This window comes from Sinohyriopsis cumingii, chromosome 14, assembly GCF_028554795.1.
Source record: "Sinohyriopsis cumingii isolate HCF-2022 chromosome 14, ASM2855479v2, whole genome shotgun sequence".
NCBI classification, from domain to species: Eukaryota; Metazoa; Mollusca; class Bivalvia; order Unionida; family Unionidae; genus Sinohyriopsis; species Sinohyriopsis cumingii.
This window is the reverse complement of record NC_142974.1, coordinates 18,433,271-18,505,359: the sequence shown is the minus strand read 5'-3', so window position 1 is coordinate 18,505,359 and position 72,089 is coordinate 18,433,271. Positions and strand designations below refer to the sequence as shown.

At 37.7% G+C, this 72,089-nt stretch overlaps 1 protein-coding gene across 1 annotated transcript; it reads right to left on the bottom strand.

Annotated features, from left to right (window-relative positions):
* Positions 1 to 23,528: 23,528 nt before the first annotated feature.
* LOC149783354 (uncharacterized) lies at positions 23,529 to 57,822 on the bottom strand. Its single transcript, XM_089933381.1, has 9 exons — positions 57,715 to 57,822; positions 51,251 to 51,445; positions 43,679 to 43,744; positions 42,863 to 42,943; positions 42,291 to 42,368; positions 40,552 to 40,620; positions 39,313 to 39,517; positions 24,264 to 24,315; positions 23,529 to 23,961 (listed from the first exon to the last, which is right to left on the bottom strand). Exons 1-9 carry the CDS (start codon positions 57,820 to 57,822, stop codon positions 23,529 to 23,531), a joined length of 1,287 nt encoding a protein of 428 aa, XP_089789507.1.
* Positions 57,823 to 72,089: the final 14,267 nt, after the last annotated feature.

Below are 72,089 nucleotides of genomic sequence, written 5' to 3'. Positions count from 1 at the left end.
CGAAACAGACCCACGAAGGAGATTTACGCAACAAGTGTGACTTTGAAAGACGCTTCTTGCAATCGTTAGCCTCAGTTAGCTATTAGGTTGAGATTGGTAGAGGATATAAATTAACAATTAGCTTGACATTGGTAGAGGATATTAATTAGCAATTAGTTTGATATTGGTAGAGGATATAAATGAACAATTAGCTTGACATTGATAGATGATGTTAATTAGGAATTAGTTTGACATTGGAAAAGTATGTAAATTAACAATTAGCTAATCATTGGTAGATGATGTTAATTTAAAATTATGTTGTTATTGGTAGGAAATATTAATTAGCAATTAGCTTGACATTGGTAGAGGATATAAATTAGGAAATTAGCCTGACAATTGTAGAAGATAGTAATTAGCAATTTGTTTGACATTGGCAGAGTATATAAATTAACAATTAACTTGACATTCGTGGAGGAAAGTAATTAGCTATTACCTTAATATTGGTAAAAGATGTGAATCAAAAATTAGCTTGACTTTGGTAGAGGATAGTAATTAGCAATTCTTTTGAGATTGGTAGAGGATATTAATTTCTATTAGCTTGACATTGGTAGACGATAACAATTAGCAATTAGCTTATTATTGGTATAGGATAGTAAGTATCAATTACCTTGATATTGGTAGAGGATATTAATTAGCAATTAGCTTGATATTGGTAAATGATATTAATTAGCAATTCTCTTGGCATTGGTAAAGGATATTAATTAGGAATTAGCTTGACATTGGTAGTGGATACAAAATAATAATAAGCTTGACATTGATGGAGGATATAAATTATCAGTTTGATTGACAGTGGTAGACGATAGTAATTACCAGTTAGTTTTACATTGGTAGAGGATGCAAAATAATAATTAGCTTGACATTGGTAGAGGATATAAATTAGTAATTATCTTTACATTGGTGGAGGATAATAATTCACAATTAGCTTGAAATTGTTAGGGAATAGAAATTAGCAATTAAATTGACGTTGGTAGTGGATATAAATTAGCGATTAGCTTAACATTGGTAGAGGATATTGATTCGCAATTAGCTTGATATATGTAGGGGATGGTGATTAACAATTACTTTGACATTGGTAGTGGATCAAAATTAACAATTAGCTTGATATTGGTAGAGAATTTAAATTAGGAATTAACTTGACATTGGTAGAGGATTGTAATTAGCAATTAATTTGACATTGGTAGATGATATAAATTAACAATTAATTTGACATTGGTAGTGGATATTAACTATCACTTAGTTTGACATTGGAAGAGGATATTAATCATTCAATTAGCTTCACATTGACAAAGGATATTAATTAGCAATTATTTTGACAATGTTAGATTATATAAATTAACAATTAGCTAAACATTCTTAGAGGATGTTAATTTGCAATTAGTTTGAGATTGGTCGAGGATATAAATTATCAGTTTGCTTGATAATATAGAGGATATAAATTAGCAGTTATGTTGACATTTGTAGAGAATAATAATTTGCAATTAGCTTAGCATTGCTACAGGATTGTAATTAGTCGTTAGCTTGATATTGGTAGAGGAAATTAATTAGCAATTAGCTTGACATTTAAAGAGAATATAAATTAGCAATTAGTTTGATATTGGCATAGGAAAATAATTTGCAATTAGTTTGACATTGGTAGAGGTAATAATGTAGCAGTTAGTTTGATATCTGTTGAAGATATAAGTTGACAATTAGCTTGACATTAGTAGAGGTAATAATGTAGCAGTTAGTTTGATATCTGTTGAAGATATAAGTTGACAATTAGCTTGACATTAGTAGAGGTAATAATGTAGCAGTTAGTTTGATATCTGTTGAAGATATAAGTTGACAATTAGCTTGACATTAGTAGAGGTAATAATGTAGCAGTTAGTTTGATATCTGTTGAAGATATAAGTTGACAATTAGCTTGACATTAGTAGAGGTAATAATGTAGCAGTTAGTTTGATATCTGTTGAAGATATAAGTTGACAATTAGCTTGACATTGGTTGAATATAACAATTGTTAATTAGTTTGACATCGGAAGATGATATAAATTAACAATTTTGTTTGACATTGGTAGAGGGCATAAATTAACAATTAGATTCAAATTGGTAAAGGATATACATTAACAATTAGTTTGACATTGGTAGAGGATGTTAATTAGAAATTAGTTTGACATTTGTAGAGGATAGGATGTTAATCAGCAATTAGCTTTACATTGGTGGAGGATATTATTTAGTAATTAGTTTGACATTGGTAGAGGATATTAATTTGCAATTGTTTTGATATCAGTAGAGGATATAAATTAACAATTGGTCTGACATTGGCAGAGGATATAAATTAACAATCATTTTAACATTGGTAGAGGTTATTAATTAGCAATTAGTTTTACATTGTAGAGGATATAAATTAACAATTCGTTTGACATCGGTAGAGGATATAATCCAGCAATTAGCTTGACATTGGTAGAGGATAGTAAGTATCTACTAGCTTGACATTGGTAGAGGATATTATTTAGCAATTTTAGCTTGACATTGTAAGAACATTTTCACGATTATTAGTTCCATGTGTTTTTGCAAATATGGATGGATTGATCAAGAGTCTGCAAAGAACAACAAGACCAAAGATCAAGCAATATACAGCCACCCCTAGTTGCAGCGGGGACATTTTGATTTTCTCCAATCTATCTGTCCATTCGTTTTTCCGTCCTATATTAAATCTTTATCGGCTCGAATGTAGTTGGTGTGTGCTTGTTGCACACGTGATGTCGAAACATAAATCAACTTCCTGATAATCTTATAGACGGTCTTCCATTGTCATGTTCTGTCCTATAAGAACTCAAGAAACTTGTAAGAGGTGGGGTGAACATATTGTGCAAGGCGTCAAGTTTAGAAATAATTGTATTTAATCTTTATTATTTTGCGCTTATATATATTTGCTATTTGGACAAATTCGGGAGTTCTAATATATTAGTGCAAATGTAATGACTATACAATCTGAATACTGACAGTGACTGATCAAACTGAACATGTAAAATACTAATCGGGAATATAAAAACTAACATATGTATAAAACCAGGTGGCCAGTAAAACCCCGGAACAATCCCTGAAAGAATCACCAAAACACGGAAAGCTATTGACAAGCTTTTCGACATAAGTGCATTGACGCAAATGAACGATTGCCATGCTGAAAAGCAAATTATATCTCAAGGAAACCATCAACATATCTTAGTATTCGTGCATTTGATGATAGACGCTAGAAACGTCTATGATCTTCGTCCAGTTCAAAATTAATGTTTAAAAATACTCTCTGTACCTCTTTTATTGCCAATTGTGCCGGTGCACTCTTTGCCCATACTTTTCTATACCAAACCCTGTAATGGTGGATACTGGTTTATATATATTTTAAGCAGAATAAGGCAAGACGACGTACAATAGCCGATACCTGTTTTAGTGAATTCGAATTGGATGGACCGTTAGTTACGCCAAAAATAAAACATTTTAAATATGTTAAAATATTAAACATGTGTGTGTGTGTGTGTGTGTGTGTGTGTGTGATTTGGATTTTTAACGTAGTGGTCTAAGGCTAATCCTATTTCACCTCACTTATTGTGGATTCGTTTAACGGCACGGTAAATGTGGTTTCGGAGAAAGCTTTCCAGTGCATTCCAGCCGGTCTTTTTCCCCAAGTTATCCCTCCACCAAACTATGCTGGCCATTATGTATAGTCACTTATGTGCTGTAAAAATGGCGTTAATCACACAAAATGAATAACCACCCAACTTTGGTATATCCGCGTCTTTCCGAGGTCAGTGTACGACATAACTAAAGGCATATATGTTGTAAGATTGGGCAAAACGAAGTTGACCCTCTTTTAGCACATTGAAAAGTCTTTTCTTTAAAATAATGGAGCGAAATGAATAGAACATAATTAATTATTTATCATACACTTGAGGTAATGGAATCTTGGGTTTTGTCTGTCATGCCTGTATTCATGTTTGAGTTTATTCATATCATTTTTTCCCCCATTTCTCCCGTAACATGGCTGGACGATTGGTCACCAGTAATGACTTTGCGACAATCTCTCTTCATTTTTCACCAGTTCTCCAATATTCCTTGGAATTTTATAATGTCCATGATAGTCCACTCTTTGAAGGTATCTTCCCATCTCTTATGTATGCATTGTTTTCTCTTTCCTCTCACTGTGCCCTGGAGGACTGTTTTTGACCGGTCAGATGGGCGTTAGACGTGACCATACCCTTTTAGTTTGCGTTTCTTTACGGTGGTGACCTTAGTGTTAGAACCTTCATCATAGGCTATTGCACCTAGATACTTGAAGATTGTCACTGTGCAAAGCTTCTGTTCTTTTCAAACTTAGTTTCTTTTCGATGCCACACTCGTTTTTTTTTGTCGCGCTCTTGGTCTTTTCAGCGTCACATACTTGGATTCAGTGCGTTTATATAGTCTAATATGATTTTAATAAATTTACTTGGATTTAGTTTATTTAAAGTCTGATATGATTTGATGGAATTTATTTGGATTTGTTGTGTTTTAGTGCGGTTATGAATTGATGGACTTCTTTGCATTTAGTGTGTGTACAGTCTGATATGATGGGATAGACATACTGGAATTTAGTGTGTTTTTAGTGCGGCTATGAATTGATGGACTTCTTTGGATTTAGTGTATGTACAGTCTGATATGATGGGATAGACTTACTGGACTTTAGTGTGTTTTTAGTGCGGCTATGAATTGATGGACTTCTTTGGATTTAGTGTATGTACAGTCTGATATGATGGGATAGACTTAGATTTACGGTTATCACATCATAACAAAAATGTAGATACACAGCGTTTAGCGTGTTTACAGTCTGACACGATTTGATGGACTTGGATTTAGTATGTATCTAGTCTGATAAGATTTGATTCACTTACTTGAATTTAGTGTGAATACATTCTGATATGATGTGATGGACTTACTTGGATTTAGTATAGTTGCTGTCTGAAATGATTTGATTAACTTTCCTGGATATAGTGTATTCTAATCTTATATGATTTGATAGACTTGGATTTAGTGTGTTTGCAGTCTGGTATGATTTGTTGTACTTGGATTTAGTGTGTTTATAGTCTGATATGATGATGTGATTGACTTTGATTTGGGTTGTTGATAGTCTGATATGATGTGATGGACTTGGATTTAGTATGTATTTAGTCTGATATGATTTGATGGATTTGGGTTTATTGTGCTTGCAGTCTGATATGATGTGTTGGACTTATATAGATTTATTGTGTTTGAAGTCAGATATGATTTGATGGACTTGGTCGGATTCAAATTGTGCATAGCGTGGCTATAATTTGATGGACTTAATTGGATTTGGTATGTTTAAAGTAACATAAATAACACTTCCTTTCCGTTGGAAATTTGCTCGCAAGTGAAGAAATGGGCTTCAACTTCAACATTTAATACATGTCAACACTGTCACAAAAGTCTTAAAAAAGTCCTATATTATGTATTAAAAATGTTACTTTGCATTTATTTTGTGTAGGAATAAACGGATTTCAACATCGGTAAGATACGCCTACAAAATGTGTTAGGTGTATTGGAGTAATGGTAAGTGGTAAGAAAAGCATTTAAAGGAGATAACTATACACACATCAGTGTTTGTCAAATAAGCCCTCTTACTTTAAAACCAATTCAGTACTTGTCTGAAACAACTCAAACACTTTCTTGTCAATATTGAACATTTTATCCACTCGCAGAACATTATTCAACTTATCCAAGTTAGAAGAGATTGTCTTTATCTCTAAAATCAAAATTCTAAATCAAAACTGGAAGGGAATTGTTATTATGGGGCTCAATTCAGTATATGCTCATTAGTAGTAAAATCTGAAAATGAAGGATTAAACATTATTAAAAAAAAAGATGTCACTTACACAATATAATATCTTCTCTCAAGTACTTAGAAAGGTATAAAAGGAATTAATATTTGTAAGCAGTGTAGTCAAGAGATACAAATATACACAGGTATACACATTTCAGCGTGTCAGAATTCAGATAGATATATAGACAGATATATAGATACCTACATCGAATAACACATGGACATATTATTTTCGGACACAATGATAAAATTCTATAATGTGAAGTTTACAATTGTCATTCAAACTAGTCAAGAAATAATTTAGTTATTAAGGTTTTAAACGAAGCAAGGGATATTCAATTACATGTCCTCAAGGGCAAGAAACGACAAAAGGTTGGTCCTGCTATAATGAATGTGTTTTCGAAAAGGTTAGTTGTCGACCAAGGATCCGGAGTTCATTGATAGTTCTTGATCAGAAATTATGCTCAGTATGATATAATATTAGTTTTTTAGGTACGAGGTCTGGAGAATCCTGGATAGATTATAATTGGATGTGTTTGTCAATATGGTACAGCCGTAGTATATCAGTGGTAGTATATGACTCGAAAAATAAAGTTCAAGCGACTGGAGAGGAAGAAATTTCAGCAGTAATGTTAAGAGATTTTTTTTTATTTTTATTACTACAATTGCATATATGTGATCGATACATGTATTTCAGCTGAGCTATTGATCAATTTAGATGCCAAGAAGTTTGTAACTTGTTAACACTAAACAAGTCTAAGCCAATCTGACTTAGAAGTAAATCTATGTTCGTATATAGATGCTGCCCTTTTCCCAATTATCACAGATTTTATTTTATCAGAAACGTTACATCCAGTCAATGCTTAACTTTGTATTGGATTCCATGAATTCATTTCTCCAGCAATACAATTAGAGATGTTGGCACCAAAGGTTAATAAATATAGACTATAGAACTGAAAGGACGAATGCCCAAATCATTATTAATCTGTCTTGGAATGCAGCTGTATCTTAATGTTTCTCTAGAAGGCAATGACACATTTTAGATGACATTTATGGTTTAGGCTAGAATTAGCCTGCTAACGACAGTTCGATGACATTTGTGTATGTTTATTTACATGCACATATGTTCTAATGACAATAACGATTTAATCCAGCTTTGTGCCAGATCGGCAAAAATTAAATGGGGAAATTTAAATAATTTACCGAGTTGCATAGTAAACATATAGTTACTGAGAATTTCATAAAACCACTAAATAATAATAACGCATGCATAAAATCAAGCCGTATGGTGTAATCACCTCCTTTTAGTTAACTGTACACTGCTTGGACTTTCATCATTTCAATTTACGATTTTTTTTCAGTAGCACTTTTGAACGATGATGAGGATGCAGATTTCTAGAATTATTAAAGAGGCTGGACATTTGCAGGCACACTTTACATAAAAGGAACGATTTATTCCTAGGACACTGGCTATTCGAATATACATGATTTATACAACATATATGGAATAAAAGGAAATATTTATTACCATGGTAGTACCTTGGTATTTCAATAGCCTATTTATGATTTAAATATAGCACACTTGAGATAAATTATGATTCATTGCTATAACACTATTACCATATTACAGCCCTTTTTTGTCGATCAGTTTATACCTAGCCTCTGACAGTGTATTTTAGCCTCCAGATCTTGAGACATTATACCAGTAAGTGTTGTTACCGATATTAGGGCGGAAAGTCTGACCCACTTTCGGTAAAGATACATATGTCTCCTGTCTATTGATAAGATGAGGTATTTGAAGCATTTAAAGAAGACACGTAAATCGTTTGTTAAAATCTACAAACAGACATTGATCTACAATATTCTGTTTGAAACAACTAAATGTACCTCGCTGAAAACAGCCCTACCATCGCAAAGCTGACCTTCAAAGGACTTAATAAATTATGCTTTATACACGCAAAGCAAACCTCACCGAGTGCTCAATAAAGCATACGTTATGCACGCAAAGCAGACCTCACCGACGGCTCAATAACGTCAGCTTTATACGAACAAATTAGGCCCTACTAAGGGGTCAATAAAGCTTGCTTTATACACGCAAAGCTGACCTTACTGAGAGTTCGGCAAAGCATGCCTTGTACAAGCAAAACAGACCTTACCGATGGTCCAATAATGTATGTTTTATACACTCAAAGTAGACCTTACTGAGGACTCAAAAGAGCATACATTATACAGGACCTATGCGGTTCTTTCTACTTCTGGTGATAGGTTTAGATCGCCGATGTAAGAAATGCTGCAATATAAATTTTACTTAAAATGTGTATTCTCTTGTAGATACGATTTTCACGTAAAATTAAACTATCAATGGGAAAAAGCTTCCACCATGCCATTAACATTTTATGATTTATACAGTGCTTCATACAAGAGTATACTACGTGGATAAATGTATGACTCTATAATTACCTTCATAGCATTACACATAAGGTGAATATGAAAGTGCTAATGAACGTTTTTATGTCAGGCTTATTATGGTTCTCCGTCGGTCGCGCTAGCCCAATTCTGTTTATATAGGCCCTCGGTCAATCGTATTGGTCGACGTCTGACTATATAGGACCTCTGTCAGTCATAGTGACCCGCCTCTGATCATATAGGACCTATGTTAGTCATATTGGCCCACGTCTGACTGACTGTATAGGACATCTGTCAGTCTTATTGACCCACATCTGACCGTATGAGGCCTCTGTCAGTCTTATTGTCCCACATCTGACTGTATGAGGCCTCTGTCAGTCTTATTGTCCCACATCTGACCGTATGAGGCCTCTGTCAGTCTTATTGTCCCACATTTGGCCGTATTTGGTCTCTCAGTCTTATTAACCCACATCTGATCGTATAAGACCTCTGTCTGTCGTCTTGGACCACGTCTGATTATATAGAACCTCTGTCAGTCCTATTGATACACATTTGGCCCTACAAGGTCTATATCAGTGGTATTGTCCTGCGTTTGTCTATACTATGAGCCGTATTGGCCCATGGACTTGAATGGGTGGGGGGGGGGTGTCATAAAGGTGGGGGGGGGCCTGTCGCCTTCTTCATATCCTCGTACATGTCTATTGCTTCCCCATTATCGACATTTATCTGTATACGGGTGCAGAGGTTCAACCAGTTGGTGTTGGTGCAGTGGCAGGTGGTCTGCTGGGTGTTGTTCTTGGCAGTCCTGAGGGCTTGTAGTGAACTAGGGCTACGCGCATCCTTGTAAGCTAGTATGGCTTTCCTCTTCGCCTCAATCACGGACTCCATCTCCTCCCGTAGGCAGTAATGACTGCATTTTATACCGCATCTAGGAGGTGGGACCACTTGGAGCCGATGGTGTCATCAGGTGTCTCTTTGGTGAGAACTACCTGCAGCTTGCTCATGAACTGATGTGGTTTCTCTGGGTTGCTTGCACATCAGGTGTTGATGTGTAGGCGACCCGTCTTCTTGGCAGGGTGCAGATTCTTGGGTATTATTCGCACATTCGTGGTCTGTGTCGCAGTTGACACTGTGGTAGCTGCGGGTGAGGGGGATACTGGCTAGTGCCACACGCCTGGTGATGACGAGGTCTAACTGGTGCCAGTGGTGGGAACGTGGGTGTCTCCGTGACACCTGGTGGATCTCATTACATTTAAATAAGGTGTTTGTTACACATATGCTGTGGGAGCAGGACATCTTCTGCGTTTGCTGACCGTTCTCGTGGATCTTGCCGCTTCCGTTAGAGCCAAGACAGGTTTTCCAGGCCTCATATAGTCAATACCCACTCTAGCATTGAAGTCTCCTAGCAGGTACCCTCGGTGCTGGGGATACTGGTGGATGTTGCTTCATCCATAGCCTCGTAGAACTGGTCTTTCTCCTCTGGAGTTGAGCAGAGTATTTGGGCGTACACGCTGAAGATGTTGCCTGAGCCTGAGGATGTTGACAGCCGGAGGGCAATGATCCTCTCAGTGTCTGATGACGAATGCTCTGTGAAGGTGATAAGAGTGTTCTTTACAGCTAAACTGACACTGTACTGCCTCGGTTCGTTTGAGGGTTTCCCTTGCCACAAAATGTGCAGTTGGCTTCCCTGATTGTCCAGCTGTCGGCCAGGTGGGTCTCCTGAAGGCAGTCAATGTAGATGTTCAATCGGGAGAGTTCCCTGTCAATGACGGCAGTTTTCCGTGAGTTGTCGATGTTTCGCAGGTCAGCTGTGACTTCAGGACACACGGCCATAACGTTTCAGCTTGAGAAACGAAGAGCTGGAGTCTTCTTATTTATTCTTTGTGTCTCGCCTGGTGAGGCGTATGTGTCCCGCTTGTCGAGATGGTTCTCTAAGCTCCACGCACCAAGTGAAGCAGGCTGGCCGTGGCGGTACAGCACTTTACGGTCTCTTCCACCGTCGGAAACAACCCTTTGCGCCAAGCTCTACGTCATTCTGGCTATGGCTTAGAACCGTTAGACAGCTGCTTATTTAGTGGTGCCGTCAACTTACGACGACACTGGAGTGTCTTCTATTGGAGCTACGAAACCTGGACATGGTAGTATGGAGAATCAGCTATTACCCATTCAGCAGATTTCCCTCTCCACTCAGCTGGTTGACCCACGAGAGCGAGGAATGCCGATAGTACTTGGCACCAACGCGTCGCAGGAGTTGCCGGAATGACGTCTCCGGATTTATGTCAGAGTTTACTCCCTTAGCCTTCGGTTTAGAATCGGAGTGTTCTGTCTCCTAGATGAGGTACTATCCAAGATTTACGAGCCCCATCTACCAGAAACAACTTGTTTTAAGGCTTTAGTGGCCCTCCTTCACCCAATCTGTTGTTAGTGGAAACATGGCCCTCCGCACTTAGAAGCTAAGGCCATGGGAAAGGTTAGGAGCTGTATTTTAGTTGACAGAAGCGATTAGATACGCAAGCCGTATGTGGCATTTCTAACGGAGTGCTTCTCCCACTCCCACCCTGGCAATGCTAACCAAGTCCAAGTCTGGCGAAGTCATTACAGACCAAGGGAAAGAGCTGCAGCGATGGGTTGAACACTATCTCGAGCTGGATGCAACCCAAAAGGGCGTCAATGACACCGCCATGGACGCCAACCCAGAGCTACGAGTCATGGAGGAACTAGACACACCGCCAACCCTTTTAGAGCTCTGAATAGCCATCGAAATCCTCAATAACGTGAACCCATCACTGATCCAGCCCCAGCACAAACTCGTCTGCCTCTGTTGGGGACAGGCACACATCCCCCAGGATATGCAAGACGCCAACATTGTCACTTTGTACAAGAACAAAGGAGACCGTAGAGACTGCAACAACTATCGGGGCATCACCCTCCACAGCATCGTCAAAAAGGCTTTCTCCCGTGTCGCACTATCATGCTTGCAGACCCTAGCCTTCCGCATTTACCCAAAGACCCAATGTGGCTTCCGAGCCGGCTGGTCAACTGTAGACCTGATCTTCTCACAAGGCCAGCTGCAGGAGAAGTGTCTTGAGCAACATATGTCTCTACACATCGCTTTCATAGACCTGACGAAGGCGTTTGACCTGTTCAGCTGGAACGGACTCTTCAGGTTCCTTCAGAAAACAGGCTGCCCTCACGACTGCTCGCTGTTGTCACGTCGCTCTATTAGAACGTGCACAGGAGAGTGTGCTTCAACCGCGCAACATCAGTGGCCTTCCCAGGCAGCAGTGAAGTGAAGCAAGGTTACGTCCTTGCGCGACGCTTCTTGCGATCTTCTTCTCCATTTCACTTTCAAGGACTGCAGCGAGGGAGTGTACATTCATCCCAAGGCTGACGGCAGACTGTTCAACAGCGCCCCTCTCCGTGCTAAGACTAACATCACAGACGTTCTCATCCGTGAATTGTTCTTCGCCGACAATGAAGCCTTCACACACGGAAGATGGACTTAAGCAGCTGTTATATCACTTCTCTCAGGACTTGACACATAATTGAGTTAAAAGGTTGAATTCAAGTAGAAACAGCCATGTTAAAGGTCGCAAACATAACCGTTTTCTGTTTTATTTGTTGGTCTTATCTATGTTTTGTATTTGCCTTTGCAAAAGACTCATTAAATAGTCGAAGGTGCTCAGGGTAGCTAGATACTAGTTTCGTACTGTTCATTGTTAGTTTATTGCATATATATATATATATATATATATATATATATATATATATATATAGAGAGAGAGAGAGAGAGAGAGAGAGAGAGAGAGAGAGAGAGATATGATAACCAAGAACTATACGGGTAATTCGAAACAACTCATTGGAAGCGAAATGTATTCTGTTTGTCTCTATAATATCCTTCAATCGACAGTACAATTGCAACAAATATGTCTTGGTTTCAGTTCCTTTTTATTTATATGTATCAATGTTGTAAAGAACTTTAGAATGGCGTGAATATAGAGGCGATTGAACGTCATATTAAATCAGTCACACGATTGGTGAGACTTGGTCTCATGACGGGTACATTCAGTTGTGTTTCTGTCAAAAGTACTCCAAACACAGCGTGTCTGAGCATTAAAGATACAATTATGAAAGAATGTCAATTGCTAGATCAGGAATGTACACACATTTTTGGTGTATTAGATTATACGTTTAACCTCGACTTCATTACAATCAGATGGCTAATTGTTGACCAAATTACGGTTCTAATGAATCCTAAACAAAACTCACAAAGACTATTCATATTCGAATCAGGATTTGGAAAGAATTTAATTCAGTTTTTCGCCGCAGCTGTGCATCTTCTTAATTTATACCAGATTTAATTGCCCAGAGGAGCAACGATACTTTATAGAAGTCATTTGACACCAAGAGAGCGAAAACAACGTTTATTATCTGCATACATCGGAGTTGTATAGGGATACCGAGAGTTCTATTATAAAATCAATACATCAACTATGTTCTTTTTATTTTCATTTAGGTTCTAAGTATTAGAAGATTAGCATGGGACGTAAACCTATGAAAATTCGTCCAGGGGAAGAATGACCGGATCAGAAAGGAATGCAAAGACTGATTTATTATTATTATTATTATTATTATTATTGTTATGACACAGCCAACTATCTTAAAATAATTTAATAAGTGATGACGCAGGTAATGAACAGTTAGATCTTTTAATACGCAAACTTGAATCAAGGACAAGAAAAGAAACAAAGACATTGTAACGCATGCAATTGTTGGGTCTAATCAGGAAATTTTTACAGTATGTTGCACAACACCCACTGGCGGCTGTTGTTCTTAAATTTAACACAACAGCTTACGGCACTAGCGGCTATTGATATCAAATTAATAAAAGCATCCTTCGACACAAGCGGCTATTGATCTCAAATTAACAGCAGTATCTTACAACACTAGCGGCTATTGATCTCAGAGTAAACACAGCGTCTTATGGCACTAGCGGCTATTGATCTCAAATAAAAGACAGCATCCTACGGTACTAGGGGATGTTGATCTCAAATTAAACACATCATCTTACAGCACTAGCGGATATTTATCTCAAATTAAACGCAGCATCTTACAACATTAGCAGCTGTTGGTCTCAGATAAATTCAGCATCGTACGACACTAGCTATTATTAATCTAAAATAATACACAGCTCTTACAGCACTAGCTGCTATTAATCTCAAATTAACCACAGTATCTTAAGGTACTAGCGGTTATTGATCTCAAATTAAACAGAACATCATATAGCACTAACGGTTATTGATCTCAAATTCAACACAGAGTCTTGTGGCAAATACTTTATCAGTCATCCTGCCATCATTGGATCGAACTCTATAAATGTGTAGTATGAATAAACTCATGTAGGGACGTGCATATGACATATTGCTTGGTCTTCCTATTTGTCTTCATAGCCATTTGTCTTCTTCAAATTGTTTGTACTCATCCACTATTTGTTTGCATTGAAGCTGCATATATATATATATATATATATATATATATATATATATATATATATATATACGTATATTTATATATGGAAATTACTAGTAAGTTCAGTCTCGTACGAACTGTACATAAATTAGTAATACAAAACAGTTTAAGACCTACGCAGTAATTAAATTTTTGATGGAAATTTAATCCTTTTAAATAATAATGTCGATGTGAAATCAAGGTAACTGGAACTCAACAGATCATCGTAATCGTCGGAATTACCTAGATTTCACCTCGACAATCTAGACATATATCGTTTTATGTTGTAAATGTAAATAATAACGACCAAATATATTAGCTTATTAACAGGTTGAAAATAAGGCTTCATACGAAGCAAAGAAAAATACAAGCACAATAACGTCCAACCGAAGCCTCTAACTGACTGAGATTTTCTCTAACTGGGTTAGCTCATTTTGTTACTTTATCTTTGTCGTTCGTGTTTTAAAGTTCGTATGTGTGTTTGTTTATGTTTTAGACACTCATTTTTGGTGGCACCCTCCCTGCTGCTGTAGCATATGATTAATTAAACTATCATTATATTCATAATGGAAACTCGCACAGCTAGATTAGCTAGAGAGTGACTAGAGGCAATTAAAAAATATATTCCTGTTCGTGATGCTGTCATGCAGCTCGTCAGGAGTCTAGGGAGGAATTTGCATAAAGTACAGAACAGGTATTTAAACCAATTGTCGAAACAACAACAAAATCGTTACAGCAGCTGAGGCTTCTAAAAAAAAGCTCTTGAAACATTACCTATTGATATTGTTGGCCGTCGTCAAGCAGCTCAACCACCACCACCCCAGCATCCTCCTCAACCACAACTTGAAGTTCAACCTCTGTCAAGAGTCAAAACTAATATTATATATAAATTCACGCTAAAAGGTATTGCCACTATCAAAGACCGAGACCAAGTTACTAACATTGCCGTGTATGGATATCGTGCTAGAAATAAGTATATGAAGCCCAAAATATGTTAATACTCTAAAAGCTGACGATCAGGTATATATATATCGCATCTCTATTATTACTCCCCAAATCAGTTCTGAGGAAAATATTTATAATTTTGGCCTCTTTAACCAGAAAGTATATGAGTACGTTAAACAAGTAAAGCAAAGAAGGAGACAAAGATAAGAAGATGTAAAAATAGTACGTCACAAAAACAGGTTTTATTTCTCCAATATTTGAGTACGTCACAAGAACACTTTCATTCTATAATATTTTAAGCTGTCATTAAGTTGTGAAATTTACAAGTGAAGAACTAATAAACTAAACACAGAAACACCTTCATTAATAACGATCCAAATATTTAATCTATACAGATATATTAGATATGTGTTATGTTCTTTACAAAGTAAATGATACCAGTCAGGTGCGCCCTTAACTCGATTGCTAACCAAGGTCAGTCATATGATATAGATATGCATCCTACTTACCCTTGGATAGAAGACACCAAACGATGATATGTTTGAGCTTGCCCAGCATTATGACTTTAATGAGTGCAATGTGTTTTTTAACGAAGCAAGAGATAAAGAATACATTGGTTCCTTATTTGGGGATAAGGTTGCTTGTCTTTGATACGGACATACCTCTCTCGTTCGGACAGGAAATTAAGGGAATCACATTTGTTTGGGGTAGATTTTTTAAGAAAAGAAACTAGATAAAAGTAGAGTTAAGAATGCTTCAGCCTGAGGTGGACTTGATGAAATTGCGAATGCAGAGAGTGAAGGAAGACAGAGAACAGCAAAGTACAAAAATGACAAATATGAAAACAATGCAAACGCATGGAGACAATGAACTGGCTATAACGCACTTCCCCTATATACACAAATCCGGATGTTGCTGTTACAAAACATATTAGCTTGGTACCTGCTTTTAAAAAAGGAGGCAGATAAATGTTTACGTCATTGTGAGTAGATTGCTGGAAACATGAAGTGCCCAAAAGAGCATTGGACTTTGTTATTAAAGAGTGTACATAATGGCAAAGCTCGTGACGTTTATTCTTCACTCTCATCAGAACAATGTGGTAGTCAGGTTATGGTCAATGATTCAATTCTGAAGGGTTTATGCATTGATACCTAAAGCATATCGTCAAAGGTTTGGAAATTATAGAAAAGAAATTAGTCTGACTCATGTCGAGTTTGCATGGGAAAAGAACAATGGAGGGATAATTGGTACACAGTCAAGAAGGTTAGCAAATATCACGATAACCTCAGACAACTCATAATGGTGGAACAGTCCAGGAATTGCGTCCATACATATGTAAAAATCGTCCTTGATGAGAAAAAATGAAACTTTGCAAAATGCAGCTTCTTATGTTAGACTTTGAAATGAAGGCAGCAGAATGAAGAAAGAGCTATTCCAAATGATCTTGTTTCTAAGAGATCAAAATCGCGGTTATGTATTGAAAGAAATACATTTGTTGAGCTTATCAAAACCCATTCTGACTCTATTATGGAAAATTGTGAACCATTCATGTCGAACATTTCTGTGTCATTTCTTAGTGGTTACGTCTTGTCTATCCTTAATAAAACATTAGAAGTGTTGTAATGTTCTTAGAGTCTTTTCCTGTCACGTACTTTGTCTTTTATTCTAAAGTCATCTTTTAGTGAAAGTGTTTTATTCAAGGAATAGAGTGCGGATTTGTTAATGTTTGTTTCCATTATACTGATTTAATTTCCAGTCAGTTTCTAAAAGCTTGTATAACTAGATGACCTATTCTGAATTGCATAACATCCCTTATTTTGGTAAGCTTGTAATACTAGATGACATATTCTGAATTGCATAACATCACTTATTTTGGTAAGCTTGTATAACTAGATGACATATTCTGAATTGTATAACATCCTTTATTTTGGTAAGCTTGTATAACTAGATGACATATTCTGAATTGCATAACATCCCTTATTTCGGTCATGGGCCTTCAGAACTCTCAGGCCCCATTTTAATCTTAACAACTCCCTACCACTTACTGGAAGGTTTTCAGGTGATATATTTTAAAGTAATATTCCATTTCTCTGTGTCACTATTCCAAACTGAATGTGATGTAGAAGGTACCATTCAGTAAAATGCTAAATACGCGACGGGAGATCGGGTTTCCCTGTGTCCTTCCAGTGATGTGGGTAGGTTGACATAAAACTAGGATGGTTCTTCAAACGCTCATAGCACGCATTGATCTTTGCATATTTAGAGAGATCGATGCGAAGCCAATCCAGCTGCGCCACGTAAGGGTACAAATAGATGTCCGCAATGGAAAAGGACTCGGCATCCGCTACGAATCCGGTCTTGTTCTGGAATAGAGAGGTATGGAAACAGAAGGTTTGGGCACCCACAATATGTTCAAAAACCCACTGGCCATATATAATGATGCGGTCAACCTAAATAAAACAATATATGTTTATTCATTCTTTTATCCGTTAACAATTTCTTACAATCAGCAAAGGTGAAGCCAGAATCTTGATGCATTTTCACCATTAGTACTGAATATAATATGTTTAGGCAGCTATCTCTTTCATGCCTTATGGATTACCTACAATATACCTACATACCACTTAACCTTTGTTACAAATGAATTGTAGAAATGATGATGAACATTGCTTCATTTCACCAATTTTATAGCCGTTAACACATTTCCAGAATCCAACGTGTACGATAAACTTTAAGGCAAGTACTCGTAAAGTGGACTTGGCGTGGGCTTCACTAACTTAATTTCAATCTGGCCTTAACAGAGTTCAGTATTCTGCAGCCCAGCATCAGGAAATATTAGTGAAAATGAATTGGGCCTGGGGTTCAATACGACTTTGAAATAAATAACAGATATTTACACAAAACTCACTGATTAGAAATAAACGTTTCGCTCGAACTATGATACTGTGCGATTTATTTACGTGATCCATATCTGTAACTACTTTAATTCTAAGAGTAAGAAAAGCAGCGATAAAAATCAGTACTGTCCATAACTATGAAGCCTTTAATCTGATTATACTGATTCATACGTGACTAGGAAATGAGAACATATATTAATATATTAAGGTCTTCGTACACACACACACACACACACACATTCTTTTACTCTGGCTTGGTTCGCCATTGGTAGTACACGACGCCCGATCAAATATTCTCCTGTATATTACTAGACTGTGATAATAGTAATAATAATAATAACAATAACGGAGGTCTTACAATATGAATTAATATTTATGGTTTGTCAAAATGGTTATACAACCGATATTTGCAAAATATCTTTAAACTATACCAAAATGTGAGCAAAACGATTTGACATTTTAAAGTCAAATATCATATATGGCACTGAGAAACAAATGTGTTCTAATAGAAAGATACTCAAACCCGGTCCTTGTTGTCATAAACAACCCACGCCTACGTCCATAGACTGTATCAACAATATGCTTTCTAATATATTCGGGTAGCTACATATGTCTTCTAAATGGCACGAAGGAACATGAATGCCACTGTTCGAACCCAGATCATGTGCATCAGATTAGTGTTCTACAACCCGGCGTATGTGTCGCAGAATAGAAACCGAGTGGGTTTTTGGACTAAATGAATAAGACAAACACAATGTGTGAAAGATGGAGATTTATGAAATAAATTGATAAAGAAAAATATATGGTGTAAATATACAATTATTCTCTCACGCTCGAAACATACGATTGACCCACTCACTACACACAAACATTCACACATTGAAAGTAAACCAAGAATATGAACTCAACATGACAAACAGATCCAAGTACCTCATGGAATGCAGATACGATTTCAAACAGTATTATACACTACGAGAGAGATTCACATAATCTCAAGTATGGACTCCTATTAAGATTCAAAATAATAGTATGATATTCAAATGTGTTTCAAAATAATGTCATAAACTATAAGAGAGATTCACATAATCTCTTGGAACAAAATTAAGATTCAAAATTATCTTATGAACACAACTAAGATTCAAAATAATATTATAAACATAATTATGATTCAAAATAATCTTATGAATACAAATAAGATTCAAAATAAGCATTTAAACATAAAAATGTGCCCAATTGAAACAACAATTGAACCAAACGTATGCTTCTAGACCCCTTGTACAGTCGCACGATTCATTGGGTTGGCCCACACTCTTATCGGCCGCTCGCACCCTTTATGAATCCACCACATGTACAGTCATACGTATACACACGTACAGACAGCATACAGCACCCTTTTTAATTTGCTACGTCTACGTCCGTGGCACAGACATACGTACATACATACATACGTATCGAAAGCACGCAACCTTAAAAACTTTGGAAACTCCAGACAGCTCTAAACAACGTTAGACAGCTTCAGACAGCTTCAGACAGCTCTAGTCATATTCACAGTCACAATCACAATCAGCTACAATAAAACCAAATTGGTCATAATAATAGTTTCTGTAAAATCTCTAGATATATGCTAATACATTAACTCTAATAGTGACTTGTAATTCAAAGTTCAAATATGCGTTGTAATAAATGCAATATTACGCGATAAGACATTACAAACCGAATAAGCTTCGCATATCAAATGAAATGTAAATTTAACACTTACCCCTATGGCTGGAGAACAATGGAGAGCGTACACTCCTTGACGTGATCCAAAACGACCAGTGTCTGTTTAGAAATAGATCTTACTTAAATCCATAGGAGAGTGAGCAAAAGTCAGGGTAAAATACCCGTGCATATCATGTTATCAATGTCCCTTCGTCGCAAGTAATTTCCGGCGAGGTATATGTTAATACAGTCGCTTACCTGGAAAAACACTTATTCACCCTAGACAACGTTGTGCGCATGTACAACGAGAAATAGTCAATTAGTTCTAAGGCAAAACCAAGTTATTTTTGCCTAATTCTGTGACAATACCTCCCCCCAAGAGAAAAAAAATGTACACATTTATTTTATTAAAAAAAAAAAAACTCACAGAATAAAAGAAAAATTACTAATGATATGCTACAATATTTACACCGGTTATACTGCAATCTGGATTTTCTATACTGGGCAAATATTTTTCCAAATTTCCAATCGTGTCCTACTCAAGTAGTCTGCCGCTATATTTTTCAACTCCTCTTATTGTCTCTACACGGAAGCGATAGGGTTGTAGTGTCAGCGCCCAACGCATCAATCGAGCGTTAGCGACCTTGGCCTTGTTTAAATACAATAGGGGTTGGTGATCAGTCTCGAGAACGAAATCTCCCCCCACCCCCCACCCCACACACACACAAAAGATACGCATGATACTTCCCAATTCCCCACACTACGGCCAAACAGTCTTTCTCAATAACAGAATAGTTTTTCTCCCTGGGTAGCAATTTCCTACTCGAGTAAGCTACGGGTAACATATTGGTATCTTGCTCTTGCAGTAAAACCGCACCCAACCCAGTTTCAGAGGCATCTGTCCTTAAAATAAAGGGTTTGATAACATCTGACAATTTTAATATAGGTGCACTGATTAGTTTCTCTTTCAGCGTACAAAAAGCTATATCCTGTGGTGGTCCCCACTCTACTTTGTTGGGTTGCCCCTTCTTTGTCAGATGAGACAGTGGGCTAGCAATGGCTGCAAAGTTTGGTATAAACTTTCTATAAAACCCTACTAGACCTAGAAACGAACGAACTTGCGTTTTGTTATCCGGCTTAGGTGCGTTCCTAATCGCTTCCACTTGCTTGGGGTGAGGTTTCAACTGATCCGAATCACTGACCCTATGACCCAAACAATATAAATCTGTATAGCCAATACTGCATTTAGTGGGTCTCACTGTGAGGTTCGCTCTGCGGAGTCTATCGAAGAGTTTCCCCAAGACGGACACGTGCTCACTCCAGGTATTCGTGTACATGAATATGTCGTCTACAAAGCTATCAACGCTTGCTAAACCTTTTAGCAACTTGTGCATCAAACGACAACAGGAGACACTGGTACCTACTAACCCGAATGTCATTACCTTGAACTGATATAATCCTTTCTGGGTCGCAAATGCTGTGAATGTACGGGACTCTTGAACAATGGGAACCTGCCAATATCCCTTGGACAGATCTAATTTGGAAATCCATGGGTTGCCCGACAACTTCGCAAATAGACCCTCCATATCTAGCACTGGTTCTGCATCGAACACCGTGATTTTATTTAACTGTCGGAAGTCGATACAGAATCGGTTCGTCCCATCTTTCTTTCTGACTAGCACTACTGAAGAAGGGTTCAATCACCCCCAGATCTAACATTTTACTCACATCTTCGTCCACAGCTTCTCGTACGTTGTATGGTACCGGATAACCTTTGATTCTAATGGGGTCAGATGTATTCAGTTTAATTTTGAGGTCTACCAAGGTTGTACAACCTGGTCAGTCGGTGAATACATCCGAGTATTTAACCAAAAGCGCACTCACATCGACTTTATCTACCCCTTCCCTCGCAACACGAAAGGGACACTCAAGGGAAACCTCGTGTTCTGATTCTCCCACGTCGTCGTCGATGACTGCCGTACAAACGACATTTAAGACCTCTTTTTCTACATTGTCGCTCTGTCTCTTGATTTCTCTTACAACTTAAGCATGTTAGCATGGAATGTCTTTAAATTACCGTCTATGTCAATTGTATAGTTAATGTCACCCTTGATGTCTTTGACTTCGTAGGTACCTTTCCACTGGACTAGAAACTTATTTGTGCTAGTAGGAAGAAGCAATAGAACCTGATTTCCTGCAAGAAATTTCCTATTTCTTGCTCTGCGGTTATAATACTTATCTGCGTCCCGGTTTCATTAATTCATCACGTGCTATCTGGCATGTACTTTCCAGTTTCTCTCGCAGATCTAAGACGTATTGGTAGGTAGTTTTTATTTACTCGCTCGCGACATCACCTGTCCATAGTTCGCGTAGTATCCGCATCGGGCCTCGAACTGTTCTTTCGTACAGCAATTCGAAGGGTGAAAACTCTAAGCTTTTTTGCGGCACTTCACGGTGCGCGACCAGAACCGCGTTCAAAAAGAGGTCCCAGTCTTGAGGACGTTCTGCGCACATTTTTCGAAGTATATGTTTTAGCGTACCATTAAATTTCTCTACCAGTCCATTGCACATCGGATGGTATGGGGTAGTGTTTAGCTGTTTGATGGATAACAGCCTACTTATTTCACCCATGAGGTCGGAGGTGAATTGGGCACCACAGTCCGTAAGGATTTCTTCAGGCACACCTACCCTACTGAAGATGTCAACCAATGTTTCAGCCACCCGTTCCGTTTCAATAGTCGGTAACGCGACGGCTTCGGGATATCTGGTTGTGCTATCCACAAGAGTAAGAATATACCATTTCTTACTTTCGGTAACTGGTTGTATTGGTCCTACAATATCCACCGCCACTCTTTTAAACGGTGTATCTATTAATGGCATCTTTCCTAAAGGCATCTTTGTGACCATTCCCTTACATACGGTTTTCTGGCATACGTCACAAGACCTACAGACCCGTGTGACATCGCCATTAACACCAGGCCAGTAGAATTCAGCGACTACTCTGCTGGTGGTCTTCGCCTTACCTAGGTGTCCTGCCATGCTAGGCTCGTGTGCCACCCTAAGTACTTGAGATCTGTATCTCTGGGGTACTACCACTTGCCAATACCTCTTACCCTCCGGAGTGATAAACTCTCAATGAATTAGCTAGTTACTCCGAAAGAATCTCGAGCTGCCCCCACCCTTGCAGTGTCTAATTGCGCCGGACGCGATATTCTCAATAACAGTTTTGATGGATTCGTCACGTTCTTGTTCTCGTTTAAATTCGTCACGCGAAATTCAGGAGATCGATTCAGGGACTATTAATTTCTGAAACGCGTTTTTCTCTCGTCGCGTTTGCGTTCGCGTTTCGACTGTCTGGGCCAAAGGTATCCTGAAATCTGCCATGGTTGGAAGACGGGAACCTTCAACATTACCGAACGACAGATCGTAAATAGGGTTTTCCATACAAAGGGAATCAACAGTTCCGGTTAGGAAAGGTGTTTCTACCGTGATCCTTGCTACGGGAATGCGACCGATCGTCTGATCGAGTAGCATACATGGGGACTCCCACCCGAGCATTTGGTTATCCTGCACGAGACTAAGTTTGATCACTACACCCGTGCAACCAGTGTCACGTAATGCTACGACTTCTCGACCGTTCAGGAAACCTCTCGCGGTTGGTACTAGCGCTTCGGGGAAATGACACGTGTCATGTGTATGATACCTGGTTCTACATGCACCAGATTATCAGATATACTTTTACTCTGTATAGCCACGGCTACCTTATGTATAAGTCCCTTTCTTTTAGGATATTTTGCTTGAACATGACCCCATTACTTACACAAGAAACAGTGTATACCCTGACGACCTGTATCCCTAACTGACCTACTTCCATCAGCTGATTTCGCAAGCGCCCTAGGCATCGGTCTCGTAGACTGATTTCCAGACTTAAAATCTTTTGAAACCACGTTCTGGGTTCCCCCATGAGCCTCGGCAAAGAAATCGGCTTGCTTAGCCATATCCTGTATGTTTGAGAAGATTTTCTCTTTCAGAAACTGACTTAGTTCCCCCCAACTGTGTTCAACAATTGATCTCTTTGCAAGAAATCAGTCAACCCTTCAAACGTTTTCACCGCTTTTCCGCATTCAATCCACCGTTGAAAATAGTTCGCTATTCTAACGATGAACTGATCAAAGGTTTCATCCCTTCTCGGGCTTGCTATATCTGAACTTTTTACGGAATCCCTGTTCAGTCAGCTCGTACCTTTCTAGAAGTGCTTCCCTCAGGACGTCGTATTTGAACACACCGTCTCTATGAAGTCGCGAGTACAAATCCAGCGCTTTACCTTTTAAGAAAGCACTGAGATGCAGTGCCCAGTCATTTCGACTCCACTTCTGGTTCTGGGCATATCGCTCAAACCGATGAAGATAACTATCCATGTTATCTTTTTCATCGTCAAAGGGGGTTAATTTGGAACCCTTTAATTTACTAGAGGCAGAATCGTGTTCTCGTTTTCTAGCTTTTGCTAACTCTAACTTACATTCATGATCTCGTTGCCTTAGTCTTTCTTCTACCTCCAAAGTTTCTAACCTTGCATGTTTTTCTAACTCTATCTTCTCCCTCTCAGCTCCCCTTTCCCATTATATCCTTTCCTTTTCGGCCTGTTTTTCTAGTTCAATCTTTTCCTTCTCTAATTCTACCCGCCTTTCCTCCGTTTCCCTTTTTCCCTTTCGAGTTGTTTGGTCATTTCCATCTCCTTAACCTTTTCATTCATCTCCCGGGCTTGTTCTACCCTTTCTAATTCCCTCGCCTTTACCCTTTCATTGTTGTTGTAGCATTACTGCTCCAGTTGGTGTCGTCAACGGAAGGAAAATAGTTCAGTACGGACACTAATACAAAAGATCACAGAAGGCTTAAATCTGTATGTTGCATACCTCAAGATCCTGTCAAACTGCATTGGATTCGTTAACGACAATGTCCCCATCTCTGAAAGTAGGAATCTTAAAAACGTTCAACATATGTGATGTGCACTGCAGAATACACTTTCAAAATCTTTACTTTGCTTTCGTATTCTGTTAGATTCCAAATATCCAAAAAGTTTGCAATTAAGCATGTGTTCAATATAAAAGGTTAAAAAACGGTCTAACTTTGAAGGACGTAGGACTAACCTTAAAAATAGAGTTGTCTTAGTGTAATATGGTAACGTGACAAATCAAAAAGGTAATCACACGAGCAAATGGCATGAGAGGATGTTACTGCTTTCGCATTAGTTTACGTGATTATAAATTAGTGTCAACATATGTTTCTCATTTGATGAAAGAGTTTTAATTGGTAGTAATATTGCCTCCTTGACTTTTTGTACGCGGTTTTAGAACAGTGTGTGTGGATAGGACAAGTTATTTCCTGTGTAATGGGACCAAGAGGGTGATCTCAAAATGCTGGAAATATGTCGCGTACGTTAGCACATCTCTCTCTCTCTCTCTCTCTCTCTCTCTCTCTTACAAAAACAATAAACGGATGAGACTCTATATGTTTATATATATGGCATACACAAACTAAACAAACGTTTCATGTTAATAAGTGAAGCTGTGTAGGAGTTTCATCTGGGATCGAGATGACAGTTGGACCCACACACATAAATGGACAAAGTAAATCCCCTATGCCGCTTGCTTATTTACATTCAAGTAAAAAGAACATATTTTGAAGATGGTTCGAAGACCTTTCTTCCTATTGCATTAAATTCAGGAATGGCCCATTAAAAGTTTAGAAGGGCGATGGGGGTGAAATATTTTCCCACCAAATTACAAATATCCAGCCGCCAAATAGCGGAATTTAAGTAACAATAATACCATGAAAGACATTATATCCATATATCGTGCCCTTTTCCCTACAGTTATATGCCTATATCGTGCCCTTTACCCTACCAGTTATACGCCTATATTGTGCCCTTTTCCCTACCAGTTATATCCATATATCGTGCCCTTTTCCCTACCAGTTATATGCCTATATCGTGCCCTTTTCCCTACCAGTTATATGCCTATATTGTGCCCTTTTCCCTACCAGTTATATCCATATATCATGCCCTTTTCTCTACAAGTTATATCCATATATCGTGCCCTTTTCCCTACCAGTTACACTGGACAACAAATTTTTACAAAAGTCATGTTACTGAAATAAAATTAGTCAATTCTTATCAATTTTTATGTGCTGAACACGAATATGACAGTCAAATTGCAAAATTGGCTCTAGTTTTTTTGTAATCTGCAAGAAATTAATGTTTACATAACGAAATGCATTCGAATAGTAAAAGGTCAACTGTAATAGCCTACCTATAAAAAATCAAGTCATTGACTACATCTTAGATTTCTTCGCCTGTCTCTTGTACAGCTGTTCGGGAGCATCTCTGAGGAGTGTCCAGCAGTAGTCAGCCAGCATTGTAGTGGACCATTTTCCCTGGTATCTTTGTTCCATTGTTGCGATATCTTGATGAAAACGTTCGCCGTGTTCATCACTAACAATACCACAGTTGCTAGGAAAGAAATCCAAATAGGAATGAAGGAAGTGAATCTTTAGAGACATATTGCAGCCAAGTTTCTTATACTTCATCAACATGTCTTCTACTAGTTCCTTATAGTTTTCTGCCCTAACATTTCCGAGGAAGTTTGTAGAAACTAGGCGAAAAGCATTCCATGCTTGTTTCGCGTCACCTTCCAGCAAGTTGTTGAACCGGTCATCTTTGAAAAGCTCTCGAATCTGAGGACCCACAAAAACTCCCTCTTTAATCTTTGCTTCGCTGAGTCGAGGGAATTTTTCATGCAGGTATCGGAATGCTGGCAAAGTCCGGTCAATGGCTTTCACGAAGTTCTTCATCAAACCTAGTTTGATGTGAAGGGGTGGTAGCAAGATTTTCTGAGCCTCAACCAGAGCTGGGTGTTGGATATTCTTCTCTCCAATGGCTACATTCTGCCTGTGAGTCCATTCCTTCCTCATGTAGTGCATTTCCCTTGCTCGGCTATCCCACTCGCATAAGAAACACATGTATTTTGTATATCCTTGCTGCAGTCCCATTAAAAGGGCAACTACCTTCAAATCACCACAGAGGTGTCAGCTGTACTTGTTATACTCAATAAAATTCAGTAGCTGCCTTAAGTTATCGTATGTCTCTTTCATGTGGACAGCATACGCTACTGGAATAGATGGAAGAATGTTTCCATTGTGCAAAAGCACAGCCTTGAGACTCAGTTTCGAAGAGTCCACAAATAGTCTCCATTCTTGTGGGTCATGAGTGATTTTTAAAGCATTCATGAGGCCCTCAATATCGGAACAGAATATCAGATTACTTTCCTTTCTGAAGAAAGGCTCCAATTGCTGGTGGCGCTTTCGATATGCAGTAATTGTGACATCTTCTTCTAGAAGATTCCATTGTTGGAGTCTTGATCCTAGCAATTCTGCCTTGTTCTTTGATAAGTCCAAATCACGAATCAGGTCATTTAGTTCTTCCTGTGTTATTCTGTGTGGGGTTGATGATGCACCACAGTGAAAATCTGGATCACTGCATGCTGATGGACCAGGAGAAGAACAGGTCGACTCACCTTTGTCTTCGTCAGATGAATCAAGAGAATATTCTGCTGGAGGTTCTGGAATAGGAAGTCCCTCACCATGTGGAACTGGTCTCAATGCAGACGGAATGTTTGGGTAGACTATTCTCGACTTCTTTCGCTTCGTTATTCCGCCGGAAAGAGGAGGAACCAAGCAGAAGTAACAGTCATTTAGGTGGTTGCTTGGCTCTCTCCACACCATTGGGACTGCAAACGGCATTGATGACCTTTTGCAATTCAACCACTGTGAAAGCTGTGTTGTACATGTAGCACAGCATATATGCGGAGCCCAAGGCTTGTCTTGGTCACCAACCTTGCATCCGAAGTAAAGATGATATGCCTTCTTCACTTGAGAATTGATACTTTTCTTCTGGTTGGCAAATGTCACTTCCCCACAAATATAGCAAAAATTGTCCGCGGTATTAACACACTTTCGAGGCATTACTGTTCTTTATTGTACGTAAATGGATAAAATAATAAGTTTTATGTAACAGTAGCTTGAACTGTCTCGCACAACGTCTAAAATATTTTAAATGCTGAACCTATCTGATTGGGCTTTATATAGTACACTGCTTACGTCAGCTTCAGCAGCCGCCTGGCATTAGTATAATAGGCCTACACATGTATAGTACACTGCTGACGTCAACTTACTTCAGCAGCCGCATGGCATTAGTATTGCATTGCATCAGAAAATGATGCAATCAACTGTGGATGATGTGAGCATGATGGTATTATGCAATGTTACATCATTATTCCGGATGTTGCTGCAGTCCTACTGGAGAAATTTACACAGTGAAACATAGAAAATGAGGTATATGAATATCTTCAAAACTAGAGCCAATACAAATTTTTCACGGTTATATTCGTGTTCGGCACACCAAAATACTACAGATTAGGGCCTTTTCAAGTCAGTAATGATTTCACTGTTGACCAGTGTTATATGCCTATATCGTGCCCTTTTCCCTACCAGTTATATGCCTATATGGTGCCCTTTTCCCTACCAGTTATATCCATATATCATGCCCTTTTCCCTACCAGTTATATCCATATATCGTGCCCTTTTCCCTACCAGTTATATGCTTATATCGTGCCCTTTTCCCTACCAGTTATATGCCTATATCGTGCCCTTTTCCCTACCAGTTATATCCATATATCGTGCCCTTTTTCCTACCAGTTATATCCATATATCGTGCCCTTTACCCCACCAGTTACCTTGTCTTTACAACGAAACGAAATTTCATCAAAAGATATTAAGTGGTAAAAAGTAGTTCAAATATTATCCTCCAGAAAAAGAAGAAAACCAGAAACTCACACTTTCCATTGCCTTGTTGTGAACCTAACTTTGGTTTAGGGGCTAAATGTGACATGTGACACGGTCATTATATATATTTATTTTATGCTATGCAGTGAATTACTTGATTTTCTGATTAAAATAATATTGATATTTCACTGTGGTGAAAAAATAATATTTTTTCACTACAGGAACTACTTTTTGGGGTCAGAACATACTTACCTCCCTTTGATTTTCTGTCAGTGAACTATATTTTCCTTATGTACATGGCATAGTCATCTCTGTGGCGTCTGCAACCAAAATTAAAATGTAAAAACTGAATACTAGTGAAATTGGAGTAGAACTATTACTGTCAGATGTGACAAGTGATTGCGCAGGTCACATAGCACAGCAGAACATGTACGGTAAACCGATGACATTACCGTAAGAAATCTGCTAATTCACTGTGTCAGAAACTTTAGGTAGCCAACGTATGTGAGCATAAAATAAAAAGAATATTTGCTTGAAACGAGTGAATAACGGATGAATTTATATACCAATATCGTGCCACTCGCCACTCGTGAAAATACTGAGTATTCATCTGCTCGTTGAAATATATCCGTTAGTCACTCGTTTCAAGCAAATATATATATATATATATATATATATATATATATATATATATATATATATATATATATATATATATATATATATATATATACATCATTTCATGACAACACTCCAGCTGTCACAAAGTTATGTCCTCGACAAATCTCCAGATGTCACAAAGTTATAAGCTTGACGAACACGTGTTGACAAAATAATAGACGGATATAGTTAAGATTGTGTAAAACGTTTCAATAGTCATAATAATTTAAGATGCCGCTTGACGTCTTCTTGCCTTGACCTTAAGAACTGACATAATACATGGTTTGCAACACACTCACTTTGTCACCATACACACATTCTCCCTAATACAAGTGTCGTAAACAGCTATGGTTATCGGGTGGGAATCTTGATAGTTTCCAATTTATGAGACAGGGCAAGCTCCCTACCCAGGGCGAATGAGACACGTTATGTATTGGATGTATAACATAAATTAATTTGTGTCCATTAAATGTATAAGGAGTTTAATAATGGGGATCTTAACAGTTTTCAAATTATGAGCAAGTCCCCATTCTATTGGGCATGACCCATGGTCTGTATTGGATATACCATTATGTCTGGTTCCATCTCGTGTCATTTAATCCTAGAAATGATTATTGGTTGTTGATTAAAACCATTTATAAATTGTGACTCCGGAAAAGCTTACCCACAGGGGGCATCAAGTTCCCAACCACAGGGGCACAACCCATGGTCTGTTTGTGGAAATATGTCTAATTTTGTCTTCTCATACCTTTCATATTGGGGCCCCGAGTGGCCGAGTGGACTAAAGCGCTCTCCGTTATGGATCATTGCCATCTCACCTCTGTCTGCGTGGGTTCGAGTCTAGGATTCGGCCAATGTGCGTATGTGAGAAAGCTTGCCAGTAGCTTCTCATGGGTCGGTGGTTTATCCCAGGGTTTTCCCGGGTTCTTCCTCCACCATTATTACTGGCCGCCATGCATAGCCTATCGTGTGCTGCAAAATGACAAAACCCCACAACAACAACAACAACCTTTCATATTTATAGAGATTTATAGGCTGGGAATCACAGCAGTTTCCAAGTGATGGCCCAAGAGCAAGTCTTCTTGTACAGAGTCTGCATTGGAGATGCGTAGGATGTTTTATGATATACTTCAAACGATGTATGGTTAAATGGTTATAACCAATGTATGACCCAAGGGCAAGTCCACAACCTACTGGGCATGACCCATGGTCTGTATTGGATATACCAATATGTCTGGTTCCATCGCGTATCATTTAATCCTAGAAATGGTTATTGGTTGGAGATTAAAACCATTTTCAAGTTGTGACTCAGGAAAAGCTTACTCACAGGGGTCATCTCCGGGGCAAGATCAGAGAGTGTAACCCAAAAGTCGAATGCAGATGTTATAGCTCTGGCCTTGAAGACGACACAAAGCAGCTATCCAATCTCTACGTACAAAAATTAAATCTATAAAAAAAAAACTTGGGGAAAAAAGAATCTACCCCCCAATAATTGGTCCCATCCCAAAATCCCAATTAGTATATATAAAGACTTTCCACAATAATATCACAAAGTTTCAATGATGTTTCTTTAATGGCATAGGAGATCCACTACATCACTAATGGAGGGACAGACAGACGGGAAAACATAATCCCCACCATTTCAAAAGAGGTAGGAGGAAACATTAATATTTTAAACATTATGATTGTCAGCAATTATTATGAAAAGATTGCAAATACTATCAATACTTATAGAAATATCTTTCGTTGAAAAGGTACATTCTATTTGATGATATGTGAAACACAAATCAAAATGAAATATCTCCGAACATAACTATATTTCTAATAACTACACAAATTGACTGCACTAAAAAGACATGCATAGTATATGCCTAGCTGAGAGTAAGTACTTGGATAGGTATTAAAGTAGACAGGTGCACAATTCATTCGTTTTGTGTAGAAACAGGCAGTTGAATAGCAAGGTCGACAAGTGTTGAAAGTTATGCTGGTTGGCAGTTAAATATATAAAAGTCATTATATAGGTAGCAATGGTGCCTACTTAAAAATGCAGTCTCGCTGATGGAATGATGGATGGATGGATGAATGGAATGATAGATAGATAGATAGATAGATAGATAGATAGATAGATAGATAGATAGATAGATAGATAGATAGATAGATAGATAGATAGATATGTAGGTTGGCAATGTGTGTGGATGTTTCTTGTTCAGTTTTAATTTTATTTTACGATTTAGCCATTCGATATGTATAGGAGATCGCAGCGTATTATCTACAAGAAAGAAAGAACTAGATATAGCCTGCCTAGAAAGGTGAACTTGTAATACAAGCGGACATATGCGGCAGAGCATCTTGTCATGTTAGAAACAAATGTTTATCGTTTGCACTTAAGAATTTGACTCCGTCGTATCCGAGCTAGGTCAATGTGCTAAATCATAAACCAAAGTTCAAGGACTGGTGTAGAGGTAAAGGCATCGTCTCAATATTTATCCAAGGTCCAGTTCGTTGGAAACATTAGTGAAGATAAATATTCGTTTGAGGTAGATGTAAAGAAAGGTGAAAGACCGACAGACAGAGGCGGTTCCATTATGACAAAACTTGAAATAATATTATGTCGATATGTATGGATCCAATAATTGTTGTAAGAGTCCATTATTTATGATTTGGGGATTTGCGTTTTCGTGTGTGAGAGTGCATTTATATGCATTTACTTTGCACGTGAGCAGGCAGGGGCGCACACACGTGTGTGTGTGTGTGTGTGTGTGTGTGTGTGTGTGTGTGTGTGTGTGTGTGTGAGAGAGAGAGAGAGAGAGAGAGAGAGAATGAGAGAGAGTTACCTGTCCTCTAGGCTTAAGTTTCATTATCTCTTCGGACTTGGGTTCCTGCTTGGAAAACTCATTAGTTCTTTGGGGGGAGCCACCAAACCCCTTTTCCTCCATTGGAATCATGACCCATTGCACGGAACGCTTCCAGACCCCAAGTACAAAACTTTTTTTTCTCCATTGCGACTGCCTTACACATCGGTGTTGCACTATACGGTGTACAAACAGCTGATAAATAGACATGATGGAGAGCACATCCTAACTTATGCCGGTATTAGCAGAAAACATGTCTCAATATTTAGGTTAGAACACTTACTAAATAGCGCGTGCCGGTTCTGAGTTTCCGCTGAGTTTGAATCAAATGGACTGCTAAAGATCCGTATATACTGCTAAGACTCAGGATCTTACAATTCTAAGTTAAATCAACAAATTAATTATTTCTCTACAAGAAAATTAATAGAATATACAAGTAAAATCCATTATAACGTGATTTGTTATAGCGCGATTCAGCTTATAACGCGATGGCAGCATGGCTTCTATTTTTTTTAATTTAAAGTGACCTCTCTTTCTAGCAACCTAATACACGCTCTCGGAAAAGCTGATTATTCGTATCATTAGCTGAGTTTCAATCCCAGCACTGCTTTTAATGTTGCCTTAACTTCATCGTGCACCGTTTCCGCTATGATGGCACGTATGCAATTCAAAAGTGAAGTATATCCAATATCTGATGAAACCCAACTAACAAAACAAACGATATACTGTATGATCAAGACGTTAGTTAAAACAAAAGACACTGAAATTTCAATGCAAATTTTCTATGGGATAAGTTTTGTTTAAACATGTGTTAATGCAGTCCCGCTTATATTGCGATGTTATAACACAATACGATACTATCCTGAACGTCTTTGAACGAGTTCACAATAATCTAAAGTAATGTCTTATAGTTCAAAAGCCAAAAGAGCACTTTAATAATTCCAATAAATATTTTGAATAAATAATTCCTGTCGAATTATATCTGATGTCAAAAACACAGTTGCAAACTCTGATCATTGTATTCCACAGACAGAATTATTACAATAGAACAGGAATGGGTTATTTGTTTATGTAATCCCTTATTTCACTTGGCCAAGATGTAAATCATATCAACGAAAAATTCCAATCTAATTGCAAATAAGACTCGGCCTAAAATGTTCTGAACTCAAATGCATATAAACATCATTGTTTAAAACTTACAATCATGTACAAAAGTTAGCTATGTAAATATTTTGATTGCAATGTATAATCAATGGCAAACGTTAAATGTGTTTGTGTGTTTTGCTTTGTTTTGGTTTTGGTTTTTTATTTTTTTATTTTGGGTTTAAGGGGTTGGGGTTGCTTTTTTTATAAAATATAGTTGTAACAATTTTTGCCATATCGCTTCGATATCTGCAGTGAATACTGAAGTCTAGCACTGGGACAGTATGGTGCAGACATGTAGCATCATGTCCCACCCATACCACATTATCCTGACATCAGAACAGCCAGTTCTAACACTAATCTCTAAATGATGAGCGCCTGGCAAGGTAGCTGCATACACCATTTTTAAAGTCTTCTTTATGACTCGGCATGGTTTCAAACGCTCGACCTCCCGTATCTGAGGCGGGCGCTCTAACTACTGAGGCCACCGAAGCGGTCAATAAAACAATTAAATATACATAACAAGAAATGCAAATAAGTACGATCATAATAGGTGACAAGGTATTGGCGCTTTGGACGGAACAATTTTTAAGTAATTATTAATAAATCCTGGAACATATGCCACAATTGTAGTGAAACTGATATGTTACCTCTCCATTTACAACAAAAAAATATCTAAGGTCATGCAATTAAAATTAGACGACCATAGTTGACGCTATTGTGCAGTGGATTACATTGTTCTTTCATTAACGTTAGATTACTTGCTTGCGCCATTGTGCCGATGAAGAATGCAAAATTTTTCCGGAAATTGCTTTGGGATTATGAGAACACAGTATTATAGTTTATGTTTGCTCACGTGTAAAGAATATCCGAAATAAAGTAATATTTTTTTCTTTATCAGATATGTACTTTGAAGTGTGTTAACATCTTAATTATTTATGGAAGGTACACATTATTTCATCGTTGCTTAGTTTTCAAAACACCTTTGGATCAATGATCAACACAACGACTGAGTATGGTCTTTATACAGCAGATGTGGTTTATGATGTTAAGCGACTAAATGAAGAAGGTACTCGGTTTGCATGTCGGGTTATAAACACATTCCCGACTTAGAGATAGGGGAAATAGTCCTTCTTTAAACTCGGGAAGGAATATTTCTATATCTAATGTAAAATAAATCTCCCGTGAGAGAACATGTATATTTATCCCCAACTTAAGTTATCAGTCTCAACAGGACAGAGGCTGACTACTATTTATAGGAGAAAATATAAAGACAGCACTACATTTTGTCGATGTAGAATACACCACAGTTGTATACCTTCGCCATCATGTGGAAGTTCCAGTAATTGTCAATTTATGACATTCTAACGCCATTCTAATGCATTCTCACCCCATCCGATTTGTTTGTAAACCCGCCCCACCCGTTCGATTTTAAGATCATTTTAAATTTTTCAGCTTCGGAAGGACTTAATGAAATTGGAAATGAAGAGAGAGAAGTAAGACAGAGTAATGCAAAATGTAAAAATGACAAATAAGGAAAAATGCTAAGGCATGGAGAGAATGAAGAGAGTAAGATGCAATTGTAATTAAGGAAATTAGACCTGGGAAATACAGAACACACTTCCCTTATATACACAATTCAGGCTGTTGATGTTACAAAACATATTAGCTTGGTACCTGCTTTTGAACAAAAGGAGGTTGACAAATATTTTCTTCATTGTGAGACGATTGCTGAAAATGTTGAAGTGCCCATTTGAGCATTGGACTTTGTTATTACAAAGTGTATTTATTGGCTAAGCTCCTTACGTCTATACTTCACTCTTATCAGAACAAAATGGTAATTATGACGTGGTCAATGAATATATCATGAAAGGTTATACTTTGATACCTGAAGCATATCGTCAAAGACTTAGAAATTGTAGAAACGAAATTAGTCTGACTCATGTCGAGTTCGCTTGGGAAAAGAACAACAGATTTTTAATTGGTACACAGTCAAGTAGGTTAGCAAATATCACGATAACCTCAGACAACTCATAATGGTGGAACAGTCCAGGAATTGCGTCCATAATTACGTTAAACGTCATCTTTGATGAGAATAAAGACTAAAGCTTCCATATCCCCATATTGCACGAAGCAATTTCTCATTGTTACAGGTTGAAATGAAATCAGCAGAATGAAGAAATATATATTGCTAATGATCTTGTTTCTAAGAGGTCCAAGTCTCAGTTATGTATTGAAAGCAATATATTTGTTGAGTGTATAAATCACCGTTTTGATTTTATCATGTAGAATTGTAAACCATTCATGTTGAACGTTTCTGTATAATTTCGTGGTGATTACGCCATGTCTATCCTTATTAAAATATTTAAAGATTCGCGAGCTTCTCGAAGTCTTTGCCTGTCAGGTACGTTTCTCTTACTCCAATGTCATCCTTTAGTAAAAGTGTTTGATTCATGGAGTAGAGTGCAGATTTCTTAAAGATCGTCTACATTATTTTTATTTGTTGTCATAGTCTGTCTCAGGACCCATGACATTAGGAGCGTTGTTCTCTTTGGCCCTTGATCGTGTTCATTTCTTATTTGGTAATCACCTAGCTGGAAATACTGTTGTGGTTAATCAACGTGTAACTGACAAGATCGCTTGAATGAAAATAGTGATCGTATTGAAATTAAAAATTGAAATTAAAATCAATGATTTTCCTAGATTGTCTAGTTGCAAGGGCTATAGCGATGAAAGTTTTTGAGAATTACGTTCATCTCGATATTATTCTTTTATCTGGCCCATTTATTGATCATTCTTTTAATGAGGTCACATTTATTGATCATTCTTTTAATGAGGTCACATTTGCTTCTAGTACGGATAAGTCAATAGGTAAAATTCACAGTGATAATCCTTTTACTACTCAATCTCTTGATATCTAATTAGGGTGATAATAAACAATAACTCATTGTCTAACAGGAGCAACATAATGAGATCTCATGTTTGTAATTAAAACACTATTAGCAAAGCTGAAGCCACACAATTACATGTTTTTGTGACAAATTGGATCATTATGAGAAAGTGCGGACAACCTGTGATACCCGATTGTGGTGAGTTGTCACTGAATTACTATATTGTTATTCCTAAGTCATATCAACAGACAATTCTAAGTCTAGCGCATGAAACCCAGCTGTCCGGTCATTCATGAGTCGGTAAGACTTATCACAATATCTTAAGTGATTTTTCCTTTCTGAAAATTAAGAGTTCTATTTCAGAACACTGCAGAGATACTAGTCAAATGGTAGCAAAACCCATTCAGAAGATATATAAGACTCATTCTGCACCCTATTCCTACATTTGACGAACCATGTAGTAAAATAATGGTAGATTGTGTCATTCTATTACAGGTAAATTAAGGCAACCAATACTTCTTGACGATTATATTTGCGTCCATATTATTTGGGAGGCAAATACTTCATGACTTGTTAAAACTAAATCCATAGTTATAGCTTTGAGGAAGGTCCTTTTGACACTTTTTGGCCTTCACAAATATGTCCAATCTGATCAAGGGTCAAATTGCATGTCTAGGAGTTTCCAGCGAGTTTTGTATTAAGTATGCATCAAAAACAATATAACCTTCTGCCTATCATCCTGAAAGTCAAGGGGCATTAAAAAGATTTCATTAAACATTGAGGAATCTAATTCGGTCCTAATTGGTTGATACAGGAAAAGATTGTTAATGTATACTGTTAGAAACAATAGTGTCACCAAAATATATACATTTCCAGTATCACGAATCAATGACAGAGTTGGAAATGCAAAATATGTCACAAAGGTTGACCTTTTAAAGTGAGTCTGACAATTCCAGTTACGAAACAAGCAAAAGAAATTTCAGAGTTCGTAATTCCAGATCGACATTACCAATATATAGTGATGGCTTTCAGAAGGAAATGTTCCCATTGTACTTCACATTGTACGTTTCATTAAAAAGATAACATCTATTTATGTAATTATCATGCTAACAGCGATGATGCTATGTTCTACAATGACACATTGAACGATCACTTGGAAACCATCCGCAGATTACTTGATTTTCCCACTGATAAACATTTGACAATTAACTTTCATAAAGGTGACTTATGCCGAGGTTGTGTTACATTTTGATGACATGTTGTGGGACATGGACAATGTAAACCTATAGGAGATCTGGTTAAGGCTATTTCTGAATTTCCAGTGCCTATCAGTAAAAAAAAACAACAGGTAATGTAATTGTTGTGTACGGCTGGATATTATTGGACATTTTACTCTGATTTTATCCATAACTGCTGATCCGCCGACCAATTTAAGTTAGAAATATGTTTCATTGGTCTGATAAATGCCAGGAGGCTTTGGATAAGTTAATGGCCATACTTGAGAGAACTCCAATTCTTTCAGCTCCAAATTTCAATCAATCTCTAAAATGTATGTTGAAGATTGTGATTTTGGGGTTAGTGGTGTAATGATGTAGGAAGACGAAAATGATGTGGATCATCCAGTGTGCTATTTTTCTAAACAAAATTACACAAGCACCATAAAAATTATTCCACGATAGAAAGGAATGTTGTATTTAATATTGGCTTTGTAACACTTAGAAATTTATGTTAGCTGAGTCCCGTCTTCGATTGTTGTATTTAGTGAGCCCATACTTTCGTTAATAGAATGCAAATAAACAATGGATTTTTATGATGCAGTTTGACGTTGGAAGATAACATTCATGTTAGACACATCAAGGAAAAAGACAACTATGACGCAGACGCACTTACACGTGTATGAAAGTGATATATATATATATATATATATATATATATATATATATATATATATATATATATATATATATATATATATATATATATATATATATATATATGTGTGTGTGTGTGTGTGTGTGTGTGTGTGTGTGTGTGTGTGTGTGTGTTGCTGCAATTGAACTTCGGAGTGCAGTATAACCGTCCGACAAAACGAGTTCATATTTCCCCATACAAATGGAGTAACCTTTTCATTATATGCTCATTTTTTATTCTACAATATGATAATTACATTAACAAAATATACTACAAGAAACAAAGTAAGTGAATGTATGCCGTATTCCAAACTAATTGCACAAGAGCAGATTAATCAGTATGCAAAAATAACATTATTACTGCGTACATAACTCCTCCGCCCAGATAAATTTGAACTTAGTCGCTCGTTCGACATAACTGTCGAAAGAAAATAGCGTGTCTAGTCTGAACGAATGCGCATTGCAATAACGTTTCCATTTAATCTGGAATTATAGATTATTTTTTTTTGTATTTTTCGATTCTACGAAATTTCGTGATTATGGAATGGATTTTTATGTGACAATTCCACATGAAGTACATCGGATTGAAGAAGTATCGGAGAAGCGTGTTGACATCTGCAAATTTGTTTCTGTCAATGAACTTTTGAAATCATAATGTGGGAAAAATATGAAGTCTTTCAATTGCAATTATCAAAAAGATGCTATGGAATTTAATACTTATTTTATTTTAAGTGCAATAAGGAGGACGTAATAGCACTTATAGTCGAAATTACAGTACAATTTCGAAATGTGTAATCAAGATTGAGAACCTATGACATGGCTCGTGTAATTCGTATTTGCATAACTAAGAAAGTACATTTTGAGGAAATTCAGGATGTAAAACTGTAAGTATATTTGTTTGGTATTCCTATCACCAGCGAAACAAGACAGTATATACCTTGTCACATGCATGTTATTTGTAAGGACCCTTTCTTGCGTCTGCTGTATAGCTAGCCTAAATCCGAAACATTGTATCATTAAAGTTAACACGAAATGTGCCAAAGCAGCCTGTATGTGGCAGTCCACGAAACATCTGCTTTACTTCACTCAGAAACAAATTTAAACAACCACAACGTAGCGCGAAGTCAATATCGGGTAATATTGCACGATTGTGACAATATAAAGTTAACGGGGGAAAAATGAATATATATATATATATATATATATATATATATATATATATATATATATATATATATATATATGATTGTGTGTGTATGTGTATATTCAGTGTGATTTATATGTGTGTTTGATGATGAAATATTAAAATTATAGTCTACCTTTGTCTAGAAATGTGTTAAATTCCACAAATAAAACATGCATTTCATTTGCTTTATTTTGGCTTCAATTTCCAGTCAGTTTCTAAATGTTTGTATAACTAAATAACATATCTTATTCTTAATTGCATAATGTCGTTTCGGGGAGGGGGGGGCCTGTCCATCACTTTGCCTTCGGAACTCTCAGTCGCCATTTCAATCTCAAGAACTCCCTACCACTTACTGGAAGGATTTCAAGTGATGTATTTTAAAGCAATATTCCATTTTTCTATGACTTGTAAAATGTCTTACTATTCCAAACTAAACATAACGTAGTAGATGCCATTCAGTCTCAAGGTAATATTCTATATACGCGACAGGCGATCGGGTTTCTCCGTGTCCTTCCAGTGAAGTGGGTAGGTTGACACAAAACTAGGATGGTTCTTCAAACGCTCAAAGTACGTCTTGATCTTTGGATATTTAGAGAGATCCATGCAAAACCGATCCATCTGCGCCACATAAGGGTAGAAATAGACGTCCGCCATGGAAAAGGACTTGGTATTCGCGACGAACCCGGTCTTGTTTTGGAACAGAGAAGTATGGAAACATAACGTTTGAGCACCCACAAAATTTATAAAAACCCTTTGACCTTATACCAGGATGTGGGCGACCTAAATAAAACAATAAATGTTTATTTATACTTTTATCCGTTAACAATCTCTTAAAATCTGCAAAGGCGAAGCCAGTATCTTAAACACTTTTATAAGTTATCACCATAAGTACTCGATTCAGTATGTCTAGAGAGCTATCTCTTTCGTGTCTTATGGATTATCATGCATTTATCCGATTTACCTTCAGGCAACCACACCTTTGCTACATATGAATTATAGGAACGATGAAAAACATTGCTTCATTTCGCACATTTCAGAGCCGTTAACACATTTTGAGAATCCAACATGTAGCATCAACTTTATGGCAAGAAGTCGTAAAGGTCACGTGGCATGGGCTTCACCAATAGAATTTCAGTCTCACCTTAAAACTGTTCAGTGTTCGGCAGTCCGGAATCAGAATATTTTGGTTATAATGGGTTTGGCCTATTAGAAACGAGTTTGAAATAAATAACAACATTCACATAAAACTCACTGATTAAAAATAAACGTTTTGCTCAAGTGATATTGTTGAAACGTTTCCGGCATATGTATTCGGAATCATAGCACCGTGAAAAAGATCAGAATTTCATACAAAACACCCCACCCCATCTCCAATAGATTAAGGCATGTTATATTTAAAAGTTCATTTAAATTTCAGTCTCCATCATTTTTGTGTCATGAGCTTTAGTGTATCAATATTTCTAGTTGAATTGATGGTGGCAAATGAATAATCACAATCGCTATATAAATATAAAAAAGAAACTAACTGACGAATGTCTGGTACGTCATAAGCAGCTTAATTTCATCAGGAAAAAAGACAAAACTTAAACCACAAGTTTCACAAAACCATTGAAGACCACACCTCCTCTGATGCTACTGTCGCAAATGTGGCCGGTTGTCGTGCTTTTCCTAATACGCGGACTTGACAACAGAGGAATGAACAAATATTTAAGAAGCTATACCTGTTCTAAGTGTTTTTCCCAGTAAGCCAATTCTTCGCGTGCTTTCTGAAGTCTCTCTTCGAACACTTTCTGGAATGTAAATTGGATTAATGGATTAAGTGTGGTCATCTCACGCGTGCTAATGAAGATTACGGTGTTTAAATCAACTAGTACGTTAAAGAATGTCCTTTAAAAGGGGGATAGATAAAGTTTCAGGTTGAAGAAGAAAAAGAATGTGTCTTATATTTTGCAATTTCGACCATAAATAAAATTTCTCTGTGTCTGTTAACTGTACTCCTCCAATTAAGAAATGCAAATATCCGGTCATACATGCATTACAGTAAATCTGGAATTTCTGCATCCAACAATCATCGCTTCTCGTAAATATCCAACAACTGCAATGTTTTGTTGTAAAACTGGCACAATTTATGTGAAAACATAGTCAACGTTCTCAGTGAATTCGATGTTCGTTGTGTACGACATGTCTAACCTAACATAAGTCGAACCATGTGATATCATACAGGATGTGAGGTGCTCCAGTGTTGAAAAATGATTGTCCTTGTCAAATGTTCTATTGATTTGGAAGGGCGGTTGCTCTTTGAATTATAATTTGTTAAAACAAATCTACTTTTAAATGTTACTAGAAATAATACTGAGCATTATTAATCCAATTAGCGCCTGGGACTAATTTTACAAGTAGGAAATGAAAGGTGAATCATCTGATGCAGACATCATTTATTCTTCTTTCTCTCTAAACTATTTCTAGTAGATAATATCTACAAAATGATTTTCAAATGAGTAATGTTTAAAAAATAAATTTATGAAACTAGTTGAATAATGTCAATAAAGTCGCCAGGGCTAGCAGAAACTGTCCGTTATTCAACTCATTTCATAAATTCAGTATTAAATCCCTACCCAATAGAGATTCTTTATTTTGACTTACTACATGTCCAGATCATTCACAGGTGAAACTATGAAACTGTGATTAATTTGTTTTTTTTATGTGATCAGCAACTATTCTTAGAGTTAGAAATGCAGCGATAAAATCACTGCCCATAACTATGAATCCTTTATTCTGATTATTCTGATTGATAAGTGGCGAGGAAATGACAACATGTATCAAAATCAGTTTGTGTGTGCGTGTGTGTAAGTGTGTGTGTGTGTGTAAGTGTGTGTGTGTGTGATTTTGATTTTGAACGTAGCTTTAGCAATATTTTAGTCATATCGCTACTAAGTCTGCGGTGTGGCAGTTTACGGTGATGTGTAGCACTGGGGCATCATGTCTCAGATATGCAGCATGATGTCCTACCCAGCCACATTATCCTGACACCAGGCCGACCAGTCCTAACACTAACCTCTTAATGCTGAGCGCCAAGCGAGGCATCTGACAATACCCATTTTTGTAAGTCTTTGCTATGACTCGGCCGGAATCCAATCCACGACTACCCTCATCCGAGTCGGACGCTGTAACTGCTAGGCGCGGTCTATCTCAAGGTGTCATTGTATGTATGTATATATATATATATATATATATATATATATATATATATATATATATATATATATATATATATATATATATAAAGAGGGAGAGAGAGAGAAGAAAGAAAAATATTGATAGATATAGACAGGCAGAGGGAGGGAAGAAAATACATTCATAGAGAAATTGTGATTATTGAACTAAACATTGTGTGAATCTTAACAAAAAAAAAATCACTGGTAGATAGCTAGTATGATTTTCAAGCAGAAAGCTGTCCAACCTCATTCCTTTCCTCAGGTTTGGTTCGCCATTTGTAGTACGCGACACCCAATACAATATTCTCGTATATATTACTGGACTGTAATAATAATAATAATAATAATCATACAATATGAATTCTTATTTCTGGTTTGTCAAAATGGCTATACGACCGACATTTGCAAAATACATTTAAATTAGACCAAAATGTGTACAAAACGATTTCGCATTTTAAGTGAAATGACATATTTGGCACTGAGAAGAAAAAAATGTGTTCTGATAGAAAGATACTCAAACCCGGTCCTTGTGGTCATAAATAACCCAAATCTATGTCCCTAGACGGTATCAATATAATGCTTTCTAACACATTCGGGTAGCTACATATGTCCTTTATAAAAATGACAGTTCTCTTGGGATTTTTACCAAGGGTGCCACTAAATGACACGAAGGAAGACATGAACACCACGGTTCAAACCTAGATCACCTGTGCATTAGATTCGTGTTCCACGACCTGGCCTATGTATATATGTATGTATGTATGTATGTATGTATGTATGTATGTATGTAAACCCATATTCCAATGTTCTCTATTACCTCATACATTATCTGGAGCACTGCGGCCATTTCCTTTGGATCATCTGGAATCAACCTTGTCCCGTGGTGCTTGTATGTCGTCTAAAAAGAGTCTTGGTTCAATAATGGTTTAAGACAAGATATAAATAAACTGATGATTTATAAATTAGATATTTGTATGATATCTTTAAAGGTCTTTTTTTATTTTTTGTTATTGTGGTTTCATGGGGAGGTGGGTAAAGGGAAGATCGTCCCTGGCTACTGAAGGCGTTCCTTCCTGCATTATGAATCAATGACTAAGCGATAACAGTTTTGTCTGAATCAAAGAATATGCGCAGTAACTACGTCTTGATACAGTGGTTGTATAAAATTACACTCACTAACAGCGAAATGGATCTATTTTCATTCTAAAAAGTAAAAAATAAACTTAATGCCTCTTCAGTCGTGCAAATCATCCGTAAATGCATATGTAAGTTTCTTTTGGCTTGCAAATATCATACATGTATATAACTTTTCATCAAATCAATCAATCTATTAATCAATAAATCAATAAATCAATTACCATAAGACCATACAAAAAAAACAAGCTTTGTACACGAAATTCGTCAGAGACTTATTTTATGCCGGTATAAATGTTTGTTTTTTTTAATTCAGTGAACTTCTCTTTATTAGCAAAGAACCGATATTTATTATTACTAAGATTATTCGTGGTAGCAATAGTGGTATTAGACGTTGTTGTTGTTGTTGTTGTATTACTGCTCCAGTTGGTGTCTCAAATAATTCAGTGCCGACACTAATACAAAAGATCACAGAAGTCTTAAAACCTAGATCACGTACCTCAAGATACTGACAAATTGCATTGGATTCGTTGACAACAATGTCCCCATCTCTGAAAGTAGGAACCTGAAAAATGTTCAACATAATTTGATCAACACTGCAGAAAAAATTTCAAACTTTTTACTTTTCTTTCGTATTTTGTTAGGTTCGAAATATCAGAACAGTTTAAATTAAGCACGTGTTCAATATAAAAAGGCCAAAAAATCGCGTTTAAAGACGGTCAAATTTTGAAAGACGTAGGACTTTCCTCTTTTAAAAACAGAGCTTGTCTTAGTGTAATATGGTAATGTGACAAATCAAAACAGTAATCTAAAGATCAAACGGCGTGAGAGGATGTTACTGCTTTCGCATTAGTTTACGTAATAATAAAATACTGTCTCCTGCTGCCGCTCATGTGATGAAATAATTTTAATTGATAGTAATATAACCTCGTTGTAGATCGTAAGATGTGTACGCAGTTACAGAGTAGTGGATAAGGCAAGTACTTTCTTGTTTAATGGGATCATGAGAGTGATCTCAAAATAATGCAAATAGGTTGCGTGCGCTATTCTCTCTCTCTCTCTCTCTCTCGTTGTTGTTGTTGTTGTTGTAGGGATTAACGCCATTTTTCAGCACACGATAGGCTATACATGGCGGCCAGTATTAATGGTGGAGGAAAACCCCGGGAAAACCCCGGAAAGAACCACCGACCCACGAGAAGCTACTGGTAAGCTTTCTCACATACCCACATTGGCTGAATCTCTCTCTCTCGTTAAAAAAAAAAAACTAATAAAAGAATGACACCTCTATATGTTTATCTACATGGTATACACACACTAATCCCAAGTTCACTCGTAATGAATGTTTAATGTTAATAAGTGAAGCTGTATGGGAGTTTAAACTTGGATATTGAGAATACATTGACCCACACACATAAACGGACAAAGTAAATCCAATATACCGCCAGCTTAGTTTACATTAAAGTAACAAGGAAATATTTTGAAGATGGTTCTCCCTATTGCATTAAATTCAGGGACTGACCATTTGAATTTTAGAAGAGGGCTCGGGGTGTAATATTTTACCACAAAATTACAAATTTCCCGATCCCAAATAGCTTGAAAAAATTCTTGCTATAACCTGAGGACAGAAAACTTATCAGATACATTATATTACTTGAAAAGATTTAATTATCATAATGTAATGCCAAACAAATATCTGGTTTTAAAAGAAAATCTAAGGTGCCCCCTCCACTGTGCCAACATGAATGGTTGGTCCCTTACCAAACGGTTTCTAGTTCTCCATAGGTACAGCTGTTGCAGAAAAATGTAAAACACTTGTAAAGTTTATCTCACGTCACAAGTGCACGCAGGACAGATAACCAATGAACAATCTATGGTATTGTCCGTGTTATGTCTCACTTTCTATAAAGCTTACAGTTGGAATACAGCTCACATTTGTTACTTATTTCAGAAACATATTAATGGTTGTAATCTCAACTACTTACAAGCTATGACCCAGGGGCAAGTCCACAACCTACTGGGCATGACCCATGGTTTGTATTGGATATACCAATATATCTTGTTCCGTCTCGTGTCATTTAAACCTAGATATGGTTCTTGAGTGGGGATTTAAACCATTTGCATGTTGTGACTCGGGAAAAGCCTACCCACAGGGAACATCGCTGGGGAAAGAAAAGAGACTGTAACCCAAAAATCGAATGCAAATGTTATAGCACTGGCAATGAAGATGGCACAATACAACTTTCATATCTCTACGCGCAAGACTTCAAATCTTTAGATATTTGTGGGGAGACAAAAGTATATATCCCAGAAATTGGTTCCATCGTAAGAGTCCCACTATGCATATTAAAAGACTACCATCACTCATATAATAAAGTTTCAAATCTGTGTCTTTAATGGCGTAGGAGATACACTGCATCACTAATGGAGGGATAGACACGAAGACATAAATTCCACCTTTATAAAAAGAGGCAAGAGAAGAAAAAAATTCATATTAATTATTTAAACATTATGACTGTAAGTGATCATTATGAAAAGATTGCAAATACTTTCAGTACTTAGAGAAAATTCTTTGGTTGAAAAGGTACACCTTCTATGAAACAGCCGTTGATGATATGTGAAACAAAATGCAAAATTACATATCTCTGAATATAACTATATAACTAACAACTACACAAACTGACTATATTAAAAAGGCGTTAATTTAATGTTCAATACTAATTATACTTTAATTACAACTATAAACAACAGAAACTCAAAGCTCACATATCATTTTCCATATATTAAGTCAGCACAGCTTTAACAATTTCTGCAAAGTTTACAGGTTGAAAAACAATGTAAGAAAAACATTGTCACGGAATTGTATAAATCCTTTTATTTATTAAATACATGTACTCGGGTTTCGTTTTTTTGTGTACAACGATACCCGAGGTTGATTTTTGTATATTGTACAATATTTTGAAATAGTGAGTTCGGTTCATCCTATGCCACACGTGCGAAGTGCTTTCGATGCGAAGAACAGAATACTTCCAGCGCACAGACATGTATTGCGGCATCGTCTGTGAATAAATGCCTCGCCATAAGACAAAATCTTTACATTACGGAACGTCTTGTCAGTGAGCAATCCAATTAAAGACTTGCACATTTTTTCTGTACAGCATAGTACAATGTCGCCTAAGCAAGCAAGTGGGAGCATATGAAACGGTGTACTACAAAGGAAACGACTGTTAGTGGACATGGACTAGGATTCAATACAACAGATACAGGAAATATTTATAAAGGAAATGAATCTGAACGAACATGGACTAGGATATAAGACGATGGAAATATAATTACACTATGCTAAAATGAATACGACTTGGAATGAACACGGACTGTGATTCAAGACAATGGATACAGGAATTCTTTTGAAATTCATTCTCGTGGAGTAGAGTCTTGCGACTATTCTCGCAACTGATTAACGTCTCGCGATTCTTGCGGTAGACACTAAATAACATTGAACGGCACGTGGAATGAATCAAAATATTTAAACGGTTTATTACAATTTATATATGAATACAACTCGATATAAATATCGAAACAGAAAACGACTTGGAATGAACATGGACTTGAATTCAGGATAAAGATTAAAGGACGTTTCATATTTCTAAGGAAATTTATGTAAAGTTATAATACTATGGAAACAATTCAGTATGTACAGGGCTATAATTCAGTAACTGATTACAAGATGTAGAAATAAATAATCGAGGGATACAACTCGATAACAAATCTAACAACATAACAGATGTATACAATAACTATACTATATCACTAGAAATGAATTCAAGTAGAGGATACAACTCGAAAACACAATTAACAATATATTCACATGTATATGATAATATTCAGATAACGGAACGCAAAAATTCTTAATGGACGAACAGGCAAGACTTACATGCTTCTCTACTACTTTCCTAATTAATGAACCACTCACCATCAACTTTTCTAATCTATTTGCAAGCATGCAAATACCATTACTAATTCAAGATATCGTATGTTAGCATTAAAATTGTTTCCAAGTTCTTAAATGTTCTCAACAGAAAAGATCTGCTACCAAATTACCATAACTTTTGTAACATGAATTTAGCAAATGGGCTACACAACAAAGACACAATTAGCCAGAATTTTCACTAATTGTATAGGCCTACTAACCATACAAACAACAAACTTATACACTAGAAACAATTTTTACTTATTTACTGATTTGTACTTAAGAAATGCTTTCAAAACTTAAACGCTATCGCGCAATGCTAGAACTTGAACTTCTTGCATAAATTGAACCATTTATAATCAAAGCTATAACTTGAAATTTAACTTGTTGAATTAATATTTATATATAATTACCAGTGCTATAATTTGAAAATTCTTGAATTATTAATGGACATTAAACTTGCAACACATGTGTTAGCACGAGCAGGTACTAGCTCATGCAGGAAGCAAGTGCTGCACGTACATTAACTAATCAACTCTTCAGTTGAACGCGTGCGCTATGCAATCCCAGGTGACCATAATATGAACTCGGTTGTATTTCCTTACTTCCCTCTATACAAAACGGATACATATAATTAATACTCCTGTACTTAACACTAAACTGCTTCCAAAAAAATTAAATTTAATATAACTAAATAACTCAAAAAGAAATTTTATCTTTACAAGCTAGTTCGAACAGAAATACAAGGGATAACATACAGAACAACATAGCACAAATCACATAGCAATCGCAGGACAATATTGATCCCTGGCACGGATCACTATGTAAATAACTCTAAGACCAGCCAAGGTCAAGGAGTAGCTATAATTTTAGACACTAGGGGGTCTCCTCCATGATGTAAATCTGAGAGGGACTACACAAATAAACGTTAAGGACTTGCACATCTTCAGCTGTAGAGGTATGTGAATTATTAATTTCTTGTGTATAAGGTATAATTATTGTACTACCACGTTTATTTTTGTATGTTTGCTATGTTGCTTCGGTTTACGTAGTATAATGCAAATATTTTCTATTCTTGTTTGTGACTTAGCAAGGGATTTATATGCAACATAAAGCTGCATTTTTAAGAAACGTTTAGTACCGTAGGATTCTTGTCGGGCACGGTTAGGTTTACTTTGGAACCTATTTGTTGTTTTGTAATTATGCCGATAATATATATAATCTGTGTAACTTACCGTAAGTAACGTCTTTACGTTTTATCGTGGGGCCCCGAGTGACCGAGTTGTCTAAAGCGCTCTTCGTTACGGATCACTGCCATCTCACCTGTCTGCGACGGTTCGAGCCTCAGATTCAGCCAATGAGGGTATGTGAGAAAGCTTGCCAGTAGCTTCTCGTGGGTCGGTGGTTCTTTCCGGGGTTTTCAGGGGTTCTTTCTCCACCATTAATACTGGCCGCCATGTATAGCCTATCGTGTGCTGAAAAATGCCATTAAACTCTACAACAACAACGTTTTATCGTATATGACAGTGTCGTGCATAGTACACCGTGTTAGATGTATTTTCAGTTGACCCGAGTGACCGGAGTGATTCGAGTTATCGGAGTGATAGGAGTCAACGTGGCATCAGCTACAGAGCTAACCATGGAAGTTGCCCATATCAGCTGTGAAGCTGATCCATAGCAGCCATAGAGCTGAATAAACAGTGTTACTGGTTGAGCAGGTGATTGGGCATTGCTGACAGAGATTGGTGGGCGCCGATTGCTTGATTGACCAACCTGGAATACTGTTGGCTTGATTGACCAGTGTGACTGTTAGCCGATTGTGCTGGTGACGGAGTGTGTAACTTGATACATGTAATCTTTTAGCCGTGGGCTAATTTTTGGGATTTCTAAATCCGTGTGTTTTGGGGACTGTAAAGATAATTTGTATATCTGTCCCTTTTGTTTACATAATTTCACTGAGTGTATACATTTTACTATGAGTAAAATGCTACATTTGTATTACTATTTGAGTAAAACACGTCAATATTTTCGTTGTGAAATCAATGTGAATCATTCAACCCTTGTCCTTGTACTGTGCTAGGTCATTTATTTGTATTTTCATCATTAAGTCCGTGCGTTTTATAATAATTGATCCAATGTTTATATCATATACACGCACATATTGATCTTAATTGCTCATTCAAGTAGTTCGTTATTAAACATTGTATTGTATCACCATCAAAAAAGTGTTATGTTGTAAATCCGAAATCCCATTCGGTTTTCTTGTTAAAAACGTATGAGAAGTATGTCTATCAATGAGAGTGGGTCACACATATATGCATATTATATGCCTAGCTGAGAGCAATTACCTGAATATGTATTCAAATAGACAGGTAGGTGTGCAAGTCATTCTTTGTGTAGAAAAAGGCAGTTGAATAGCAAGGTTGACAAGTGTTGAAAGTTCTGCAGGTTGGCAGATAAATATGTAAAAGTCATTAGATAGGTAGGTATAGTACCTACTTAAAGATGCAGTTACGCAGAGAGAGATAGAGAGCTCTAAATAGAGAGATCTATATAGATAAAGATATAGATAGATATAGATAGAGATAGATAGATAGATAGATAGATAGATAGATAGATAGATAGATAGATATAGACAGATTTGTATATAAATCTAGATAGATATAGATATATATAGATATCGATATATATCGATTGATTGATTGCTATAGATGGATGGATGGGTGGATTGGATATTGTTTGATATATAGATAGATGGATGGATAGATATATAGATAGATATTGATTGATAGACAGATATATATTGATTGATAGACAGATATTAACAGATAAATGGATAGATCTCTCTCTCTCTCTCTCTCTCTATATATATATATAGATAGATAGATAGATAGATATATATATATATATATATATATATATATATATATATATATATATATATATATATAGATTTAGATAGTTAGAGATATATATATATATATATATATATATATATATATATATATATATATATATATATATATATATATATATATATATATAGATTGATTGGTAGATACAGATATTGATTGATTGATAGAAAGATAGATATTGATTGATAGATAGATATGGATTGATTGATAGATATAAACCTGTTCGGTTTTATTTTGCCTTTGCAATTTAGCTGTTTAAATTGTATCGGAAAACGCAGCGTACTGTTACAAGCCAGGGGTATTTGCTTGACCAAGCGGTGTCAAACCCTGGTGCGATTCCACTAGAAGTCATAAGTTTACCCCAAATTTCCAAAGACTAATATACAACTTCAGTTGCAAATTAGAAAGCCCGACGCGTCCGTTCTATATATAAATTTTACTGTAATCAATACAAGACCACAGATGTCACAACTTGACAGATGTCTATCAACTGCACATCTGTATTGTTTGTCTTCATCAGGTTTAACGCCATTTTTCAGCACAAGAAAGGCTATACATGGTAGCCAGTATAAATGGTGGAGGAAGAACCCCGAGAAAACCCCGGAAAGAACAACCGACCCACGAGAAGCTACTGGCAAGCTTTCTCACATATCCAAATTGGCCGAACCCGAGACTCGAACCCAGGCAAACAGAGGTGAGATGGTAGTAATCCGTAACGGTGGGCGCTTTAGACATCTCGGCCACTCGGGGCCCCCAAATGTTTAATGTTTGTTTTGTAAGAATTTGCCACCTGCGTATGAGAACAAGGGCAGTATACTGATACAGAAACCAAAGTTCAAGGACTGGTGTAGAGGTAAAGGCATCGTCTCGATATTTATACACGACCCAGCTTGTTAGAAAGATAATTGAAAAACAGAGGTAGATGTAAAGAAAGTTGAGAGACAGACAGACAGACAAGCGATTGCATGATAAAAAAAACTCGAAATAATACTGATAATATGGATATATGTGGCTTTTATTATTGTAAGAGTCCATTTTTTATTATCTGCAGATGTGCAGTTGTGTGCGTGTTCGAGCATCTATATGTATTACACTGCAGGAAAGCAGGTGGGCGCGAGCGCACGTGTGCATGTGTCCTCTGTGTGTGTGTGTGTGTGTGAGAGAGAGAGAGAGAGAGAGAGAGAGTTACCTGTCCTCTAGGGTTAAGTTTCATTATCTCTTTAGTCTTGTGTTCCTCCTTGGAAAACTCAATTAATTTGTTGGGGTAGCCACAAAACCCCTTTTCCTCCAGAACAATCATCACCCTCCAGCACGGAACGCTGCCAGACCCCCAGTAAAAAACATTTTTGTCTCCCTTGCGACTGCCGTACAAACTAGTGTTGCACTATACGGTGCACGGACAGCTGATAAATAGACAGGATGGAGAACACAACACTACCTTACGTCGGTATGAGCAGAAAATATGTCTCAATATTTAGGTTACAGCACTTACTAAATAACGTGTGCAAGTTTTGAGGTTACGCTGCGGACAGTTAAAGTACGGTATATATTGCTACGACTCATGGTCTTACAAATTGAAGTTAAATCTAAACGTCATTTCTCTCTCTACAACAAAATGAATTATATACATATATATATTTTTTGTTAATTAAATTCTAATTGTCATATCACAAGTCCAAAAATATAGTATGTTCCGAATGTATTCCAATAGTCTTGAATGTCCTCTTGTAACACAATAGGATGCGATCTTGGTTGTCTTTGAATGAGTTCAAAAAATCCAAAGTATCGTATTATAGGCCAAAGCAAACTGCGCACTTTAGCAATTCCAGTAAATATTTTATATGAAAAAAGTGCTCTCCAATTATATCTGATTTCAAAAACACAGTTGCAAGCTCTGATCATTGGTTTCCATAGACAATCAACTATTATAAAAGAACAGGAATTAATTATTTACTTGTCTAATCCCTATTTATGCACATTTTCACTTGGCCTAGATGTAAATCATATCAACAGAAAACTCAAATCTAATTGTAAATAAGACTCGGCCTAGAATGTTCCGAACTCATATGCTATGAAAACGTTCTTCGTTACAACTTACAATCATGTACAAAAGTTTGTTATATAAATATTTTGATTGCAATTTACAATCGTAGGCAATCGTTTGTTTTGTATTATTCTTGTTTTTTGTTAGGTTTTCTGGTGGGGTTTTTTTTTTTGGGGGGGGGGGGATATTTTAATGTAGCTGTACTAAATTTTGTCATATCACTACGATATCTGCAGTTTATAGTGATGTCTAGCACAGGGACAGCATGACGCAGACATATAGCATCATGTCTCACCCAACAACAATATCTTGATATCAAGGCATCCAGATCTAACCCTAACCCCTTAATGCTAAGCATCGCGTAAGGCAGATGCTAGTAGAGTTTTATTTTTTAAGTCTTTAGTATGAATTGGCCGGGGTTCGAACCCTCGACGTCTCGCATCTGAGGCGGTCACTCTAACTACTGAGGCCACCGAAGCGGTAAATAACACAATTAAATATACATAAGATGATATACAAAAATGTATGATGACAATAGGTGACAAGAAACGGGCGGTTTGGACGGATCTACGTTTTAAATAATTAATAATAAATCCTGGAACATATTTTACAACTGAAGTAAAAACTGATGATGCACCTCTCCATTTACTACAAAAATTATCTCTGGTTATGCAATTAAAATTAGAGGACAAGAGTTGAAGCCTGCTGCCTTGATATTACTACGTATCATGATAGACTGAAAAAATAATTGGAAGCTTATGTAATAGAAATATATTTCAGGGCAACTAATTTTACTCTTATTGTCAATTTCATCAATATCAGGGCTATTCTCCTGCACACTAAAGGGACCTTAGTGTAGGTATTAGCAGTTGGCGATAAAAGAGACACATTTCGCACAACAATCGACAAAATTCATCCTTCGTTGGTGTAAGATTACATAAAGACGCCATTGTGTTAATGAATAATGTAAAAGTTTTTTTCCGGAAATTGCGTCGGCATTATGAGAACACTATATAATAATGGATGTTTGTTCTCGTGTAAAGAATATCCGAACTTTTCAGATATACACGCTGAGGTCTATTAACATTTTAATCATTTATGGAAGATAATCATTATTCATTGATTGAGTAGTCTTCAAAATATCTTTGAATCAGTGGTTCATATAACGACATATTTTGGTATGTACACATTTGGTTTAAGATGTTAAGTAACTAAATAATAAACACAAGGTTCGGTTGTCGGATTGTAAACACATTCCCGACTTAGAGACAGGGAAAATTGTCCTTCTTTAAACTCAGGAAGGAATATTTCGATATCTAATATAAAAGAAGTCTCCAGTGAGAGAACACGTACATTTATCCCCAATTTAAGTTATCAGTCTTGACAGGACAGAGGCTGACTACCATTTTTAGAACAAAATATAAAGACAGCAATAATTTTCTTCGATGTGGAACACACCACAATTGTATGCCTTCGCGAACATGTAGAAGTATTACTGCGAAGTTTTACTGAACAGCTCCTGTCATTGTAAATGTATGACATTCTAAAGTATTCTCACACCATCCCGTTTGTTTGTAACCCACTCCCATTGATTTTATAAGCAGAACTCATTTTTAAAAAAATATAAAAATGTACAACGCTTGGTCATTCCATTCATTGTTTTATAAGTTCTAACATGATTGCCGCCAGGAGATCCGAAACAATATCAACTTTTTGGCGTTTCGAATCAAACGGGAGTTTCTTTAGCAACATGGTCGCCATATTTCCAAGAATCTAGTATATATTAACAAGCAAAAGATGTAGTTCGATAATCTCAATAATTCCGTAATTATTTGAGTTACATCTCTGTAAATAGCTGTATACGAGAGGTCATCCAATGTACTTGTTCAATTTTGTTGTGAAATAATAAAACTACACCTTGCAATTATTGCATGCAGACACAATTTTTTTTAAAAAAAAACGGAAAAGGACAGCGAGCAGCCCATCTGCTAGTTTACATCAAGAGCTTCAGTTTCCTTTGACACGCCAATAAGACGATAGTGTTAGGGAGCTGTCACGAGGTTGGATGATGTAAGGTCACCTCTTCTTATGGTGTTTTGGGTATTTTTATCTAGGTGATGATCGACCACGGTGTGAATGCCGGGTCGAGTAATTAATAATATAAAATGGATTGAATAACAGGGAACAGAGCAGAGATATAAAATCAAACAGTATGAGCCACATATGTAAAAATATAGCAAGTTAATCAATGAAAAAAAAACAAAATGCATCTGAACATTACATTCGAATGATTCACTTTCTCTTAGAATTAGAGTCACAACATTTATGCGAAATTCAGTGAGCCGTTTTGTTATACCGATAGAACAAATTTCATTTTATAATCGAGCAATTGATTAAATTAAAATTGTTAGCATGTGAGTATCACCTGGTAACTTCCAGCCTTATTAAATCGTTCTTGTCTCTGTCTCTGTCTCTGTCTCCCTCTCTCTTCCTCTAGCCTCTTCGGGTTACAACCCGTCCTGCTTGTAGGCTGTGCTCTTTCCTACTGTGCAAAACAAGTATGAGCTATTTTTCCATGAAATATAATATCACAACTAACCTAGATACGTCTCATGTGTTTCCTTCTCATGAAATAAAATGTTATTCCCACTATCGCTTCACATATCATACATCGCAATTCGACAAAACTATGCAAAGTTGTTCAGTTCCCAATTACTACAAGCTCACCCTACACTGATTGCTTTTCTAGATGCTTCACGCAATCCTAACTGGTGTCATGACCACATTAGACCTCATTGATGACTATTACTGCGCTCCTATGGACTGTAAATCACTAGCTGACGACTTCCCTAATGCTGACACCATCTAGTTTCGATTAAAAGGAAATCGCGATTTAATTAAACAAATTAATTCATTTACTTTACTCCTTATCCAAACTTTTTGCTTTGCTAATTAATGATTTATTGACATAGACATAGTAAAATCAATCCTAAGCACTCAAGTTAGAATTTATTTACGACAGAAAATTTACTTAGAGTTTGTATCAAATAAATCCAGGAAATTCCTACGATACATGATTTCCATTACATACAAAACCACTAAATCCGAACACATTCATATCAATTAAGTTTTGTATCACATTCTTACAAAACATGAATCATATAACATTCGAGACAAAAGGCATGCAAATCTTTAGCTTCTGAACTCACGAAAAATGTATGCATGAATTTAAAATGATTAAATTCAACAAATATTTACAAAACTTGCAACAATTATATGCAATTGAGAATCTGTCTTTGTGCCGAGCCCTCGCTTATCATCAGGGAATTCCCTCTTTCCTTCTCTGATCTTGGGTCTCTCAAATTTATTGACCCCCCCCCCCATTTCCCTTTAATGAACTATTTAACGAGAAGTGTACTAGTTACTGATCTCGGAGACAGCTTCCATTTCAGTAGATAACTTAGACTGACTAATATCGTGAATTTCGTCCGTGAAACACACAACATCGTTTAGCGTTGCCAAACATGGTTACTCTAACGGCCTACAACGTAATACTCTCAAAGCCGGTAAAAACATAAATGTGTTATATCAAGCTGGTTTCTTCTAACTTTATTGTACATCCACAATCCGCCCGAGTTGAATCAAATATAATAATGCGATTGCAAATGTAAACTCTTGCACTTACCAACCATAAGCTCATTCGTCGGTGCACATGCTGTTCCACAAAAGATTTCCATGTAGCGTTTCATTGCACTAGTGAAAGCAGCACTTGCCATATTTCCAGGACGAAAATTATCAATTTCCAAGAATGTCCTGAATTAGAACATCCTTGATGAATCTGCACACTTCTTTAGAACTCTGCCCTGAATACAAATTGTACTGCACAATATCGTACCGTTGCCTACCATATAACGTTTTGCAAATTAGACCTGATGAAAGTTGCAACTTAACCGTATTAAAGATATGAATGATTTAGTGTCAGTTTCATCACGCTATTGCCCCTATTAATTTATTCGCCTTAATGCGCAGTGCATTTATTTGGAAAAACAAAAGCACGTGGTTCGAACCTCTTATTGCGCAATACTTCAACACATAACAATCATAACGTTTTCTTGTTTTTTAAAAATATGTTTTAATAGTGCCATATATTGTTAGATTATATTTAGAGAATTAATTAGATTTTCATTAAAGAGTACAAAACCTCATGACTTTTATACAGAGTGAGAAGCAATATATGTACTGATGAATATTGTTTTGAATCTGCTAACTAAATTGCAAGGGTGAAGAATTATTTTAATTTAGCAAGACAAATAATCTATGTTGGTGTCTGCACCAAGACAATGCAATCCCAGTTGCATAGCCCCATGTGGAGGCAAATAATATAACCCCTTGATTAGAATTTCCTTGACTCGGTCCAAACCCCAACAAAGATTTTATTATTATCAGTTAATCATTCTTCATACCATTCCTAATCAGATCAGTTAAAATATAACATTCAATATGAAGCGATAATCATTTCTATATTCTTTCTATTGCTACTTTAAAGTATCCCAAGCTGATATACGTATTGGCTGTCTTTAACCAGCATTCTTCCCAAAATAAATGTGTTGTTAGCATCTCCTTTTACGTATACATCCAACCAGAGGAAACAAGATACAGGTGTAATCAGAAAAATCGTCCTTGCATTAGGTAATGCCACTTGCAAAATGTGTTCAGGTTTAATATTGCTGGAAGCATCTGTGAGACGATGACGTTTCTCGCAAAATATCTTCAGGTTTTATGTTAATGAGAGTATCTGTGATACGATGACGTATCTTGCAAATGTGTTCAAGTTTTGTTACTGGATGTATTTGTGAAACGATGACTTATCTGATTAAGATCTTTAAATCCTGTATTGTTTTCTCTTGTTTGTGAGGAGTTATGTATTTACAAATTAGTTGTCAATCTTGCTATTTAAAAACCATAAAACTAGTAAAGTTTTAGGAAAACTTCTAATCAACATAAAGACTACCACCCACTATAAGCGCAATACATATTCATCCTTGATCTGCTCATCAGACGTCTGGTAAAGATCGTGATATTTGAGTAGTAGGGGGGGCTGTATAGCGACAACGGAACATAGATCACAGACCCACCCACCCCAGGCACGTATAGAGACAATGGAAATTTAACACAAGGAATATTGGGCATGTATACGGACAAGGGAAAGCTGGGTTGTTGTATATTGTGAATAGGAATGGAACAGGTGAGGTGACGTCACGGTACTTGACATAGGCAAAGATGTTGCAAGGGTCTGACCTGAATATACGCTACTCTAGGTAGAGACAAATACAGTAGAGATATAAACATATATAACACATACATGGATTGATGAACATAAATCTATCACACCTAAATATAAAATTGACAAAAAATTGTTTAGGCAAGAGCAAACATTTTCGAGGCAATGGAGTGTCCCTGAAAACGGTCTTTGTGTTTCTTGTGCTGTCTCTCCTCTCTTCTTTTTTCCACCATTTGTTATCTTTCTCATCACATTTCGTCTTCTCATTTTCCCTCTTCTCCTCTTTCTCCTTCTCCTCTATCTCTTCTTTCTTCCTCTTTTTGTTTACCTTATCTATTTTATTTTCTCGTTCCATCTTCTCATCCTTCTCTTCCTTTTCTTCTCTAATCATCTCTCTAAGTCTTTCTTTTGTTTTCTTGAAATTATTAATTTCCATTTTCAGATGATGAGGACTGTACTCTTCATACTCCAATTTCGCTAAAACAATTTCTCTATCATCCCAAGTTTATCCACGGCCTCTTGCAATTGCATCATTCTTTTCATGTTACTCGCCATTTTGTATTCAAGAATGAATGGTGCGAATTATGAACGCTGAAATTTATATACTTCAAGCACGAACGTGAGGTAAATCATCCCTTACAATTACTTCACATATTATATACTATCCACACAACGTACGCGCAAGCATGCAAACACACATACACCCATACACAAAACGTACGCGAACGCATACAAACACACAAACACACATACACGTATCAGGAAGGGAGTGAGTGTTTATAAACACACTACTCCACACTCACACCAACTGGCAATGTGAATAGTCTCTTTTTCTAGTGTTTTGGTTAGCACTGAGAAGGGCTGTTTTTTGTGAAATCCAAATGCACCTGCCAGTGATGACATCTTCCAGGCCTAGCCCCATACACACACATCTCATACTCCAATCTTGATCCCAGTTGACTGTAGCTGCTGACAGTACGAAGGCAGCTTCAGTGGCCGCATCAACCCAAGCTTCAGTTTGCAGCACCCTGAAGACTTCTCTCTGCCTTCTCCTACGCCAGACCCGGGGATTATGTTGTTGACGTGGTTGCTCTCGCAACTCCTCCTCCCAATTGCCTGCCTGGGGGATCACGGTTCTAGGTAGTGGTGGTAGTGGCTGTGGTGCTGCTACTGGTGGTGGTGCTGCTACTGGCCGTGGAGGTGTCCTCACCTCAAGATTGACCTCACACAGAGGTCTCAGCATGAAATGAGACATAATCCCTCTCTTCTTTTCCTCTTCTTCTTTTCCTTATTTCCTCTTCCTCCTTCTCTATCCTGGCTTCTTCGCTATGGCCTCCATAGCCAGTTCATCTAAAACCCTCCTAACATACTCTAGGTGCATTTGTAGTTCCAACAATTTCGTTATTCTGCTCATTTTGTCTTCAAGTTGATGAATCAACGCTGGGTAGCCAGACTGAAGAACGCTTTCGCATTACATGTGTGAACAGCGGACGTGAAGGAAAATATTCCCCGTCACCAAAACTCACAAGGCCCACGTTACTATCCATCACATGGAACGCTCGGACCTAAAAGAAACACTCACGTTCACTGTTTTACTTACAAACACTAAATACAAACATAAACACAAAGACTAATTAACAAGCTACTGAAACAAAGTGCTTATAGACACACTTCTACTTTGTAACGTACAGACAAACACAAATACACAAATTTTGGCAATTGGACTAGTATGTCTTTTCTTTGGACGTTTTTGTTGAAGGGTTTATGGCAATTTTTTATCATCTGAGATTACGACCACATCTAGCAGCAGGCTTTCCCCACAGGATCGGGTCTGCTTTTACGGAAAGAGAAGGAGAAATATTTTGTGTCTACACGGCAGTTGACAAAACCTCTATCTGGTTCCTGCTGTTGCTGCAGCTGCTGTTTCTGTTGTTATTTTCTATGCTCTCTTTGCCTCTGAAGTCGGCCACTTTCAGCATCATCACATACACTATCTCTCCAGGTTTGGGTATCAGGCTTTGCCTGACACGATGTAAATGCACGTAGGCTTCGTTTAGGTTAGATAAATTAGAAGGCATCTTCATAGGTTGATGAGTTAACCATGGATGGTCAGACTGGAGAATGCTTCGATATATATGATTCAAGCGCAGACGCGATGGAGAACATCCCTACGATTTTTTGTGTCGGAACGCTATGGTTGTTGATTTTAGGGTGAGGAAAAGAGGGAAGACAAAGAGCATGTATATTTATCAAAAATCGAAAAGAAACGACATACACATTTTTTTTTAAAACACAACATTTTTTATTCCATCAACAAGCAACTAACAATTTCAAACAAACAAACAATTCTTCAAATAGACTAATTTTGACAAGGTTGACAACCTTGTGAAATCAAGCTGCTCTTCCATTGAGGCAGGTCATTAGAGCATTGATGTACACTACGTGTCCTAGCTAAAGACAAGATATAGCCATAATGGTCACAAAACTATCGATCTACTTTGTCATCGTTTTTAGAAGAGTAACGATCAAAATAAGTCACTAAATGTTCTAATTCCATCCAAGACTGTGTTGATGACGAAAATACACACACTATTGTCCAAACAACTAGGAATCTGTGCCTTGTAATTTCACATTATTGAATCGTATCGTCTGGGCAATTCTTCTCATAAAGTCGATGATGTCGTATTCCAAAGGTGGCAATCAAAAGGTAAAAATGTTTCCAGGTATCCATTTTTGTGTTGTTGTTTTTTTCTTTCTTGTTTTTTTCTTCTTCACAGTTAATGATAATCCATTATTTCAATCCGATCTTTTTGCTTAAAAATCTCTGACAAGTAACCGTTTATTCGCTTTGTCTCCCCATTCTGAGCCAAGAGAGCTTCGATGTGATGGATCTCTAGAGCAATCAGTGGAGGATATGAATGATCACGCAAGTCTTTATGTAACTGATGCAACACGACTTCTTCCGAGATAAAAACCCAAGCGTCGTCCAGATACTCGTCCAATTTTTTTTCTTGACGCATCATCATACATTCATTGTGCTAAAGTTGACCGGAATGACCGTTTTGACATCCATAGCAATATTTCTTGGTCATTTCCGTAATTTATTCTGCCAGGTGTTTGACAAAACAGGAGGCTAAATGTTGTTCTTCTTCTGGCCATATGAACCTCATCATCATGTCCTCTTCGTCTTTGTCTTGGGGTTCTCCTTCCATGATATCCTCCCATTCCATTTCCATAGATTCTTCGCCATTCAAAGAGGGATAAGAGTCTTCCATAGTTTATAATAGTCTAGAATGACTTCTCTAGAACAATTGATTTCTATAGCATTATCGAATTCGGCATACAAGATGACGTTCACCGTCTCAGATAGAGCTGTAACAAACTGAAGTTTCATATGAATCTGGCCGGATTACATATGATGGAAATGTCCCTCTTCGCTGCCTTGGTCTGTAGTGAAATCAAAACCCACAACGCGTAGCCTCCTGCATAATCTTCGTGCGAAATGCCGAGGCTGATGTTGGTCCCTAACTGTCCGGTGGCTTCATACATTGATAAGTACGACAACAAGCAATGCATCTTGACACTAAAGTTAGTTTCGAAGGGTCTGGTACATAAGGTCTTGGCATCGCGACTAAGTTCCATCTTGGACACGTTCTAGTGCTGAAATTCGAAAGGATTTTGATTGGGGCCTCTGTTGAAGGCTGCATTGCTAACGATACCGATGATTAATTGCTGGGGAAACTGTCCTTTGAACAGATGATCTTCGATCTTGGATCGCAGTCCAGTGTCAGTGGTGGATGTTGTGTCTGATGTCGTTTGTCACTTTTGGTAACACTTCCACACGTCGTACATAGAGTCTGACATCCTCGATGATGGTATTGAAATCGGCAGCAACAGCCGTCAAAAGGAAAACGTTACTGCTGAAAATCATTCTCAGCCGAACATCTAAGCCGTTCACCAGATACTTCTCTTGTAACCACTTGTCCAAATGCAAGCGGTCCATCGGTTCTAAATTTCGGCTTCATGCAAGTTTCTTTTGACCTTGATCGAGCCCATTACTGGAGCAATCATTATCTGCCACCTGATCGAGCTTGCCCGCTCTGTCAGACTTCCATGCCACGCATGCATCTAGATTGATGTTTTTGGCTTCTTTTCCGAACGTCAAGAGATTTTCCAGGTACGCTCGATAAGGGTAAGTATCCATGCTGATGCTGACCAGTTTGCCATTTAAGTAGAAATCCACCTCGCTGAACAAGGAATGCATGAAATTGTTCACGGGAACTACTGCCTCATCGTCATCTAGATCGCTACTATCTGTATCGTTCACTTTGATTTTCAGGTACAAGTAACTGCTGTTCAGGTCGGTGTAATCTTAAGGCTGTCCTTTGATTTCAGATTCGATGGGAGCTGAGGCCTTCAAAGAGGAGATGGGATGAAATTCTACCCATTGGGATTCTTGCATCGTCATCATAGTGGGCGGCATGGCAAACAAATCCAGTTCCGACTTGGTACAGGCGCAAAACTCTCGGTGCATCATTTTCTTTCTTTCTCTCTGTGATTTTTGTAATAACCAAAAAACGTTTAAGTCTCAGGGAGTTCTTCTTTTCTTAGTCTTTGTAGCTCAGGGGATGTGATGGCCTCTGGAAGGATGTCTTCGACGTCTCTTTCTGCCTTGTCCGTTCTGTGGCGTCAGGGAAGCAGTAATGCCTGGCTCAGCAAGTTCCAGGGCATTTATAGGAGTTTCTCGCCGACCCAAAATCTCTTTACCCGCTTGAAGCAAGACATTTTTGCCTGCTCTCAGGAACTTATTTTGGGTTTTGTTTGCCGATGATAACATTTTGGAGAAATTCTTTGCCATGCGTCAATGCAGTATCTTTCAAAGCGTGCAATCATCGTGTTGCCATATGCTTCAAAACTGGGTCCACTGAACGAAACTCCGAATTTAACATATCTCCTAAACTATTTCCTCGTTGTCGAGCGACTCCTTGATACACTGGTTACATGAATTACAACTCGTTAGAGGATCGTTTTCTAAAATGGGTTTTCACTGTGACTGTCCCTTTGGAGAATGGAATATTTTGTCCAGATCTTCTTTTATAGTAATGTTGACAGTGTCTAAATACGACTTATGGACGAGCAAATAGTGAGGATGTACACATTCGCGGTGAGCGTGATAGGTGTTTTCACCTTCCTCGTCAATGACCGGAGTAGAATCCACTTTTAGAGGACTAACATGCAGTAACGGTACGAAGGTGTGTCCCACCACGTTGTACTCCACCACATAGGAGTAAACAAACATCAAATTGAGGCCTTCTTTCAGACCTACAGGGGATCCCAAAGCTCTGTAAAATTCCATATTGTTGTTCATCTTTGGGTTCATAATCTGTGCCACCACCTGTGGATGTCCACCCAAAATAGCAAACAAACTACCATTATACCTGACGGACAACGTTTCTGTATCCTTACATTTCGTCAACAGGCAACGAGCCACTTGATGGTACTCAATCTTAGCCCCGTTTTATCTGTTCCGGGCTTTGCCTCGAAGCTGTCAGCAATTGTGTCCACCAAACGTTCACGGCTAAAATAATAGCCTGCCGCAATTTTCACTATCTAGATGATTATTAATGGATTGCTTCCTGAATTTGTGTCACCTGAAATATCGATTTTATTCATCTCTTATTGCAACTGGACGTTCAGAATTTCAACCTGGAAAGTGTTTTGAGTTTCAGTGATGATTTTGATTTGTGTAAGGTAAATAGTTTCCACTAAAGCCACTTCCCAATGGGCTTCTTGATCCATTTGGATGGCCTTCGGTAATTTGGCCGCGTAACAGCACAAAACATTGTTGGGAAACACCTCCATGGAATTGTCACTGGCAACGTTAAGCAAAATTGGTTGTTGTTGTTGTTCATATTTCCATAATACTGCTGCTGTTTCAGGGATCACCCGAAATCAGAGAAGTGTCTAAAAGAGGATTATTGTAGTTTACCTTTGTAGTGGTGACGATGATGGACACAAGACTCTCGTTGTTCCCGTTAGAGGATTATTTCAGGGAAGGATTGGTAAGAAGGTAGCCTATGCAACTGCTAAATAAAATGGTCTATAATTGTTTGTCTCCTTCTTGCAAACTCAAATTGGCAATGGCAACATCGATGAAAAAATACACCACAAAGATTTGGCAGAATAAGACGATTTGCATTTTAGGCTCACGTTCTCCACACCACACCACATCCACAATGGTTACTGTTGTAGATCTTGCAGAGAAGAACTGAGTGAAGGGGTGGTCACGGTGGTATTGGTAGCTGAGGCTGCGTTGAAGGACATGATGGTCACTATATTTTATAGTCGATGACTTTCGAAGCGTCGATCTAAGAATCCAAACTGGGAGGATAACCTTTTCATCGTACTTTGATTTCTTTGACACTATGTTTTTCCACTTTACAGGTTCTTCGTTCAAGAATGCTTTCGATGTCGTACACTTCGTCTTCTTTTTTAGTCACGCGTTTTAACTCGGGCAAGTATAACGTTCCTTTTAACACTTCCCCATTCATGTTTTCCAATAAACAGACCGCAGGATGACGGCCACTCACTCGTCCAGTGACACGAAACAAGTCAGTAGTCCAGTTCGGCTAGTAACCCTTGTCGAAAGTGTGTTTGGTTTTACCGATGCGCATCAAATTACCTCCTGCCAACACTCCACCTTTCTTGGAGACAGTCACCATCGTGGACATACCAAACAGGCGCTTAAAAACAGTCACTTCCTTGTTGGGAGTCACTTCTTGAGGGGGGGACACATCCGATGCTACGATGGTAAGATTGGTTGTACGCTTGGACCAGGTGCAGTGAGACGTCCATGTACTTGAGAGTGTGTTGATGAGTAACATATTTTTATATTGCGTTCTTTCAAGGTGCGTTGAAAACGTTCCACGATGCTGGCTTTGGTTTCGGGATTCTTGGTGGCGAACAAATGAATGTCACGTTTCCCTAATTCATTTTGGAAAGCTTGGTTAAAAAATTCAGTGATTTTGTCTGTTCGCCATCAAAGAGGGTGATGACCACTTTGTTTCAACACCAAGTGGAGGGCTCGCAATAACGCACTGCTCGATTTGGAAATCAATGGCACGACCCATGCGAATTTGGAAAAGACGTTGATGACACAAAACAAATATTTTTAGCCACTATTGTGGGTGGCCAAATAAGAGACATCGGCTAAATCGGCTTGCCATTGATAAGTGATGCCATCCACTCGGGTTAGACTTCTGCAAAATCTTCGTCGAATGGGTTTGTGTAACGTGTATGTGGTTTGCTCTTGTAACCTTCGTTGCACTTGAGGTAAACGGAGACTTTTCAGATGGGTTTAAGCAGCACGATACAATTCCTAATCTCCTCCGTATCCCGCAGGATGGTCTGGATCGTAGTAAATGCTGGCTAACACACCTTCTCTATTTTTCTTAATAAGTCACCAACTTTTCACTGATGATACTCTTTTCTTCCAGTGGTATGTTCTTGTATTGTAAGGCTTTGCATTTTGGGCAAGAGATAGGTGTCTAAGAGGAGGAGGATGTCTGAACAGGGGTAATCGGTTCTTGTTTCACTTCTGTCTTCACCCTCCTTTTCTCTTCTGTGGAGGAAGGAGTGGCCATCATCTTTTTAATCCATCGAATCCTGGATGTAAATGGTGTCGTTAACTTGGGTACTTTTTCTGGTGGAGTTTGAAGTTCTTCTCCGTTTTTTTTTTGTCTTGGTCACTGTGGGTAGTGGTGATGGTGGTGATGGACATTTCATCATGGTCTTAAAATCCAGATATTTTGAACATTTTCCTCTAAAGGTTTAGAATTGACCTTCAAAGTCACAGCATTCAGGCAAACACACAGGGAACAAATATTCTTCTTTCACAAGATCATTTCAATTAGGGTACGGTGAAATCCGCAGGAGTTTGCTCAGGGCTGGAAGACATCAATAGGGTGGTAAACGCATGGTCTCACGTTGAGTATGACATCCACCATAAAAACCACTAAAGTGAAAAGGTGTACATAATCAGTGGTGTCGGTTTTTCATCCATCAGGTTTGACACGCACAACATCACTTTCTATGGTAGGTATGATAGTAGTGGTCATAGCAAAATTCTCATGATGTGGTACTGAATCACTGAAGTCACAGCGTACGGTGTCCCTGCAATCGCAAAATACAGCATCGCACTCCACTAGTGAATCTCCAAACTTGAATTGTGCCTGTCTTAACTTGTTTTGTGTTTCTCTGAAAGTATTCATCTTTTTCACTTGGTGTTGGTGATTACAATGAACTATCTTGGTGTTGGTGGTTACAATGAACTATCGGTCTTTGACATTGTTTCTTTTATACTAGTCTTAATGAAATCTCGAGCTTGATCATCTTTCCTTTTTTATATCTAGTTTTGGAAGTTGTTTTGTTCCTGGACAAACTTACTACCTTATCTAAGGTACCATCATAAATGTACCTTGGTGTGATGCGTGGAAAGTCCATAGAAAGGTAAGGACAGTGCGGAGACCATCGAGTATGTTCCATAATAGCTGAATCTTTATACATACATCGATCCATTCCACTCACAACTTTGTATCCCAGTCCAGTCACAGGTCCCAAGTAGACTTATCCTGTTCTAGTTAAAACATTCGCAGTAGGTAATCCTTCCCTATACATATGCCATTTTTGAAACATTTCCAATCGACGGTCATAATCACAATAGTCAGGCAAGAGGACAGGAAAATGGCATGATTTGAAATTGGAGTTCTCAGTGTGTCCCTCGATCGATTATTGCTGTGATGAAGTCATCCTTCTTGTTGGTGGCTATCGTCCTGGAACCATTTTTGTGCCAGAGTGTCCGTAAGATAAAGTGAAGTGATTGGGAAGTCGCACTATCTTCGGGTACACGAGTTGATACACTTTTCTAAACGTCAGCTGACAATTTGGTGAGTGGCTAAACGTAACGATTTTCTGCGGTTCGTAGGTGGTCACTCTAAAATGTCGATCATCTACAGATTGCAAAGCCTCTTGCAGCACACAAAAATTTCACCACTCAACTGGTGCGTTAAGTGAGAGATAATCCTTTCACTTTACACACGTTGTGCACGTGTCGTTGAGGTGCTCGGCCGTTAAGGCTCCTAAACGGTCTCCTTCGATTTCAGGGTGAAAGTACCCCAGACGATCAATGTAGATGCACCTGTCCGCGTCAAAATACAGCACATGATCTCATAACAGTTCCAAAACTTCGTACAAATTTAAGCGAGCCTTGGCTGTCACGTAAGCTGCAACGATAGCATTTCCTAATTCGCCGGCTTCTGCAAAGTCAAGTTCGTCTTCGTAATTGGCTAAGATCAAGTCCTCCCGAATGACTTCCACTTGTTTTATGTGTTTTGGTTTTGTCGTGAATCATCTGGAACTAGCAGGAAGGTTCGGACAAATGCTCTGTCTTGTGTAAACACGGTCGTTGTGCCATTTTGCCCCGCAAGCAATTTAACACCACCTTAGCAAATAATCGTCTTCCTTCGTTTTTCTCCACTTGGTCTAAAGTGATGCCTTCCTGCTCCCAGTATTTCTCTTTGAATTTATTTTGGGAGTTTGGCACCAGGACAGATAGCTCTTGGCTTCCTGTTTCAGTTTCATAAAAGCATTCACGTAGTCTGCGAAAATGCCTTTCTGAGTTTTGTCACCCTTGTGGTATTTTTCTATCTTGGAAAAGTGGTAAATTTCGTACACGTCTAATAACTGGACATTCGGGTCCAGAGCTTTGAACAATTCCCCGCTGACCCACGTTATCGTCATGGCGGGTTCATCCTGGCTGTGCTGACCAGGTCGGTCTTGGTTGCACGTTTCGGCACAAATACGGCACAAAGGAAACATCAGTTTTCCTTGGCAATGGTGAGATAAAACGGGATTGTACAAGTCGGTGGGAGGCTAGACTTTACATTTAATCAATCCTTCGTATTGTCGAACGTTGTCCAGGTCGATGTGTTCGGTCAGCAATTGCAGATGCCTAGCGGAAAAGTGACAATATTAGCACACGCAAGTATATAGCGAACACACTCCAAGTATTTGATTTCTTTTTCTTTCTCTTCGTCAGCGTGGTACAGCAAACAGGTGGCATTCGTTAGTCCTCCGTACAATCTGGCACGCGGGTTCAGTGGGTCCATGAACCTGTAGCTTTCCATGATGCGTTTAAACTTGGGATTGATTTTCAAACGGTGATCGTACTGGTGGTCACTCATTTTTTCTAGTTGGTATCCTTGCTGTTCTAACTTCAAGCGCCGCTGACAAGTGGCCTGAAACAAGTCTTCTATGGTCGGTTGTAAAAACTGATTTTTAGTGCCACGTTCAGGGTAACAGATGAGATATCCTTTAAATAAACATCCGTTAAACTCGTACTCGATCTGGGTGTTTTCTAAAACCAAGCCATCCACCGAATATGTTCCGATGGTCTTTTCACTTCCACAGGGGGATTTCAAACTGTCGTGATGAATTGAAAGTCTCAAGCGATCGTCTTCTTTAGTTCAAGATTGTCGTTTCAGTGTGGTTAACAAAGAATCCCACACATCTGTGATGAAATCTTCTGTATTCTCCAATATTTAAACATCACCGTGTACGTGTAGACAGTACTTCTAGAGGAGCGCTTTTCAGTATCTCGAATGCGATATTACTTTTGAGGGTTTATTAGTGGTTGTCTTTGATTTGGTGTCGACTATCTGGATCTGGATTCAAGCTAACTCATTTCATCTTCAAAATCGCTGGTATGAATTTGAGCCAAGACTTAAGCTACTGTGCTAGGCGATAGGTCAAATGTCTGTCTCCAACTTTCGTCTCCTTTCTCCACGTAAAGATGCGATCGTTTCATCTTAACTGCAAAATGTAAAATGACTACATTTTAAACGCTTTGGATCCCTTTATCAATACGAGGCCGGTGTCTTCCCTATATAAAGGGTCAGTGTCTTACCTCCTTACCCTCAAGCTGACCAGAACGATGGAAGAACCAACACAGATCGAACTTCTGATCAGAACTTTTCGAGGTGTCATACGAACGTTTTCTTCAGACAAGCCGACGGACTACTCCTCCTCCTTTTGAAATAAAAGTCAAGATACTTGCTATATCTGTCAGAAGAATGGTGTTGGGCTATAGAACGTCCAGACTGTCAAAAAAGCAAGACAGGTGTCAGGAGAGACAAAAGTCAAGATACCTGTTCTCATTGTCAAGAGAAAGGATATTGGTCTTTTACAGCTCTAAGAAATAACAATAGCAAGAGGAAGAGAATGGTTCCAAACAGGAAGAAGAGGTACTCTCCTGAAAAGAAGAACCCCAACACGTAAAGAAAGAGACAAAAGAGAAGCAAAGAAGACGAGGAAAAAGTGAGGAAGAAGAGGAAAAACCTGTGAAACTGAAGATATTCACAAAATAAAAGAGAGTGAATACATAACAAAAGAAGTCTATGAACTTTTTCATGTATTGTGTTCTGAATATGATTCTAAAATTAGTGCCAGAATAGACCAGAATGAAAACGTAAGTGTCTCTTGGTTTTGATTGTTTAGAAGAAGGAACTACACTCACGCACTCACACACGTTCATCATGGGGAAAAAGGGATTTTGAGTTTCAATTGATTTTGGCAAAATGAATACTATCTCTTTTCGAGAGAAGTGGGTGACCCTGAAAGGGACCGTTGGGCATATTTTTTAATAATAATAAAGCAAACACAGGAACCGGAAACAATCAGCTTTAACTGTCTTAAGCCTTGTCCACGACCAAGACATACCTCTGGACTTGCTCCTGTCGATGATTAGGTAGAAATCGCTAGGGCTGGAATCTCATGCGTATTAACAGGGTTGGGCTGTTTGGCTGGTGAAGGTCTTTTTCTCTTGGGTCACATTAAAGAAGTCTGAAACATTTGTTTCAGACTCCTTAACTCTGCCAAAATGTCTAAGAGTACCGTCACTATTTGACATTCATTGTCATCCTTCTCTCTTTGACAGTGTTTCTTCTCTGCTGATTTTTCTTCCTATTGTTCCCTTCTTTTTGCCTCTTCTTCTTCTCGCTTTTCCTGTTGAAGGAGAAAAGCTTGTTCTGTTTCTTTCTGCTGTTGCCAAAATTTCTCCAATTCTTCTTTCAGTCTCTGTTTAAAATCCTCGACGTGTGGTAAGGAAGGAGAAGGTGGCGAAGGTATCAGAACAAATTCATGCGAAGAAGAGAGAAAATTCATTAAATCTCAATAAAAATTGGTCTCTTCTGGAAGTAGGACAGTGTTGACTTTGGTAGCCGTTGCTATACCATCGCATTTCGTCTCCACGGCCAGTGCACCCCAGTTCGTCCTCTTCTTAGTTTCCGTCATGTTTCAAAACAATTTCGCATTGATTCAGTGCGTACAGACGCTAGCGCACCTATATAGGGAATATGACGTCACAGGTAGCTCTCTTCGGATTGTAAGACAGACTCCGCACTGTGACTGAATTTTGTAATGCGTGTTAGGGTTGGTGAAAAAACTCAATCCGTTTCAATCCGCTCTTCCACTATAAATAGCCCGTGTTCACTTCATTCCCTTCACCTGTTCTCGTCACAAGATGTGGACTAACGTTGAATCATCTACCCTCGTATCGCCAATACTGTTCCGCACGGACTTGCCCATGTATGTCAAATCATCATGGACAATCATCAAGATCACCGATACGAGCTTTAGGAAAAGGAGATTCTATGGTGAGAGACAAAGCTGTTTGAAGAAACTCCTCGTCTACGGTCCAAAAGTCAGAAGAAGTTTGAGGAAGAGAAGAAAACCTATGCGATGCCCTCTATGTTAACGGAATGGTGTTAACAAAAATATCAAAAGGCCCTTTTCAGGGCCACTCCATTGCCTCGAGAAGATTTGTTCTTGTGCCTACAATGTTTTTAGTCGTTTTTATACCTTAGTGGTGATAGATTTATGTTCATCAATCTATGTATGTATTATATATGTCTATATCTCTACTGAATTTGGCTCTACCTATAGTAGCGCGTATTCAGGTCAGACCCTTGCCACATTGTTGCCAATGTCCAGTACCGTGACGTCACCTCACCTGTTCCATTCCTATTCCCCTTATACAACAACCGAACTTTCCCTTGTCCGTATACAGGCCAAATATTCCCTATGTTAAATTCCCGTTGTCGCTATACGTGCCGGGGTGGGGGGGGGGCTGAAATATCTTGTCGCTAAAAATATAGAAATGAAAGATAAAAAAATACTCCAAATTATTACTGACGAAGAAAACTTCTTTCTCTGGATGTTTGATTGGGGCAGTCAAATGCCTATTTTGAACTTACTAGTGTACCTCTGTACCTCTTCTATACTTGCAATGCCTCATCCTTTCTTTATCAATCAAATTTAAAACAAATAATTGGAAGGGATACTCACATTCTATTGAACTATGGTTAATGTAGCTGCTAGGTTTGACATAACATAATAAAGAGCCTAATTCAGTACTTTCAACATTAGTATCTACCATAATGTTCACTTGTAGAAAACAAAATGTGTCCGATTCTTCGATAAAGTAAAATTAGGTAATATTTTATGTCCTTTGTGTAAGCAGCAAGTTTTTACTTTTTATCTGTAACCCAATAAAAGTGCATTTGTTTTTGATGTGCCATTTAATATCAATTCTTTAAAACATCTAAATTCTTGTGGCTCAGAATTGTGTGTACTTAATGTCAGTGCATTATGTATATGAACAAAAATGTACTCAGGTTTCGTTGGTACGTATAACTTGCCCGATAGTGTTTGTTGTTTTTGGCTGTGGGTATTTTAAAATAGTTAGGTGCAACCACTGATGCACGCGCAAGGTGCCTACAATGAGAATCCGGTTACCTCAAGTTTCCTGGCCGCGGGTTGCACCATTACCAGAGTAATCAGAGCGTAAATGCTTCATGAACCATCACGATATAAGCGAGTATTGTCAGGAAGCTTCTACTTTGCAAAAGCAATCTTCAGCTGCAGAGGTATGTGAAAGATAAAATTGTATTCTTTCTTGTTATCTGTTTTCTGTTCTGTAATTATTTCATATACTGAATGTTTCGGAATTTATTCTAAATTGTCATATGACGTCATGCTATCGTTCGACTGTAGTCTGATTCAAGTTAGTTATGTTTTTTATAGCGAGTGAATTGTGTCATATATTGGCTGCATTAAATGATAAGTTATCTTTGAGTTCTCATAATCCTGTGAAATTATTCTTGTTGGAACGATTCATGTATGAACGTGATTATTATATTAATAATCCCGCACAGTAATTCTAATGAAATAACTTAAAGTATAACGAGGTCAGGTGATCCAGGTCATGTGCACGCATGCATAAAGAATATCATTATATTTCGTATTTAACTGTGTCTCATGTATTAAAGGGCTTAGTTAGGTTAGGTATAGCAATTTCACGGAGAATCATAGAAATCTGTTATGTTTCGAGTAACCAGAGTGCTGTATATCATGGTGACGTTGGCTCGGATGACGGAATTAGTTTATTCGCAGTGAGGGACCAAATGTTCGAAACCATCGAGTCTGCAGGAAATATGTAGGCTCTTGAGGACTGGGAGTAGCGGGCCATGCACGACAGCTGTGGAACTGAAAATATGTCTTCTTCGTCGACTAGACGCCACGAGATTCATACGGTTTTACTTTTAGATCAATATTTTATAATCAATATCGAGTGACATTACGAGTGAC

Excerpts from the sequence above, each read along its gene's own strand:
- LOC149783354 (XM_089933381.1), bottom strand. The coding sequence starts at position 57,822 with ATGGAAATTAATAATTTCAAGAAAACAAAAGAAAGACTTAGAGAGATG. Across the intron at positions 42,944-43,678 it reads CAATTTGTCAGTATCTTGAG|ACGACATACAAGCACCACGG; the intron begins GTACGTGATCTA and ends GACTCTTTTTAG. Across the intron at positions 24,316-39,312 it reads GAAACCCGATCGCCTGTCGC|AGATGGGGACATTGTCGTTA; the intron begins GTATATAGAATA and ends TCCTACTTTCAG.